We start from the raw sequence: 71,525 nt of genomic DNA, 5'->3' as shown, positions 1-71,525 counted from the left end.
GGCCCCAGGGGCTGGGCCGGGGCTGGCAGGGCTGGCGTGGCCCCAGGCAAGCGCAGGGCAGGCCGGGGCTGGTGCTTGTGGCAGCACAATCCAGGCCCCCTGTGGGCACCATGTCCCTGAGCGTCCATCCAGCCCCGCCCCAGCCTGGCGTCAGGGGACCCAGTGTGTGTGTGGGCAGGGTGTGGGAAGCATCTGCCTGTCTTACCTGTGGGGCTTCATCTTCATCCAAGGACCATGGGCTCCTCCTCATCCTTCTCGTCAACTTCCATGTCCTCGGTGTCATCCTCCTCATCTACGTCCATCTCCTCGATGGTCTCCTCCTCGTCTACTTCCATGTCCTCCACAGTGGAGGACATGGAAGTAGAGGATGAGTCCACCTCCATCATCTCTTCTTCATCCAGGCCCTGGTCCACATCCATCGCCTCCACAATGTCTGTGTCAGTCTGAAAGGGGAAGCACAATCTCCCAGTGGTCTTCCTGTCCCACACCATCCATTCCCACATGGCTGCAGCCTGCCCAAGCTGGGTGCCCCCTGCCTGGCATGGCACTGTACCTCCATGGGCACAGCAGAGCACATTGTGCTATGATTGGCGCTCCAGAGCAGGTTGCAGAAAAAGCCCAGTCAGCAGCAGCACCTCAGCGCTGAGGGTCAGAGCACAGGGCGGGCAGCAACTGACCCTTGGCAGCCGGTGAAGTGTCTGCTGTGCTCGTTTCCAGGTCCTGGACATTCCACCTGGAACCCTCTGGGAGCTGTGATGTCACTGAAGATTCAGGGCTGCTGTGCAGTGAGAGATGGGGATGGCAGAATGATCGAATCCTTGAATGGTTTGGCTTGAAAGGGACCCTCAAGATGATCTGGTTCCAAGTTGAGCAAGCTCCCAGCACAGCAGGTTGCTGTGGCCACTGTCCCACCTGGCCTTGGACGTTGCTGGGGATGGGGCATCCACAGCCTCTCTGCACTGGTCCCTGTGTCAGGGACAAGCACCCTGAGAGTAAAGAACTTCTTCCCATTTTCAAATCTCTTCTGACTTTTGCAGTTTGATCCCATTCCTCCGTGTTCTGTCTCAACAGTTCCTGTCCAAGAGTCCTCTCCCACTTCCCTTTGTTTCAGGCTGTTCCTGCAGGGTTACACTTGTGACTTATCCTGCAAAGAGGAGAGGGAAGCCGAGTTCCCAGTCGGAAAAATTGCGGAATGTAGCTTGAGAACTGAGAGAAAAAGGAAAAAGAAAAGACATGCAAGGATTTTGCTGCATGGGCTGTGGGATTCATGTCTATTATTAGAGGCCCGTTCCCTGGTGCACTCAGTTCCTGTGTTGCGGCTTGCCCACAGCAACCTCTGGGAGGGACCTGCACTTGCAGAGCTGGGAGCCGGCTTGCTTGGATGGCTGATGGATGAGGCATGAGCGGGATTGTTGTGTGGAACTCTAAATAGTGTGGATTGCGCTGAAGAGGGTCCAGGAATGGAGACAAAATGGGGCTGGGCACACAATATGGGGGTGAACAGCGCAGGATCATTAAAGTAAGCCAGGACCAAATTGATACAAGAGAGTTGGAACATTCCAAGGGAGTACATATAAGGAATATGTAGCAGTTGAACTAGGTGATACGAACAAAAGGTGCTGCATCAACGTGAGCCTGCAAATGCCCATGGGCGACAACATTACATTCAGAGCCGTGTCTCTCTTTTACCTTGGTCACTTTGTTCTGAGGTATTACAGTTCCAGTGGTAGGCCCCTGGGAACTCACATCTCCCCCTTTTTGTTATCTAGAAAGAAGGCTTCTGCCATAGAGTTGTGCAGGCATTTAGGAAAAAGGGATAATATAACCAACACAATGAATACAAAAAACAAAGCCCACACAACAGTCTTAACTAAAGATGAAATCCAGCCTCGCAAACCCCTGTGTTTGGAAAGTCCAGTGAACCAGCCTTCTATCTGGATCTTGTTTCCTTATCTTTTAGCAGCTGGATGCCCTGGTATACTGACTCTCTATGTGACAACAGGTAGAAAAAACACATGCCTTGTAGTGCCTGACCGCCATCGCCATGGACAAGAAATTGTGGCTTCTCTGTGGAAGCACCCAGCTGAAGGCATGCGGCTCAGTGAGGAGCATCCAGATTCCTGCTGCAGCGGCTACAAATGGCAGCATCCTCTGACTTTAGCTGACTTAGTATCTTGAGGCTTGGGTTGCCTAAAAGCAAACAGATAAAGAGATTAGAAGATGAAACTTAAGTTGTGTTCCCACTAAACTTTCTCTTCTGTAAGCCAAGGGTGTGAACACAGCTTATTAAAGAATCATATATCAATGCTAAAATATAATTTTTACAAATGTTAATCCATATATCCTGGTTAGTGGTGTCTGAGCTATCTTGGTGTGTGTGGTCAACGCTGCTTAGGAGATCTTCTTCTTTCCTTCTCCTTGTTCTTTCTCAGGCTGCTGCTGTCTCTCTTAGCCTTCCATTCTGTTCTTCTGATGGTAGTTCTGGTGGTTGCCTCATCGTTCCCAGAAACAGTTTTTAAAGTATTTTGCTGGAATCCATCTTAGGAGTGTTGCTGTAGAGACAAGGGCAGCATCGCTTCCCCAAGTAATTAATGGAAAAGGGCCCATAATTTGTTTAGATTTGGGGTCTTTGCTCAATACAGGTGGCAGTTCTTTTAATTGGGCTGCAGTTGAATTAGTAAAATTCCTGATGATTGGGGGAGTTGTCTCCATAAATGGGTTGTTCAAAAAGTTGAATACGTAAAAGGCCTTGGCCAGTGTCTCAATGGAAGATAATATCTGGACTCCCCAGCTCTGTTGATCAAGGATCCTTTTGATGGCTCAGTGGGCCCTCTCGGCTATGGACTGTCCTGTGGTGGAGTGTGGTGTGCCTGTGACATGTTTTATGCCGCAGGGGACAGAAACTTGTTGGAATCATTGCAAGGTATAAGCAAGAGCATTATCAGTTTTAATTTCCTGTGGGATTGCTAAGGTGGAAAAAACTAAAAATTAATGTTTTATATCATCTTCTGATTTGTCAACAGCATGGGCAGAGGCAAAAACTGCACTGTAAAAGGTGTCGATTGAGACGTGGATGTACTTTAGTCTGGCAAAAGCGGCTTAGTGTGTGATGTCTGATTGCCAGATGTGGAGACTCTCTAGTCCTCTTGGACTGACTTCAGCCATGACAGAAGCAAGGGCATGCTCCTGAGAATTTGGGCCCGGGGCTACAATGGATCTTGCTGGGTGTGGGCTAGTTTTAAACATCCTGAGCAGCACAGGAATGTTTTGATGGTAGACTTGATGCCTGATCCTAATCTGTCTAAAAATTATCTAAGGCATATTGCAGTGGTTCAGATGTTTGAAGTAGGCAATTGAGGTGCTCTGGAGTGAGAAGTAAGTATATATTCACAAGGTCTATTCCTGCAAGAGAGCACAGACGCTCTCTAGGTTTCCTGCATTAGTTTTGCAATAACTTTCTGTTGGGTTGTTATCGTTTTAGTAGGTTGGTGTGCTCTGAAAACGCATTCAATTTCTATGTGGGGATCTGAGAAAGCTGAATCGCACTGAAACAATAATGCGTGGAATTTTGGACTTACACCAAGGATTGCCAGGGAGAAAGGAAAATTAGGGTGGTATCTGTGTGCCTGTTTAGTTTGAATCACCCAGGAGACCTTTAGTACAGCTGCTTCGGCCTCCGGTATCAGTGATTGCAGGGAATCGAGTCCTTCACTGCCTTTAAGGAGGAGCAGGAACAGTGGCGTGAGATCTTCTCTGGTGATTCCCAGCAGTGAATGTACCCAACTGATGCTTCCACAGAGTTGGTGGAGTTCTTTCAGAGTCTTTGGGTTGTCCTTGATGTGCAGTGTTTAGGGTGTGATGATTCTCTCTGTGCTTTCACGCCAAGATCCTTCCAGACAACTGTTTTAGGACATTATCTGCTGCAATCTTAAAACCTTTCTGCTGTACCGCTGTGATGACATCTTGTATGGCAACATCCAAAATGAATTGAGCTTCTGCACAAACGACTGTATCGTCCATGTAATGAAAAATTATAGCATTAGGCTGTCTTTTCCGCCTGAGCAAGAGAATTTGGGGTCCAAGACATAAACCAGTATTTGGCTTCTTCTTCATTCTTTGAGGCAATACGGTCCACTGGTACCTCTGTAAAAGGTGCTTGTCAATTTACGGATGGAAAAGGCGAACAAGGGGCTTTCATTGGGGTGCAAGGAGATGTCAAAAAAGCAGTAATTTAGATGTATAACAACCATCTGCCAAACTCGAGGTAACTTGGAGGCTGAGGGCAGGCCGGGCAGATGGGCACCCATGTCCTCAATGACCTTGTTGATTTTCCATGAGGTCCTGCAGTAGCTGCCTCTGGTCTTTGTCAGGCTTTTGCATGTCAAGGCAAGGCGCATTGCAGGGGCTAGTAGATGGTACAATGTGGCCCACAGTCAGCTGCTCCTGCACGAGGGACTTCAGGGCCTTTAACTTTCTTCCTCAGAGGGCCCGCTGATCCACCCATATGGGGTCGTTGAACTTCCAGGTTGACTGAAGTGTGGCACACTACTCAGTGGCCCCGTCTAGAAATCCTGAGGTGTTGATAGGATCTCTAGCCTTGTCCCTCATTGGGACAAGAGGTCTCTTCCTCAAAGTGGTTTTGGTGCCTGGGTGACGAATGATCTTCCTGTAGCAACTGTGCCCTCAAGACCTTCCATGCAGATGGTACCTTGACTCCAGAAGCTGGTAGTGGCTCCCCTGGTAGCTAATATTTACCTCAGCAGCTGGGTCCAGGGGCCATTATTTTAGCCAATCAGAGCAGGAAATTATGATGATGTCAGCTCCTGTATCTAATAATCCTGAAAGACATCTCTTTCTCCCTTTAAATGACCAAGAAAACTTAAGAACAGGTCTATTTCTGCATGTTGTCTGTGCCCACAATACCATTGGATCAGCTGGTGTGGTGATCATGTAAACTAGGAGGTTGGCTCTCGCTATAACTGTTCCTTTTGGAATAAAAAGGGGAGACTGTAAGTATATAGCCTGGACAATTATCTCCTGCAAAGATATCAGGGCGAGTACCTCAGGTAGTAGAGTGAGTGTCTCCATCCCTTCCCTGTTGTTGGTTAAAATCAAAATGTCTTTGGGCCGTCCTTCAGGCCTGTATTTGCTGTGGGAATATGGTGAACATAAATATCGTGGATTGAAATAGAAAAGGCCCCTACTAGCTGCCTTTGGGTTCCAGGGCAAAGCTGTCTTCTGTTGAGTTTTCTGCAGCAATCGAGCTGTCCCGCTGGATCTGAGGAGGTCGCTGTGCTGGTTCTCCACGGTGTTGGGGAGAGTATGGCGGAACGGCCTCGCGTTTGGTGTCATTGCGCGGGGCCTTTCTGCGTCTGTGTGGGGTTTCCCGCAGGCCACCGGTTTTGCTGGTGTTGGAAAACATGTGGACGAGGGGGGCAGTGAGGACAGTGGCTGTGACACCTAGAAGGTCCCCAGTAATAGGCTTTAGGTTTACAATTCTTTTTAAATTGCCCCATCTCCCTACACTTAAAGCCGGGTCCTTTTTCATGTGTATGTCAGGGAATAACTTGGGAGGCTACTATCACCTCTACTACACCCTTACTGGTAGCCTTAGCTTAGCTGGCGTGACAGTGTAAGGATGCCCTAAGTGTGCATGCCTCGACCATTTGTGCAATGGTAGGCTTTGTGTTGAGTGGTAGAGAAGGTAAAATGTCTTTACAGTTGTTATTAGCATTGGTTTCAGCAAGTTTAGTAAGGAGTACCTTCCTGGCTTTTGGATGCACAACTTGTTTCAATATTGCTTGTGGAAGGTGGTCAATAAATTTTAGAAAGGATTGCCCAGGTCCCTGCAGAATGTCTGTGAAATCTAGAGTAGGTGTTTCTCCATTGGGTGTCTGCATGAGAGGCGTCTTTGCAGCACTTCTATCTCTTCTAATAGAGCTCAGGGAAGGTCTATTGAATGAGATTTAGTGAAATATTCCTCCCTAGATGGAATAGTGTTAGGTGTGCCTGCCTGTCTTCCCTAGCATAGTCTGTTAATAGCTGTTGTATTAGTTTTTCCCCCATTCCTTCCCACAGAATAATTTCAGTGGGAGAAAGTAGGATGTGCATAAAATGGAGCAGATCGTGAGGCACCATAACATGTGCAGTGAAAGTGGCATTTAACAAATTATTAAAATATGGTGAGCCCCTCCCATGGTCTTTTGCTGCTTTACAAAGATCTTTCATCTTCAGTGTGCGTGACAGTTTCCCATCAGGGGTTAGCCCCACTCTGGTACTGCACCGGTGCTGCTTGTATTTTAGCTAGCAATTCCCAGTCCCCCTCTTCAGCCGCCAGCTTCCGCATCCTCTGCCAAGAATCCTCAGGCTCATGCTGAAGAAGAGGGAACTTGGTCTTTGGCAGAGGAGCGGGGCCTGGGGTGAGTGGCCAGGCCCGGTGTTGTGGGCCTTTGGTTGCCAAGATGGCGGCCTTCCAGTTACCACCCCTCACACTTCCAGCTCTGACAGTGTTGGATCCGCAAGGGGCTGAGTTGGAAGGGGTAGGGCAGCGGGAGTAGGCAAGGAAGCGCTGGATCCCAATGCAGGGGTGGTACCTGACGCAGAGCTGGGACCCAACACAGGGGGAGGACCCGATGAGAGAGCTGCGGGTGGGAGAGAGTTTGATATTGACGACCCCCTCCAGAGGTGGGACTGCATTTTGTGAGCTATCTGAGGGGGATCCAGTGAGGAGAGGTACTGAAGAATGGGTTAGGGTAGAATCCAGGCCGGTGTGATCAGTACAGACGTGGGCAGGGGGTAGAGAAGGAGGGGAGATGGCAGACAGCAGGTGGCTTGTCTAGACTTTACCGCAGTACCTGTGTATCACCCTTATCTTGGTATCAGTGGGTTCAGGAATGCCGGGGGCAGAACTCAAAAACTGGATTGAATATTAGAACTTTGATCCCTTGAGAAAACTCTATAAATCATATGAAAAATAGAGTAAAATGTTGCGGCTCGTATCACTCCCTGAGTTTTCTAAAAATAGAGACTTTCCTTAACTCAGTCCCAGAATGCTATAAAACGAACCGAATACAAAGAAATATCTGGGAACTCCTTAAAAAGCCAATGAACAAATGACTTTCAACTTCCCTTAGTAAAAATCTTGTACTCTGAAAGGAGAGACTACCTAACTGGAAGATATATATCGCTCTAAGGATTGGATAATTTGTTACCCAGAGCTGCCCCTGATGTAAAGGGTGGCCCACCCACAGGGCTAAAATATCACCCATGGATCCTGCACTGCAGGCGGCTGTCCCCACATTCCCTGCTCTGGTGGTGCTGGATGCAGATGTTTCAAAATGTCCCCTGGGCTTCACCAGCTGAGCCGGCCCTGTTGCTGCTGCAGGGCGCCAACACTGCATTCAGTAAGCCCTGATAAAACTGATAAAACGTTGCAGCATTTAAAGGGCTGCCTCACTTTACTTTAATTTGTCATTTTTGTCGTGAGATATTATAATTCCAGTAAGAGGCCCCTGGGCGTCCACAACCTTGAATTCTCCTGAGATATCATTGTAATGAAGAGCCCAGCAGTGCTGAAAGCAGAGGCCTGTCCTTTGTGTCCACTTTGGGATGGCAGTGGAAGTGCCCTGAGTGCACATTGAGAGGCACCTTCATGGCTTCTCATGCCACGACACGAAAACTGAATGTGCAAGGTGGCTTCTTTGAATTACATTCAGTCTTTTGAAATATCTACAGGAAGTGGTCTGGAAATGCTTTCTGAGCCTGCTCCTTGGGATCATCTGTGAGGGGCTGAGGGCTGGCCTGGGCCCAGTGCTGCGTCCCAGTGGGAGCAGCCGCACAGGCTCACGTGAAGAGCAGGTACTGCCAGAGGCCCTGGAGATCTCACCTACCCTGCAGCCACCATTGTCAAGGTGCTGTAAAGATCAGCTGGTGCTGACTTTCCCCTTGGATGCCGTGGTGTACTCACTATGGGGAATTTCTTTCCTGAAGCCCATTGGATTTCCCCCTGGCAGGTGTGATGGGGATGCTCGGGGAGTGTGGGGCTTTGGGGGCAGCTGCCCGGGCAGGGGCTGAGCTCGGGGCCCTGTTGGGCCCTGGCCCCCAGCAGCAGCAGCAGCAGCAGCAGCAGCAGCAGCAGCAGCAGCAGCAGCCCCAGGGCCCCAAGCCCCGTGCCCCCTGCCCAGCACAGGCTGCCCTGTCCCTGCAGCTGTCACCCGAGTGGGGCCCAGGGGCCAGTGGCCGCTGGCAGCAGCAGGAATGCGGGCAGGGTGAGGATGTCCTGGCTTGGCTTTTGTCTCTGGAACAATGCAGGCTCAGGGCAGTGCAGAGAGGAGCAGGCTGGGAAGCAGAGCCCAGGGCCTTTGGAGGCTGCAAGGCTTAAAGATCAGCCCCTGCAGCAGCCCAGATGCAGGTGGCCCAGTTGCCAAGGCTGTGGTGGCCTTGAGAGCATGTGCAGGTGGATTTTGCATGGCTGTGGCCTGCTGGCGGCTCTGGGCCCAGGAGTGCCTGTGGCTGCAGCAGGAAGGGTGGCTGAAGGTTTGCTGGCTGCTTTGGTGGCATGGCTGCAGGTGCCAGTGCTGTGAGAGCCCCCTATGTGAGAGCTGGTGAGAGCTGAGCTCTTGGGGACAGCGCTGTGCCCCAGGCCAGGAAGAGCAGCAGTGCCCAGGGCCAGGAGTGGTGTCAGTGGGAGCCCCTGTTCACAGGGACCCGCAGCCCCCGGGGTGGCTGTACCAGCACCCCCAGGGAACTCCAGCCCTGGGAACGCGGAACAAGTGGAACCCACAAGTGTGCAAAGGCTGCCTGTTGCCAAAGGAATGGCCAAGAGAAGTCAGGTTTTAAAATGAAACAGTATTTATTTGCCGAAGATCGGCAAATCTAGGATTTACAGAATATGTGTCATTATAAGAATTGTTATAACAACAACAAGAACAACAATGTACAGAACATATTTACATGGGATCCGATGGGCTAACAATCTTCAAAACGTATTTACAGAGAACTTCAAACGTAGTGAACGTATTTACAGAAATCTTCAAAACTTTGAAACGTATTTACAGAAATCTTCAAAACTTTAAAACGTATTTACAAAGGCGTTGCATCTGTGCCATCATGAGTATGAGTCCTGGAAGAAAGGAAGCAGCAGAGCTGGACTCAGCTGGCAGCACTGGGCCCAGCAGGGCTGGGAGCTGGGCTCCAGGGGCTGGGCCGGGGCTGGCAGGGCTGGCGTGGCCCCAGGCAAGCGCAGGGCAGGCCGGGGCTGGTGCTTGTGGCAGCACAATCCAGGCCCCCTGCGGGCACCGTGTCCCTGAGCGGGGCCATCCAGCCCATCCCCAGCCTGGCGTCAGGGGACCCAGTGTGTGTGTGGGCAGGGTGTGGGAAGCATCTGCCTGTCTTACCTGTGGGGCTCCATCTTCATCCAAGGACCATGGGCTCGTTTTCATTCTCCTCATCTTCTTCCATGTCCTCGATGTTATCCTCCTCATCGACCTCCATCTTGTCGATGTTGTCGTCCTCCTCTATTTCCATGTCCTGAACCAGGTTGGACATGGAAGTAGAGAAGGAGTCCACCTCAGTCATTTCTTCCTCATCCAGCCCCAGGTCCACTTCCATCTCCTCCACGGTGTCTCTGTCAGCCTGCAAGGGGCAGCACAATCTCCCAGTGGGCTTCCTGTCCCACACCATCCATTCCCACATGGCTGCAGCCTGCCCAAGCCGGGTGCCCCCTGCCTGGCATGGCACTGTACCTCCATGGGCACAGCAGAGCACATTGTGCTGGGATTGGCGCTCCAGAGCAGGTTGCAGAAAAAGCCCAGTCAGCAGCAGCACCTCAGCGCTGAGGGTCAGAGCACAGGGTGAGCAGCAACTTACCCTTGGCAGCCGGTGAAGTGTCTGCTGTGCTCGTTTCCAGTCCTGGACGTTCCACCTGGAACCCTCTGGGAGCTGTGATGTCACTGAAGTTTCAAGGCCGCTGCTCAATGGGAGATGGGGATGGCAGAATGATCAAATCCTTGAATGGTTTGGCTTGGAAGGGACCCTCAAGATGATCTGGTTCCAAGCTGAGCAAGCTCCCAGCACAGCAGGTTGCTGTGGCCACTGTCCCACCTGGCCTTGGATGTTGCTGGGGATGGGGCATCCACAGCCTCTCTGCACTGGCCCCTGTGTCGGGGACAAGCACCCTGAGAGTAAAGAACCTCTTCCCATCATCAAATCTCTTCCATCTCTTGCAGTTTGATCCCATTCCTCCTTGTCCCGTCACTAATGTTCCTGACCAAGAGTCCTCTCCCACTTCTCTGTAGTCCCTTCCCTCACTGGAAAGGTTCTGAGGTCTCCTGTGACTCTCTGTGCAATGTTCATAAGCTGAAATCTGCAAGTTGAAGCTTGTCGGCCCTCTGCAGTTATATAGTGGCGCTGGGGTTGTTCCTCAATGGCAACACAAAATTCTGAGGTATCAATTCATCAGCTGTTTTTATTGTGGTGGGATCTGAGTATTTGGGTCAGCAGAGCCCTATATTGTCAGGGGGTGGTGTCTGTGAGCCTGACACAGAATCCAGCACTCAGACTAATCTTTTCTTGAGTATGGTGGGTTTTTTCATTCCTTTCCTCCTGCCCTTAGCCATTGCTAGAATGTCACCGTGAAGATAGAATTGAGGCCGTTTTTCACTCATTACATGTTCTTGTTTGTTTTGTTTCTTCTGCAAGGCTGGGCAAGGTTGATCTTGATGCAAATTCATTCACATCTGAGGAGCTTAAAAAGGCCTTGGCTAAAATGAAGGAAAGTGAGAAGGCAGAAAGGAAGGTGAGTTTCCCATTTCTAAAGCAATGCACATTGCAGGGATCTGAAAACACCCTGTTACACTCTGCTGAAACACAATGGTTAAAATGATTGCTTGGAAAACACTGTGCAAACTAATTTTGTGGTGAATATGGACCTAAAATACCTTTATTAACCTGTTAGTGATATTGTTCCCTGACTTTTCTGTACGACTCGAAGATTCTGTGAGTGGTTTGGGTTGGATATGACCTTAAAGCTGATCCAGTCCCACCCCTGCCATGGGCAGGGACACCTTCCACTATCTCAGGTTGCTCCAAGCCCCATTCAAGCTGGCCTTCGACATTTCCAGGGATCCAGGGGCAGCCACAGCTGCTCTGAACAATGTAATTTATCTGTTTCACTGCAACTCAATTCACAAAAATGTCTGCAGACCCCAAAGGGAACTGGATTGCAGCTGACGGTATTTACAGGGGGTATTTCCCTTTACTCTCCTTGCTTTGGATTTCCAACCTTGTGCTCTGGATAGCAAAACCCAAGTGGCCATGGTGAAGCAGGGGCTGATGTTTCCTTACACAAGCTCCAAGTTGTCCATTTAGTTACAAAACAACCCACAACCCAAAGTAAATAGGTGGGAAGATGTGTGACTCATCAGGTACATCAGAGCCTCTTTCCCTTCTCCCCCTCAGCAGTATTTCTTTAACCCTCGCTCCTCCTGCTGCCTTGGTCTTGGCTCACTCAAACAAAAACTGAAAGAGGAGTCAAGGCTCTAAAGTTCTGGTGTCACAGAAAGGCTTTTTCTTCCCTTATGTGGCAGCACGGTATGATTTCATTTGCTGGAGATTATTTCCATAGCAGCATTGCTGATTGATTGCAGGGCTGCTGAAAAGGGCTGCTGGAAATGAGGATCATTGAAATGCAAAAATTAGTGATACTCTATTAGGTGAAAATAAGCCATCTTTTAAAACCCCCTGTTAGAATAGCTTTTGTCCCAGCAAGTGGGCTAAAAGCAGCTACATCTAATGCACCTAAAGTATTCCATTTGCGGTCACTCCTGCAGAGAGCAAATCCATCCCTGAAGGCTCAGTGTCAGAGGAAATGGAGTTACACCGAGCCTCTCTGTGCTCCGGCAGAGGCAGCTCTGGGAGGGATGGGTTGGGTGTGGTGCCTCTGGTAATTTATCATTCCATTGACACAGCTTTCACCTCCGTTGCTCACTTGGTTTTCCTCCAGCCCTCTCTGATCCCTCATGAGGAACAGGACAGTGCAAACCCTCCAGCTGAGGCTCACTCCGCATACAAACACATCTGGGCATTTGTGACAAATGCCTTCCAAAAGGGGCTTTCTGCCTTTCTCCTGTCCTTGGGGCAGCCCAGCTCCAGCATGGCCTCTCTGCTGCTTCTGTCCCCTGCAGCAGCAGGCTCTGTCCCCAGTGCCACCAGTGCTGATGTTCCTGCACCTCTGGGGCTCTCTGAGATCTCTGACAGAGCCTTTCCTCCTCACCACATGTTTTGTGTCAGCTCTCTGTTCAGGGCAGCCCTTGGGGTGCTGTTACTGCGAGGGAGGTGAGCTCAGGACAGGCTGTGTGCTGGCCAAGTCCCATGGCACAGCACGTCAGCTGCCCCCAGCTTATCACTGCTCCTTCTGCCTCCCTTTCTGACAGCTTCTGTCCTCACACCTCTCCCTAGGAGATAGACCCTTCCAGGAATTTGCTCAACACTTGGAAAGGCAAAAGCATCTTTGTCTGTGTCTGAGAACTCGTTGGAGTCACTGGGCACTTTGGGCTGGATGGGACCTCTGGAGCTCTCCAGCCTCATGTCCAGTTCCAGAGAGGTTCAGCTGTAAGATCAGGGAGGTGCCTCAGGGCTTTTTGCAGCCAGGTTTTGAGAAGATCCACTTGCAGGCAAGCAGAGAACAGCAGTACTGCTGCCTGTGGGCTTGATGTTGAATTGGATGGAAATGGGATGTAGAAATAGTGCACAAATGCTGTAGAGATGTAGAAGTGGTGCACAGAGCTCTACTGTTCACTCATATTGTGAGTATATCACAGCTAACTGGGTTCTTGGGCTTCTCAGAAGGACCCTGCCCCTGCACCTCTGATGTAGAGCAATAAATCCATTGGCACAGACAGCCAGGTTCCCTTTGTGAATTTTGGGGCTGGCATTCCTTTCTGTGTCTGTCTTGTCTCTCTTCATCTCCTATCTTGTTATCTCACATCTGGTTTTTCCTCCTTTTGTTTCCAAGGCCCGAGAGGAAGAGGTGAGGAAGAAGTTCCGGCCCATAGAGCAGCTGAAGGAGGAGTTTGAAAAGCTGAACATGAAGATAGAAACAGATTATGAAATTATGGGTAAATTAATCAGCAAATTCAACAGCTCTGCCTCTATGCTGGATGAGAAAGTCACGACGCTTTATGATCTTGAATATTATGTTCACCAGGTAGCAAGAATGCCTCAGTAACTACCGTGTAAAATCCAGGGGATACAGTGTCATAAACAGGGCTTTATTTTTCTTATCAGTATCAGGTAATACAAATTGCTTAATTACCATAATCCTGGGACAATACCAGACAGCAGAGGACTAGTGCAGGCTTATTTTATATCCAGGTTGGAATTAATCATCGCTTGTGCCAGGAGCCAGCAGTATCCTGGTGGTTGCCTGATTTGTTGTCTGTTCTCAGGCTGGTTTTCTTATCCTCTCTTTTTCCTTTTTTATCTCCTTAATGTTACAAAATGGCGTTTTAGCTGCCATTTTTGGGTAAGTAGAGTGGTGGTTGCTCAGAAAATAATTATTTTCTTTCTGCTTCCATGGAAAGCTGCCGTGGTTGATGGTAGGTGCCTTTATATCAGTTCACAGAGAACGTCTTTGTACCAGGAAAGGTGACAGCCACCCAAAACCCCCTATTTTGTCTTGGTGTGAGTAAGCAGTGGCAAGCAGAGCCTCGCTGTGCTAATTAGCTCTGTGTGAGGGTGAACATATTTCCTGGCATCTCGCTTCCTGAGGTTTGTGCTCACACTTTTCCCTCCTCTCTCTGATCTCTCTTGCTCTGCTTTCAGCTCACACATTCCTACCTCCCCTTGGATGCAGCTGCAGGCACAGAGCTCTGCTCCCCTGGGCTTGGTGCCTGCCTTGGTGCCACCCCTGGGAGGGTGTCTGGGCATCCAGCCTCTGCTCTGCCGTGTGGGAAGGGACTTGGCTTCTCCCTCCCCAGTGACTGGGGAGAGTCTGGAGTGCACTGGGAGAGTTTCCAATGGCACTTTGTCATTTCAGAGGGTGAATAGGACAACTCTTGGGAGGTGCCAGTGCAAGCCCTTTCACTGGAACAGCACTTGTTGAACCAAATGTGGTATTTGGAGGCAGGTAGCTGAAGTGTTGCTGCTGTGAGAGAGAGAGTCCATGTGCCAGCTGATACAAGTGTTATTTCCAGGGCTCTTTGTCTTGAATTTCCACTCTGAATTGTCATTGTGGGCATGCAGAGGCTTCCTTGCTGTTTGTTCTCCCTGCTTTTGTGTCACTGACTGCATTTGTGTGACTCAGAGTTAAATAACTGTGAACAATGGGCACCCAAAGAGCTTCATATTTGTACTCAGGGCTAATCTTGCCTGATTAAGGGTGCCAGAGCATCAGGCCATTGTGCTAAAAAGCAACCCCCAAATGCCCTGGCATGCCTTGAATTCCAGCATAGCAATCTGGACTATTCCAGCAGAAAATCCCTGCAGCACAGGATGGGGCAAACAATTTCAGAATGGCAGAGGAGCAGGGACTGGAGCATCAAACGGAAGCACATGCAGCATCAAAGGGGTCAGAGAGGGGGAATGGCAGGAGGCTGGCAGGAGCACAGGGGCTCCTTTGTGCGCCGATCACAGCGCTGCTCTGTGCCCGCGCTGTCGGGGCAGATGGCTGGGCAGCACCTTCTCGTCAGGCAGGAAGCTGATAAGAAATATGACTTGTCTCTAAGCCAGCATGGCTTTTCCTCCTCTTTCTTCTTCCAGTCAGTTGAATGCGTCCAGAGCATTATCTCTGCTTGGGACTGACTTTAGCAGCAGTGGCTTAATGTAATTACTGAACAGCAGCCAAAGGACGCTGGTGCTGCATAACCCTGGAAGGGCTGAACTGCCAGGACTCCTCTGCAGCGAGTCACAGCCCTGCTGTGGGAGCAGGGGATCCTTGCAGATGTGGGTGGCCAAGGACTTGTGTAGGGCCACTTTGCAAGTCCCACCTTCCCCAGCCTCCATCAGAGCAGTACCATGCCGTGCCGTGGCTTTTCAGAACTGTTCAGCTCCCGGCCATCCTGCTGCTGTCTCCGGGACACAGGATGCCCTGTGGAGTGGCAAATGCCATGCCCTGGAGGGCGTGCAAGCAAAGGCTGCTCCCTGCTCTGTGCCATGGTCACCCTGGAGCAGTGGGTGCGGGGCAGCTCGTGCCTCGGAGCGTGCTGTGGGAGCCATGGCTGGTGCCCAGCCCGGGGAGATGCTCTCTCCTGCCTTTGAAGAGTCAGCCCAAGGGCTCTGCCTTTGCTCAGCTTTTGGTTGCCAGCTCTGGTTTGCCTCTCCTCAGCCACGATTCAGCTTGGCATGTTTGGGAGTCCGTCTTGGAGAAGGAGTAGGAAGGTTTGGCTTGCTGGGTTATCTGTATCGCATAAAACCCAAATGCAAATGTGAAGAGGGAAGAGCATAACTCATAAACAGCATTCACGGTGCTTGCACAGCAGTGTGTGGAGCCAAGACCCGTTCTCAGGCATTGCAGGCTCTTTCTCTCAATTATTTACTCTGCTTATCTTCTCCTCTCCTCTGCTCTGACATGCTACACCATCTGTCTCTGCTAATTTCCTCTCCATCGTGTGCAGTTGATATGCTGCTTTCCCTCGCTCTTGTTTTCTAACATTTTCTCTCTCACCTTCCCTCCCTATTTTCTTTCTCCTCCAATTCAAACCTGCTCCCTGAATAACTGCTGTCATATTTGCTCTTCTCCTATCCCTCCCCTCGCCTGCTTTGCCCGTGTACTTTACTCAAGAGCTCTTTTGATCTTTGGTTTTTCTTCTGTGGTGATTTCAGTGGACTGAAGTGAGGTAGAAGCTGCTGCCTTGCAGCATACACTGTTCCCCAGAGAGGTTAATACCTTCAAGTTGTTAAGTTTGGGGATTTTGTTAGTTTTAGAACTGGAGCTCTCACAACAGACTCTGGTTAGAAAAGATAAACACATCTTCAGAATAAGCTTTACAGCACAACAGCACAATTTACATTCTGCTGTTGTGGTGTCTCACTGACGCTGGGGCAGCACAAAGGACTCTGGTGCTGCTGAGGTTACAGCAGGGGATGGTTTTACCACTCCAGCTGCTGGATGCAAATTCCTGCCTGTCCATATATTCCCTCTCATGCAGAAGTCGATGTCTGATTCCAGCACTAAACCAGTTTTTACAGAGGCTGAGCAATAAAAGGACCCACTGGCAGATGAAATTGGGTTGCTGCATAGATTTCGTTGTAGATAAAGATGGGTCTGCAGAAAAGTGAGAGCTCTGGCAGGCCTGGTTTATAGGGACAGTTAAAAGAACAGCATCTGAAAGGATACAAAAGCTGCTGCAAATCCTGAATCAGCCCCAGCAGACCTGCAGAGAGCAGCTTTGCAGAGGGACAGGTGGGTATTGTCCCACTGGGGAGCAGAGATGAGCTGGAGCTCCCCAGGTCCTGCTTTGGTTGGTAACGGCAGACCTGTAGGACACAAAGCTTCTTCTTCTCCTGGGTACCTGAAATATCTGACTTAGGGCCAATTTTGATGAAGGTACATGGTTGAGATACAAATAACACTGAGCATGAAGTCATTGACTAGAAGAGGGTCCCACATGCCCTGCATGGCTTGTGGTCCTGTTCCACCTCATCAGGGGGTCGGCTTGCCCTGCTGATAACTCATTTTTATATTCTGTTTCCATCAGCCAACGATTGCTGTTGTGTCCCTGTCTTTCAGAGAGATATGTTGAATTTCTAAACCTGATTTTTCTGTGCAGGCAGAAACTGATTTTTCTGTGCAGGCAGTTCTGAGCATTCATCAGATCCTCTTTTAAACTGAAAAAAAAATCATTGAATACCAAAATGCATTGATTTGACTTTGGACTGAATTTTGTACTTGAAGTAGTTTGTGCTGTTTCTCTAAATTTTGTCTGTGAGCACTCAGAGCCTTTTCTGATCTCCTCTCCAAGAGCAGATGCCCGCTGGGACTGTGCCTGGCTAGCCCCTGATCCACTTAGAGCCAGAGGCTGATGAATTCCCACTAATGTGCAAACTTTTCCCTACTGGCAGTTAATCCATTATTGTTTGCTTAGAAAAGTCATTGTGGGGCTGCTCCCTGGGGAGGCTCCTGGATGACCCCTCCAAGCTGGGACTGGCTTTTTCCTTCCTTGTCCATGGGAAGTTGTTGATGGAGAACTCCCAGAACTGCCCATGCTACTCGCTCCCATGCCCCCTTTGCACCCTGTTGGTGCTGACAGGCTCCTAAACATCCCTGACTCCTGGTGCTACAATTACAGCATCAATTAATTAACTTCATTTGCAAAACATGCAATTCCCTGGATCCCTAGTAAAGGCTTGCTCAGGGGAGAGCAAAGAGCTGGAGTTTTTTGACATCAGCAGATATATTGAGTTTTTGACACCACCTGAATTGCCAAAGTACATGTCAAGAGCAGTTTTGATAGCTATAATCAAAGTATTTGAGTTTCCAGTGATGCCCTCTGAGTGTGACAATGTCCTCCCACGAGGACACTGTGCCTGGGCAGCTGTGACATCTCTGCTCATGGGCAGGGCTGTGCTAAACTCAGCCACAGCCATTCCCTCGGAATTTTTAATCCCTTGTAAAACTCCCTGCTGGTCAAAGCAGGAGGGAAGGGATGCTGTGGGTGTGAAGGGAGGTGTTCTCCAGGGGCTGGGGCTTTGTGCTGATGGAAGCTGCTCTCTCCCAGGTGGACAATGCCAAGGATTTCCTGTCCATGGGTGGGCTCCGGCTGGTGATCGAGGAGCTGAACAGCAGCGAGGCCTCACTGAAGGAACACGCTGCCTTTGTCCTGGGAGCTGCCCTGTCCAGGTGAGACCTGCCCTCACCTGGGCTCTGTGCCTCTCTCCACCTCCCTTGGTTTATTTCTGATAGCAGAGACCAAAAGCTGTGTTGTGACACACCACAAAACTGTCTTGTCCCCTTCCTCGCCCTTGCAACATCTGTTTCCCCTTCTCCTCAGTGTGTCCTTATCTTGCTCATTGGACACATCCAGAAGTAATGTGGTGTCAAATCTATGATTGTTTCTTGGTTTCCCTGGCCTCCCTGTTTCTACAAAGTCCAAGGAAGGAATAATTCTCCTTCTGTCCCACTGACAGCTCTCTCTGGGGGAAGATGTAACAGAGGGTACAGTTACAAGCACCCAGTGAGCACCTTTGTCCTTCCTCATCCTTGCTCCTGGGCTGCCTCAGGATGGCAAGGTGCTGATTTGAGCAGCTCCCGTGGTCTTTAGAGAGAGATTTGGGCCCCATGAACACGTGCCTCTGACATCAAAGGCGTGTTGATTAGATGTGGGGTCAGGAATAAGGGTCAGCAGCCAGAATCCAGAGGAGACTGACCTGCAGAATGTTTGAGGTTCAGGGGAAGGAGCCTGCTCTTCCTTATGCTGGGGCATCCTGTGTAGTGCTGGCTGCAGGAGGTATCCTGTGGGCTCCATGGGTTTTCCTGGTGCCCCTTTTTTGATTTATGGGTTTTGGGGCTTTGCAGGGGATGTGTTGCTCATTCAGAGGTGCAGAGGCTTTAGAAATGCATTGGATGGACTCAAATTCAGGATCAGAAGTGCAGAGTGAAAACTGAATGTCAGGACTGTTTTATCTGCATATTTCTACACCTAAAAATATAGTCACCTTCTCCAGCATCATAAATTATTTATGGCCTAGTCTAACACATGGTGCATGCACAGACCTGCATTTACTTGGCAATCTCATATGCAATGCAGTTGGGCCTCAGCGTGTGTGGAGTGATGGGCCTCGTGGACAGGAGCAGGTACCCAGGTTTATACCAGGGAAGGATCCAGCTTCTAGTCTGAAACAGAGCCTGATTTAGGGATGACAGGAAGATACATGAGAAACAAAACCTGCTCTTCATATTCTGGTGTATCTTTGTCTCTGAAACAATACCAGAGTGGTTTGCTCAGGTTCTTTATGTAGACTCTTTCTGCATACAGAGAAGATCATGCAGAGGATCTGGAAACATTTGCAGGTAACTTATGAAATGACAGGGGCTGCTAAAGAGCTTCTTTCCAGATGTACCTGCCATGACATGGCCAGGACTCCAAAAATTCATTGTCTCATGGTACCTGACAGTGTAGCAGTGGCCACGAGAGTCACGCTTTTGTGTAGTGTTTCTTACTCAAGTGCAAAAATCTTCTTTGGAGAGAGCCTCTCATCTGATAGGACAACATTAAACTGCTGCTTTGCAAACTTGTGGACTTTTTTTCTTTGAAGGACATTCTGGCAGATGGTAATTTGGAGTGGTTTGGCTGATACATGGTCTGAGAGCTCTGCTCCAAAATGTGAGGGATATTATGCCTTGGTTTGAGTTTGCTTTTTCTCCCCTTGCTGTGCTTAAGCTTTCTCAGTAGACACCTACATGCCAACTTGTCTGCTGTGTGCTCACTTGTTTAATTCGTTTGTTCATACATTTTCTCAGCTTACTCCATGCTCTAGTTAAACTGTTGGGGGCATTTCAGGTACTTCACACAGCATTTTGTGTTTTTCTGAGGGCTTGTTTTTTATTTCCTTCCCTCATGGTTGTTCCGGAGAGCCTTAGAGAGGTGGTAGGGCTTTCCAGTAAATTCCCAGAGGTGTCACAGCTCGCTGGGCTGCAGGGACGTGATCTGCTCTGTGCTTGTGTGCCTGGGGCTGGTGTCAGATCCTCTGCTGGATGCTGAGCCTGGGAAGAGGCAATGGTCTGCTGCTCACCAAATGGGTCTGTGGCCACCTCCCAGGTCTCTTCAGCCAGGCTGGCTCAGGCCAGTGGTTTCAAGCCAGGCAAACATTCCCAGAGGGAAATCTGGGCATGATGAGAGCAGCTCCAGAGCCTGGCACAGGAGGTCAGTAACTCCTGGCACAGCTCAGTCTGGAAGAGGGAGTTTGGCCTTGTCTGTAGACAAGTGTTTAACACAGGAGGAAACCACTGGAGACAGAGTGATTCCAGACATGCCTGGGACACATCCAGAACTTTTCAGCTCTCAGAAATACCCAGATCTTCTCCAGATTTGCACTGTCCTTAACTCTGCTCAGGTAGTCAAGCAGGTAAGGGATGGAACAAACAGCTGCAGCCCCCAGGTCCTGCCTGCACATGGCCCTGCCAGGACCTGGCTCAGAGCTCTGGCTGTGTTGGAAGCCCATTGGAACAAAAAGGTTTTCCAGGGGATCAGCATCTTGAGCCAACAGGCCAGGGGGCTGGCCAAGACTTGGATCAGCAAAGGCAGCAGGAGGAGAAGGCACAACAGGGCCAGCTCAGAATTTCCCCTTCCTGATATTATTGCTCCTATTTATTTGGCTCAAAGCAGACTTGAAAAGCAGCCATAGCACAGCATGACTGGGACATGAACATGCCCTGCATGTGCAGCCAGGGCTGTCCTGCAGAGCAGCTCCTGCAGCCCTCAGGGCTCTTGGCCAGCCCAGGGCATGTGCCACCTGCCAGGGGCAGCTCCCAGCCTGCCTGGCAGCTCCCCATGGACGCTGCAGGGGAGAAGTTGGAGGTGGAAGGAGCCACCCCCATCAGGGCAGATTCCTCCTGCTGTGGAGATGGTGCTGCATGGCCAGGGCTGCTCTCAGCTTTCTTCTAAAGGGAAGGGAAAGGGGCTGTCAGCTTTGGCTGTGTCACTGAGACTCCTGCACTGTCACCCTGGGCATCAGCAGATGGGCCTCAGATCTCCCTCAGAAAGTGCCTCCTCAGCCTTGTCTCCCGACAGACAGCAGCAGCAGCACCTTGGCTTGCAGCATCTCTGTTTGTGTGGCCTGCCCTTAAGGCCCTGCTGCCAGGGGGATGCCCCTGGGCAGTGCCCAGTGCTGGGAGGGGTCTGCAGGACAGAGCTGAGCCCCCAGGGCTGGGCTGGGCTCTGGCAGCACTGGCAGGGACAAGGCTTGGGTAAAGAGAAACAGCTCCCAGTAGGCACAACTCGAGGCAGCAGAGAGCCAGGCCAACCCTTGGTATCCCTCCAGCCAACAGCATCAGGGAAGAGTGTAGGGTTTGGAGAGATTGATTTTGAAACTGGAGTGTTCAAAAAGGCTACGTTTTTTATAACTACAGTTAATAATTTTTCCATTCTGTACTAGAGGGAGGTGAAATGAGCAACGGGCAGCTGTTTAGGATGAGCAGCTCTGACTATTCTGGGGCACAGGGAGGCTTGTTTTCCCTCTGGGCTCCCCAGTGTTCAGGGTGAGAGCAATGCCAAGAACAGGATTTCTGTCCGTTCTTAAAAACACACAGTTACTTAGCAGCCGAATTCTTAACTCAAAAATAAAAAAGTAAATGAAATTTCCACAAAGAAAGAAAAGGAATTTTTATTGCTTGTGTAAGAAAATAGCATAGGACTGACTCAAGGTAATTTGTCCAAATTGTCAATGTGTCTTTAAAAAGCTCACAATGTCCATAATGAAGAAATGTCCAACAGCAGCTCCATCAGGCACTTCCTCCTGCTGGCATTGGCAGACACGCCGCAGCTGCAGCTCCTGCATTTCTGCCTCTTGCTGGGCATCTCCCTGGCTGCCCTCCTGGGCAACGGCCTCATCATCAGCGCTGTAGCCTGCGGCCACCACCGGGACACGCCCATGTTCTTCTTCCTGCTCAACCTAGCCCTCACTGGCCTGGGCTCCATCTGCACCACTGTCCCCAAAGCCATGCACAATTGCCTCTGGGACACCAGGAACATCTCCTATGCAGGATGTGCTGCACAGCTCTTTTTTTTTGTGTTTTTCATGTCATTAGAGGTTTCCCTCCTGACCATCATGAGCTACGACCGCTACGTGTCCATCTGCAAACCCCTGCACTACGGGACCCTCCTGGGCAGCAGAGCTTGTGCCCACATGGCAGCAGCTGCCTGGGCCAGTGCCTTTCTCTATGCTCTCATGCACACAGCCAATACATTTTCCCTGCCCCTGTGCCATGGCAATGCCCTGGGCCAGTTCTTCTGTGAAATCCCCCAGATTCTCAAGCTCTCCTGCTCCAAATCCTACCCCAGGGAACTTGGGCTTCTTGCTGTAAGTGTCTCTGTAGCCTCAAGCTGCTTTGTGTTCATTGTTTTCTCTTATGTGCAGATCTTCAGGGCTGTGCTGAGGATCCCCTCTGAGCAGGGACGACACAAAGCCTTTTCCACCTGCCTCCCTCACCTGGCCGTGGTCTCCCTGTTTCTCAGCACTGCCATTTTTACCTACCTGAAGCCCCCCTCCATCTCTTCCGCATCCCTGGATCTGGCCCTGTCAGTTCTGTACTCGTTGGTGCCTCCAGCCCTGAACCCCCTCATTTACAGCCTGAGGAACCAGGAGCTCAAGGCTTCCATGTGGGCACTGATGACTGGATGCTTTCAGAAACATTAAACTACTGGCCTATTTCTGCCAATCACTTGTAATAAAAGTAATCTTCAATACTTTTTGTTAGTTTCACTTTGCAGGTTCTTTACCTTTGTTTTAATTTTAAAGTATTGTCTACAAAGTGATGTCATTGTGCCATTTCTCATTTTGTTTCCCTTCTCCTTTACTGTGACCCACAACCTGTTTCTATGAGGAGCTGTGCTCTCAGTGGCTGTAAGTGAACTAAAGGATCTCCCAGGAAAGTTTTTTGCAGAGATGCCCTTTTGTTCCTTCTCTGGAGCTGCAGCAGCAATGTCTGTGTGCAGAGCTGGAGGCAGATCAGTGCTGGCCCAGCAGCTGTGCCCAGCACCAGCAGCCACACTTGGTGTTGCCAGTGCTGCTGCCGTGGCCCTGCCCCGCTGCCCTGGTGGCCCTGGTGTTGCTGCAGGGCCTGAGTGCTCTCGGGGCCGGGCACAGCCCTGGGGGTGGCAGTGCCGGGGCTGCAGCAGGGACAGGCCATGGGCACTGCTGGGGCAGCGCTGACGCCTCAGGCCAGGCCCTGGGGGCTCCAGGCTCCTTGCCCAGGCTCTCTCAAGAACACACCCAGGCCAATGCTCAGCACAGAAAACCCCCGTGAGCAGCCCCAGGCTGGCCGTGGGCAGGCTGGGGGCAAACAGCATGGCTGGGGCTCTGCAAGGGCCCTGGGGCAGACGGGAAGGAGCAGCAGAGCAGGGGCTGATCCATCCCCAGTGCACTGCACAGCCCAGGGCAGCGTCCCAGAGCGTCCTGATGCAGCTGCCAACAACATCCCCCCTCTGCAGCCCTGGCCTCTCCCCCAGCTCACACAGGTGCCCCATCCTTGCAGGCACAGACACGGCAGCACTGGCTCAGCAGCCCCTGTTTGCATTGCACACAGCAGGGGGAGCACCCCCATGCTGTTGCTGTGGGGACATGAACCTGAGGGAGCACAAATGCCATCAGCCCCTGGGGCCAGCAAGGGCTGGGGGACACCAGGGAAACCACTCAGCTTTGTCCTGGCCTCTGCAGTCAGCCAGAAAGTTTGTTCCCATCAGCTGGGAGTTTCCTGTGCCACTGCAGACGCTGTTGCTCAGAGCCAGGGCTGCCTGGCAGCCACCCTGAAACTGCCCTGAGCATTTCCTTGCCTTCACCTTTGCTTTCTTTACTCTTCCCTGGTAGTAATTTCTTCCTTTTGCCCACCCCTGTTCCTGCCCTGGAAAAGGGCAAATAGCCCATCCCTGTTTGCCCTTTTGTCTCCTCTCCCCAGCCTTTTTGCCCTTTTCTGGGACACACTCCAGCCCCTCCATGTCCTTCCTAAATTGGGGGACCCAGAACTGGACACAGCACGTGAGATGCTGCCCAACCAGTGCTGAGCACAGGGGAAGAATCCCTGCCCTGCTCCTGCTGGCCATACCATTCTTGATCCATAGGAGTGCCAGGGGTTGGATAAAAGAAATGGTGGAGAGGGGGTGGGAATAAAGTGCAATTGATTGTCAGCCATGAAGGGTCCTGATATTTGTATATATTCCGACTGCATTAGAAGGTGCTGGGGGTCAATATCAACTGGGGATTGTAGATATCAAACTATAAAAAGGAAAAGAAAATAGGACAAAAAGTTCTCTCTGCTTTTTTTTTTTTAAGATAGCAGATTGAATTTTGTTATGTTTGCTCAAGTATCCCATCATAAAAATAACCAAACAATATTAAAAGTAGCAGCAATTTTAAATGAATAGTTAAAATAAAAAACTATAAATTGGATACAATATAATTCAATTAAAATAAGGGATAATTTGGTTCCAATAATAGCGCATAAGCAAAAGATAACCACGGGGTACGGAGGGCAGGGTTCTGGGACCCTTGCCACCTCACGTACAAGCTTGCTAAGTGAAAATCATCCCTTATATGCCATGTGTCAATACCATCTCCTCCCATTTTCGGTTGGTCATATCTCTATCTCCGCTTTCATTACCACCTTTACCACCCGTGCGCCACCACTCGGTTTGGTGGTCACACAAGTCTTTGGGGGTCGTCACTGATGAAGGCTCTGTAGTCTTCTTCTGTGTCCTTTAATTCACGTTTGGGTTACACATGCGCACCAAGCCAGTACAATGTAAGCCAAGACTAACATATCGCTATGTCTACATATCAAGGCATTAAATCCCTTATGATTAGCATTTTTTGGGACCCAACCAGGTTTTTGCTCATTTTTAGCAATGACATCTTTGGCTTCTTTCCTGTGATCCTTGAAAACTCTGCCGGGAGGGGGAGGGTGGAGCCCCTCCTCTCCCTCTCTTCTTTTGCATTACAACTTCTAACTATTTTATTATTCCCAAATATTAATTACTGTATCAATATCAATTACTGTTTCAATTTTTATCAGCATGAATCATACCTATTTATCACAAATCCCCCATTTATCTTCTTGATCATTATGATTTGTGCTTTATTATAAAGCTATGCTCTGATATCTTTTGTATTTTTTCAGAATTTTGGTTTTCTTGTTGTCTCTTTTCAGCTTCAAACTTTTCTAGCATTTCTATTACTGCCTCTAGTCTTTCACACTCTCTTTCAAGTTTAGTTAGCATTTCTTGTTCTATTTCAATCTTTTTAGGTCTTTGTTCTTTAACAGGGGTCGATTCAGCTTTTAATACCATTATAGATCTTGGTTTTCCTTTTTCTGCTGATTCTGAATCTAGAGACATTGTTGTAATCTGCATCCCCTGAATCACTGAGTGAATTAGCTTAATAAAACACAAAATCATACAAAGCAGAAACAGAAGTCCCAGAATTGAGCATAACAACATGAACTCTAACTTTTTTTTCCAAACGCTTCCAAAGAGGTTATCCCACCAATCTGCTTTCAAGATTGAATTCCACTTTTGTACCGGGCACATGAGCCACTCTTTTAATTTCTTCTGCAAGTTCTGTGATAGCTTCCCCATAATCATCAATTTATACACAGCACTCAGATTCATTTAATCTCCCACAAACTCCTCCTTTTTCTGCTAACAGATAGTCTAGGGCAATCCTATTTTGGTACACAAATGCCCGCATTTTTGTATATTGCCTGGCTAACATTTTTAAAGCACTGGAGGTGTGATTTGACACTACCCCTACTGCTGCTTGGAGCCTTATTAATCGATTCAACAGGTAAACTGGGGTCCTATATCCCCATGACCCATCCTGAGCCCATCTTGCTGGTTCATAATATGCTATAATTCATTCTGCAGGCCACCCCTCCTCCCATCCTTTTTGGTTCCCTCCTGCTGTTGGAAAGTTGAAATTCAAATCCCTTTTACTCTGCTGCAGGGTTTCATACAGAGGAGTTCTTAACACATTGCTCCTAGACCTCGGTAGAGCAAAGAAGGAGGGTTGTATTACTCTGAACGTACAGGTTCCTCCCCATTTTTGAGGTGACTCACTGTATGCTCGTTGCCCACAAATCCAATATATCCCATCTGAGGCTTTCCATTTCTTATCAGTTTTCTCCAGTTGTTCTCAATATGACCTCAGGCTGTCGATGGATTGGTAGGGGTTAGCTCCAGGACTTCTGTACTAGCATAAATTAATCTGTTCATCCCATTCACAATTTTTTTTTTTTATTGATCCTCAATATCTTATAGGGGTTTCAGGTCACCAAACTTTTGAACAATTATCCATATTGACTACTAATGTGGATTTACAAAGAGTATGCCCCACTACTTTATTAAATTTCCTTCTTTCTCGAGTTACACAAATGATTCTAATTACTTGATGGCTTAAAATCCATCCTTCAGGTCTCTTCAATGTTCCAGAAATTTGGGTGCGATTCTACTTTAAAAATTGCTCTGGAGGTAAGTTCTCACTTTTCCACAGCCGTCTTTCAGCCATTTTTAGACCTCTACAAATCCAACATTTGGATAATCCCAATTCTGTAGCAATCTCTTGTATCAATCCCACAAACAGATTCTTATTCGAGGCTGGCAAATCCCAATCTTTGTAGTGCTGTTTTAGTTGTTTATACAGTTCAGCCAATTCTGTTGACTCTTTTCTCCTGTTTTTTCCTCTATTCCCCTTTGTTTCTTTTTTTTTTTTTTTTTTCTCTTTCCATTTTTCTTTTAGTGCCTGGTTTCCCTGTACTTGGATCCTTTCCATTATCATCTCTTTCAAAACAAAAGAATCTTCCATATTGAGGGCAAATTTGATCATCATGGGGATAAGGAGCTTGTCTATTATATCTCAAATTTTTCCTTACCCAATACATCTTTCTTTCCTTAATACAAACATCTATAAAACTGCTGTGATTGTAGCAAGCAGAACTAACATATAGGTGTATCACAAACACAGATTTCATCTTGTCCTTAATCTACACAGGGTGATTGCAATAGTCACAAATGTTGAAATTACTGGGACTTGGTTTTTGCTCTGATTGCTTTTTCATTGCCGAAACTCGCTCTAGTGTGGCTCTCTGACTTTGGCCAACCGTCCAGGGTACCATAATGATCACAGTGAAAATAATCCTCAGGAAATCTACCTTTCTACCTTTCTCAAAGTCCCTTGGGTTGCAACCAAGGGCCGAGATGCCAGTCTTCTCGGGAGCAAAGGTAATATTCTGGGATCTAGTCACTGGTGCTTTTCGTTTCCTTGGTACCCATAGCCCCACAGGGTTTGCTTGTCCCCTTTTAAATTCCATTTCTCTGTTCTGGCTAGTTAAGAAGAAATAATTACAATGAAAAGAACAGGGAAAATGTTAGGCAGGAACACTATAAATTTATATTTTCCAAAATTTCAGAGATATGCCAACCACACTAAGACTTAATTAATTTTTTTTTTTTAAATTTTCTTCAAGGGCGGGGAGTGCATTAAGTCTCTGCCTCCAATTCCGGGGCCAATATGCCCCAAAAACATGCCTATGATGTGATATATAGACTTCTTCTCCCCAACAACTATCAATTATGAGACACTGGTCTATAATATTATGAGTTGCTCATTCTCTTATTTGTGCTATTGCCAATATAGCAAGAACCAATTGATCTAAGTTCTCTATTAATCCAATTGCTGCTTGAAGAGTCCCGTCTCCCAGTCTCAAAGGTATTTCAAAGAAATCAATAGCAATGAGTTCTATAGTTAGCTGGCTAAATACATAACCATAGCAAAACAAGCAAATCAATTGTCTCTCTTTCTCTTCCCTCTTACTTTCCACCACGAGTTAAAGCAAAGTGTGCAAACAATACATATCCAGGGATGACACCCTAAACCATGTTTACTGCACTCCCAACATTTTACTTGTCTCTGAGCTCTTTTAGCAACAGGTGTTATCAATCTCAGTTTCTGGAATTGCAGTTCTGTAATCAATTCTAATAATGTTGCTGGTGGGTGATCCTGGAGGAGATCTTCGATCTTTTTAGGCTGTTCCCACCTATTCAGAAAGTCTTTTATTCTTTTTCCACCGGTGTTCTTCTGCCTCTGAGCTCAAGGGAATTGCGGTTCGCAGCCACTCCAGGATGCTTAGTTCCTTCTTAATAAATCAGGGTTAATATAAATCTACTTAAATCCCACCATATTTTCACATTCTTGGAATTTCATGTTCCAACAATATTTTAGCTACCGTTTAAACTGTAGCCCGAGTTGCTGGAAATGCTTCAACTCACTGAGTTAATTCATCTATTATAACTAACAAATATTCCACCGAGCCACTTAAAGCAAGTCTACAAAATCAACCTGAATCTTTTCAAATAGCCTGTAGGCTTTTTTTTTGTCGTCCAGAGGGAGGGCTCTTTAACACTTTCTTATCTACCTTTTGACAGGTAAGACACACCTGGGTAATTTGTTTTCCAATTTCAAATATCCTTATGCACCCATAAAATTTTAAAAAGTGATCACGAAAGGCTCTTGTTCCCCAGTGTGTCTGTCTATGCAAGTTATCTAAGATCTAATATGCCACTGGTTTTGGCATCATAATCCTGCCATCAGGAAAAACTCACTTTCCCTCCTTGAATGTTGCTCCTAATTTCCTTATAGCTGCCAGTTCTGCTAGCGGAAGGGAAAGTGTCTCCTGCTGAATTTCTATTTTTTGTAAGGTCATGATTTCAGTATCTCTTTTCCTTAAGGTTGCTCTTTTTTGCTTCTTCATCAGCCAAATTATTTCTCTGACTCTAATGTCCCTCCCTCTCTGGCATTCCTTTACATGAACTACTGCTATTTTCTTTGAGCCTTTTAAAGCTTCAAGTATCTGAATTATCAATTCCCCGTGTATTAACCTTTTCCCTTGAGAGTTTATAAGTCCCCTTTCCTTCCAAATTTTTCTAAAAGTATGTACTACACTAAAAGCATATTTGGAGTCTGTATAAATAGTCCCTTCTTGCCCTTTTAGTATTAATAATGCCCAGAGTAATGCATAAAATTCACAGGCTTGTGCTGACCAGGAGGGACTAAGGGGACCAGACTCCTCTACCCTAAACTTTTCCCATTTCACCTGAACGCCAACCCATGTCATTAATTTCTAGATTATCTTCTTCAGTTAAAGAATAAATTTTAAGTTTTCCTTCACAGGGTTTTATCCGTAAATTTAAGGCTATTATTAGATCTCTGCCTAACAAATTATTCTCGGCCTCTGGTATCAACAATAAATCATTTACTCCAAATTTGCCATCTGTTTCAATTTGCACTCCTTTTATTACAGGAAAAGGGAAACCACCTCCCGTAATTCCGATTACTGAAACTCGCTCACGACTTATCTCACATCCCTGGGGTAATTTTGTCACTGTCGACTGAGAAACTCCTGTATTGACTAAAAATACAACTTCTTCACTCTGAGGACCTACTTTTAGTTTTGTTATCAAGGCCTCTTCTGGTTGTATTTCGGTCCTCTTCATTAAACAAAACTCTTGACCTCTCTGATTCTCCTGAGTAGTTTTCTCATCTTGCTGTTTCTTTCTGCAATTTTTTTGCAGGTGCCCCTTTTTATGACAATAAAAACAGGTAGGTCCCGCATCCTTTAAAGTAGGACAAGAATGTTTTAAGTATCTTTTCTTGTGGCGGGAAAAATGCACAGGTCTTGTCTTCCTAAAAATAGATCCTGACATCCGCCATTTGTTTTTCCCTGCAGATTCTTCTGTATTCAAAGCTGCCTGCATTTCTTGAACGCCGCAACCAAAATTCTGGCATCTGCTTTCTGCTTTTTCTCATTTCTCTTTACAAACGCCCTTTGTGCTTCTCTCAGTAACACTTGAAGTCCCCTGTCCTGCCAGTCTTCTAATTTTTCCAGCTTTTTCCTGATGTCACTGCAAGATCTGGTCACAAACTGAATTTTTAACAAAACCTGCCCAACTGCAGTATCAGTATCTATACCTGAATATAATTGCAAGTCTCTTTTTAATCTTTTTAATCATTCTGCTGGGGACTCATATTTTTTCTGATGCTCACTCAAAGCTTTTCCTATATTATGTCCCTTAGGCACTGCCCTCCGAATTCCTTGATTTTCTTCCCTTCGGGATTTCCATTCATCCCAAAACTGTATTATCATCCCCAGTGGGCTGTCCTGAGGAATGCTCCTTCCCTGAGAACCCCCCTCACGGTTCCCCGATTCCTCAAACCACTGCGAATTTTTCCTACAATCCGCAGCCCCTGGGTCAAGGAACTTACTTTTTCCCTGACCCATTTCTGGCGGCAACAAACTAAGAAATCCCCGGTACCAGGAAAGTCTTAGTTTCCCACACTCACCTCGTGGCTCAACTGCCTCACTTATTACACTGTCACACTGCCTTTTCAATCTACCTGTTCCACTTCTATCTCTCCCTCTGCAATCTACTTGTTCCACTCCTATCTCTCCCTCTTTCTCAATTTATTAGCCCCGATCTCTCACCATCTAATCACATACTAAATTGCCTGCTACCAACCCCTCCAAGGAAATTGAACCTATTCATTCACTCTCTTTCTCAGTCTCCCTACTGAGTCAATACCTCCTGCTCAAGGACCCTCCCACAGGTGCCTGGACCAGGGATCCCCTCCTTGCCCCTGGGTCAAACCCTCCCAGGGTCCCCACTCATTCACTTTGCACTTCCCTCCTTTTCCGGCCGGTCTCCTCGCGGAGAACACGAAAACGCGGTACAGGGAGGTCCCACTTGCTTCGGGGGTCCGGGACTGCCCAGCCCCCGTCTCAGACACTCCACACACACTCACACATGCATACAGCCGCCCCCTGACCCAAAACCCCGTGATACTCACAGCCTGATCTTCTCACGAGGGTCTTCGTGCACAAAGCAGTTTTCTATGGGTACTCTCTCTCCTATAAGCCGGCACTCTGATGGGAGCCTCTCTTGCACGCTCTTAAAAACTAATTTGCTTATGTGTTATTGTAATAAAGCCTCTCTTTTCCCAAGGGAGAGTGGTCTAGCCTTGGGACCACTTAAAAGTCTGGTGGGGAGCTCCTTCCCAGAAACTATCCACCTCCCCGGAGTTGAGAGAGTCACGGATGTCGCCACCAAAATTGTTATGTTTGCCCAATTATCCTATCATAAAAAAAGCCAAACAATATTAAAAGTAGTAACAATTTTAATTTAATAGTTAAAATAAAAAAAAATTATAAAATTTGATACAATATAATTTGATTAAAATAAGGGATAATTTGGTTCCAATAATAGCGCATAAGCAAAAGATAACCACGGGGTATGGAGGGCAGGGTTCTGGGACCCTTGCAACATCACATACGAGCTTGCAAAGTGAAAATCACCCCTTATATGCCATGTGTCAATACCATCTCCTCCCATTTTCGGTTCGTCATATCTCTATCTCAGCCTTCATTACCACCTTTACCACACATGCGCCACCACTCGGTTTGGTGGTCACACAAGTCTTTGGGGGTCGTCACTGATGAAGGCTCTGTAGTCTTCTTCTGTGTCCTTTAATTCACGTTTGGGTTACACATGCGCACCAAGCCAGTACAATGTTAGCCAAGACTAACATATCACTGCATCTACATATCAAGGCAATAAATCCCTTATAATTACCATTTTCTGGGACCCAACCAGGTTTTTGCTCATTTTTAGCAATGACATCTTTGGCTTCTTTCCTGTGGTCCTTGACAACATCTCCTGGGAAGGGGGGGGGGGGGGTGGAGCCCCTCCTATCCTTCTCTTCTTTGGCATTACAACTTCTAACTATTTTATTATTCTCAAATATCAATTACTGTATCAATATTGATTGCTGTTTCAATTTTTATCAGCACGAATCATACCTATTTATCATACATGTAAATTGCAGTTTAATGAACTTGACTTGAATTCAGTTTTGACTTCTGAAGAATTAAAAATCTGAATGACAATGACACAGCCTCACAGCCTCACCTTCCCTTAGTGATATGTGAAAGGCCAGAACAAGAAGAGGGAATCTGGTGCCTGCTGAAATCCACATGTACTGAGAAATTATTGTTTTTATTGAAAGAACAGTTTAAATTACAGGACGGTGTCTTGCTTTGGTGAGCCCTCATCCCTCTCTGATACACCTCACCTCAATGTAAACTTCAGGTGGTTTGGGGTTTTCTTTTTCTTTCTCCAAAACACGAAGAGATCAAAATTCTTGGTAAAAACAGGACTTCTACTTTCAAAGCTAAAGAGAAGCTCTGCAGGGCTTCTTCCTAGATACGGATAAAATACCCTGGTAATCTTATCACACCCTGTTCTCAAACTTTTGGGACCAGCTTCTACTCTGGAACACCATGGCTTCCTTGTAATCTGAAAGAGGGAACAAATCAAACCTCAAGAGCTGGTCCTACCTTTAAAACCAGTGTTCCTCCCACCAGAAACTTCTTTTCCTGTTGTGATAGATGAGTCATGTGATGATTGACTCTCACAATTAATAGAAAAATATCATGTATATAAGTTAAGAAAAGTTTTATAGATTTATAGTTATTCTGCACCCCATCCCATGGTTATCAAGGGACAGCTGGGGTTGGGACATCTGGGAGGGCTGGCTTGTCACTATGGCCACACTTGACCCCCAATCAGGATTTGAGGAAGAGATCTCCACCACTGGACAGCAAAGAAGGGGTTGATGGACAAAACTTTGGGAGGGGTTAAAGGGTTAAAAAGGGAAAGTCTCCAGTGTGAGGGGGCTGAGCACATGGCGAGGAAAATCTTTTGCTCCTGGTGCTGTAACCTTTTTTCTTTATTCAGTCTTCTGTTGTGTTTTTGATAAGGTTTAATAAACCTTCCAAAACTATGAAGAGTAGCTATATCTCACACTGTGGTCTGCAACCCTCACTCTTTATTACAATAAAATGCTTCTTTTTATTAGGTTTACATCAGTTCCATATGAGCTTTTATGAGCTTTTATGTCTTTTTATCTATATATGTTTAATACCACTTTCTGCTTATTGCAACATTCCAGGAATCCCTTTTGACTCTTCTCTCCATATTCCTGCAGAAGGTCAGGTCACTGTGGGTTTTACACCAATAAAAATCCAGGTTGTTCAGATCCTAGGTGTGATGGGCAGGCACAATTTCCCTGCTGACACAGGGACTGAAGACAAACCCCTCTGTTGTCATTGAAAACAAAACAAAGGAGGAAGTTTCTGCCCATTGGAAAGTCCCCGTTTGCCCTGAAGGACTCTGCCGCTTCTTTCTCAGCAGCAGCTCAGCAGCCTGACGCCAAGGACAAGAGAGGGAGGGGTGGTTGATTTGTGTGACAATTTAACAGCCCTTGCAAACAAGAGCTGAGTCTGTCAGTAACATCTCTGCAGAGGCAAGTCCTTGCTGAGGATGCAGAGCTGAGTCACTTGTGTTTAGTTTGCATCGAGTTAATGGCACGGTGGGTTTTCATGCTGCGGGTGTGGCCCCTGTGCCAGCAGCCTGTTCATCCTTCAGGGGGTTTGCACCCACAGGGACAGTGCTGCTCCTGCCAGCACACCACAGTTTGTCCTCATGCCAAAAAGTCTGGGCAGAACTTCTTAAAGGAACATTTTCCTTTTGCTCTCAAACCAAAGATTTAGATGTAATGGTATAATAGAAACAAATCTTTTCCCCTGTTGTCTGTTGGGACAGGAGGAAAATCCTATCACATCCAGATAGCACGGCACTGATTTCACTTCTACTCTGGAAATGACTTGCAGGAGCAAGTAAATAAAATTCTCTGCTAGAACAGTGAAGTCCTGCCACTCTAAATCAGTGTGGTGCCTGAAGGGTTTTGTAGCAGGGTTGCACCTAAGTTGATGCTCAAGAAGTTTATGAGGTCCAACACAGACCTAAGGTTTGCACAGCAGAGTTTAGGCTAACAGCTAAGGGAGCATAAATTAAATGGTCTTTCCAACCCAGAAGGCTGATGAGAATTGCTGGTATTTGTGCTCTCCTTCCTTGTTTAAAGGATAGCAACATATTTGATGAGATTTTGGAATTGCAGCTAAAAGTCATGGCCAGATTAAGTCACCTAAGTGGTTGTTGTGCATTTCTAATTGTGGAGGTCAATATCAATGTAGCTGCTTCTGGTAATACAAAAAGCTTATTCAAGACACTTCTTCAGAGAAATGTCCTTTTCCTTTTCACTCTTAACTGCAAAGCACCTCCAGGATGAACAGCAAACAGGTTATCTAAATTGTCCTTTCACAATAACAGAAAACTTCCCCTTTAATCAGCCTGAATTGCACAATTCTCATCTGTATGAAGGGATTTCATTTAGTCTCTGCTGTAAAGAAGTGATTTCTATGCAACAGGGTTGATAAAGGGAGGACCCAAATTAACAAGAGTGGTATTTGTTAACACTGCCATTACTCATCACAAACTTTAAACAAACCACACCACCCAGCCCAAAGCTAATATGGCTCTGTGTTAAACATTTCTGAGGGATTACACATCCCTGTGTGAAGATGGAATTAGGATTTAAAGCCAGTATTTCTGCATATACAAGCATTGTGCAAGAACATTTCATCTTCAAAATGGAAACCAAATATCACCTGTACAGGGTAAATGCTGCAATAACATGAATATACTTCTTCCATCAGGTTCACAGGCAGCTTAACCAATTCTGTGCTTGCAGATAATCTGTTCTGGCATCTTTTGGGGCCCTGAACCAGGAAAGTCACACTGAAATACTTTGGGACCATGAAAATTTCTTCAGATCCAAACCAGACTCCAGGTGACACAAGTGACTGCAGACATCAACCCCCCAGCGGAGGCCAGGTTTGCTGTGTTCTCTTTGTCATTGTGGGTTTCTAATTCAGACTCACAGAAGGGCTTGAGCTGGAAGGGGCCTTAAAGACCCTCTAGATCCAACCCCCTGCCATGGGCAGGGACACCTTCCACTAGACCAGGTGGCTCAGAGCCCCTGCGAGCTTTGGCAAATACCCAAGGACACCTTTTCCTCTGTTTTGCAAGGTCAGATTTCCATGCTCACTTTTCACAGATGGCTCCAGTCTCACACAGAGCATTGCTGATTGGTCACTCTTATCTCCACAGCCAAGCAGAGATCCTGTTTTGGATGGCTCTCACTGCTCCCAAGGCCCCAGGGACCAGCCACTGCCTCTCCTGCTTCTGCTTTCCCTTCCAGGATCAGAGATTTCCTGCTGCTTCCTCCACATCTGAGACAACTGGAGGAGATGAGGGGCTGAGGATGTGGCTTCTGACAGAGAGTTGATAACGCTCAGCTAAGTATTTTATTCTCCTGCCACTAAGCAATCAGGCTGCTGCTGAAATTCCTCCTGCTTGGAAAGGGCTGGTGTGAGCAGCAGGAATTTTTGCTGGCTGGAACTTTTCCAAGAGCTGGACAAAAGAAGCATTTTGTGGAAGGCCACCAGCTGCCCTTGGTCAGCAGCACAAGGTGTGAGGTCCCCTTTGAAGGCCATCCCTGCACAAGGACAGCCTGGCCTTCTCCAGTGCCCAGAGCACCTTCCAGGCTTTTGGGCTGGCCTCGTCCCTCACCCTGGAGAAGCAGGTTGCTGTTGGAACTCTCATATCCACAGTTTCTGGCTGGATTGCCGTGTCTTACCACAGACAGCCCTGGAGACACCAGTACAGGCTCCATCTGCAATAAAAGGGGACTTTGTTCCAGCTTTTCCCTTGGACCAGCGTGCAGCAAGCCCACCTGGGCCTCATTCAGGTCTGTGTGGGCTGGTAGTCAGCTTCTGCTGGGAATTTAAAGCTTTTGCCCTACTTTCCCCAGCAAATAGTGGAGCGAACCCAGCCACACCAACCCCCGAATTTCACTCTAAAAACCACAATTTTCATTTTCCTCTATTCAAGTCTTGAAGAAAACAAACTTTTTCTTGAGTGAGCTGGAGGCACAGTGTCCTCCAAGATCATTCTTGAATAGGACAATATTGCAGGGGAAGACTGGCAAACCCAGAGTTTACTGGTGCCTAGGAAGCTTTGCAAAACCTTCCCACATGCGGTGCTCTTGCTCCTGAGCTCCTGGAGCCCTCACTCAGCTCAGGCACAGTTTGGACAGAAGGGGATGGTTCCGTCTGTCACACGTGGAGACAGGAGGAGGGAAGACTTTGCAAACACTGCCACGAGGGCAGGGCTGTTTTCATTGATGGTGCCAAGGTAGTACATCATCTTTGATTAAATGTGAGGTGCTGAAGGGCAAAAATTCTCAGTGATAAGGAGTGAGTGTCTCCACTCACGCAGCAAGGCAAGTGAAGGGGAAAGAGCAATCTGTATTTCATGGGAGGTGTTCAGTTTTTAACAAAACCTTTTTGCAGAAGACGTGCCTAGGCAGGGGTGATTCAGAGCATTTTATCATCCTCACAGAGTATCCCCACATCTGCTTTGCCACATTTTCTCTCTTTTTTTCATTGTGAATGATTTCTCCTGTCAGGGTTGCTCCTGCTTGGAGTTCTACTCTCAGTGGAGCCCCGGAGTTTTCTCAGCTGCCTCTGCAGCGAGTTCTGAGCCAACGTGGGGCTCTGCTGCCAGCCCAAATCTGCCCTTCCCCTGCCCAGCCTGAGTGCAGGTGGGGCATGTGCTGGGCATGGCCGGAGATTGGCATGGCCAAAATCCTCCAGCATTTACATCTGCTCATGGCTTTGGGGAGCACAAATGTCAGAACACCCATCACAGCTGACAAATGGTATTTCTTGCAGATTGCTACAGCCACGCTGCTGATCCACAAATACACGAGAATCAATTTCAGTTGAAAAATGTCATTTATTACAAAGTGCTACACCCACGCTGACAATACAGAACTATACAAATCTCAATTTAGGTTAAAAACAGGAATTAATTAGATTATTAAAACCTGTGTATGTAATAATATACAAATACCAACCTCAGTTAATTTCTTGCCAACCTCTACAAAAACTCACTATACACAAAGATCAATTAGGCGTTTAACAACTTAATTTATTACATATTACTACAAGGATTAAGCCCATCTAGGAATACAAAAATATGTCCATAGATATGTAAATAGAATTACATACATAAACAGATAAATATACCTATACAAATAGACTTATATACCTATACAAATACCAATATTCCTATTTTAAAAGCCATATAACAAAAATTACATCAAAAGAGATACCTACACCACTGTACCCATGAGAAATAGAAATTAACACAGATATAACAATATCCATGTATACATAGATAAATTGATACACATATATGTAATTTCAAACATATATGTATATATACAAATAGCATACATTCATAACAAAATAAATATACATAAATACAAGAATTTACACATGGAAATAAATCCATACAAATAGCAACCCACATACAGAAATATAGATGTAATAATCCCTGTCTATGTTCAAGTCCATGTATCTGTAAAGAACACTCAAAGCAGAGGGATCCCAGCTGCCCCATCTTCAAAGCCTCTCGCTCGGTCTCCTCCTCCCGTGCAGAGCAGCTCTCCTGGACAGGGACAAGGACAGCAGATGGGACATCTGGCAAGCAAAGGGAACACTGAGTGAGTATGGGGACGTTTCCCTTGGCAGCAGCTGCACTTCCATCAGGGAAGAGGAAATGTCAGAGCCTCCCCAGGGGGTCAGAAAAAGAAAGCAGCCGGGCGGGCCGGGCTGTGGTGAGCGCAGCCGCGGCGGGACTGTCCCGCAGCCTGGCAGAGCCAGCACAGCTCCCAGGCCCTGCCGGCACAGCTGCCTTGTCCAAGGACAGCGCCTGTGCCAGCCGGGGCAGCTGCGCTGAGCAGCCCCAGCACGGGCAGGGCCCGCTCCTGCCCCGCCGGGCAGTGCCCACAGCCACAGCCCACGGCAGCCTCAGCCCCACCTGCCTCCCCGGGCCTGTGGCCTCAGCCAGGCTCTCTCCAGGCTGGCAGCAGCAGGTCCCTGTTCACTTCTCTCGCTGCTGGCCTTCAGCTCCTCCCTGCTGGCTCCCGTCAGTCTCCAGCTGTCCTCAAGGTCTTCATGGCAGCTGTGGCAAAAGTGGAGGCTCTGGAATTGCTTCCAAGGCCTGGCAGAGCTGCAGTCCTGGAGCCCTCTGTGCTCCCTGCTGGCCCCCTCCATGCTCTCGGTGAAGCCCCAGCTGCCTTCAGTTTCTTCAGCCCCTCACAGTCCTCTCACTTGCCTCAGTCCCTTCTGAGCCATCCCGTCCCCTGAGACCCACCACCCTGCCAGCCTGTGCCACTTCCCTGTCACCTCAGTGCCACCAAGGCCCTCGGCTGCCCCACAGCCCTCAGCCCCAGCAGCAGCTCAGGGTCACTGTCCCTTCAGCGCCACGGCCCCCTCAGCCTCCTGAGCCCCCTCAGTCTCACCGTCCTTCAGCAGCTCCTCAGGGACAGTGCCTGGGGCCAGCGGCAGCTCCCACCGCTCCAGGGACAGCCGGGGCTGGAAGTGCTGCTCCGCCCGGCCCGGCCGCCAGCTCGGACCCAGCACAGGGACAGGGGACACAGGGGGCACCGGGGGAAAAGCAAGAGGTGAAAAAGGCAGCTGAGGGGGGAAAGAGCTACAAATGCAGCCTAGGCCTACACAAACAGCAATCCTTCCATCAATCTCTCCATCTAAACATTCCTCTTACTATATAACTATACACATTCATAAATGTAACTTCATATATATATATAAATATTTTACTCTACACATAGAAAAATCTAACTCTGAAAATCTACAAATGTAAATATATTTTAAAATATAATTATATCATATCTATACCTATATACATATCCACATTTAACTATACAGATCTATCAATATATGTCTATATAAATAGAACAATATCATCTATAAATGGAACTATAACCACTAATAAATAACCATAGAAATCTATAAACATATCTACAAGCAGAGGAGTTCTACCTGCCTGATGGTCACAGGCTCTCCCCTGTCTCTTCCAGCCCTCCTGGAGATATTGGTCAGATGGCATCTGGGAAGCAAAGGGAACGCTCAGTCAATATTGGCCCTTGTGCACCTTTCCCTTGGGCAGCAATTGTCCTTCTACCAGGGGCTGTCAAAGATGACCTGAAAGGCAGACTCTCACTTGGCAATTTGAAGCAATGTGCCCTTAAAAGAACAGGGACCATTCCAAGGGTTCAAAAGTGTGCTTCAAAGCATTGAATTATCTCGAAAAAGTCCCAGCCGTTGCAGTGCAAAGGGCACCCAGGAGAGCTTGAAACACAGACAGTCCCAGCTGCCACAAGGAAGCCCAGCCTTGTTCTTTCTCTGAGCTGACAGAGAGACCTCAGTCCTCACTGAAATGGCTGAAGCTGAAGGTGCTGGGAGCTGAGTCATGAACCAGCTCCATTACCTGCCATCTACAAACTGCCCTCTGCAGTGAGCAGCAGCTGCTCCAACTGGACCATCAGCTCTGGCAGCAAGGGCTGGGAGGGACAGAGCTCCCTACAAGGCCTGCAGGCTGCACCAGCTTGGCTAAGGGATGGATCCACAGTGCTCCTTCTCTCCTCTTAGGCCTCCCTAATCAGGGGTCATTCAAGCTTTTCCTTCTGATACTAGAGTTACCGTGATTTTTCAATTGGTTGGCCTCTGATGTTGTGCTCCTTGTTTTTCTTGTGGGTCAGGACCAATACCAGCAGACTGGTACTACATTTAGTCAGTGATTTGGATTTCTACCCTGAATTTTTGCTCTTTTTTTTCCCCTGCTCCTTCAAGTGTCGCTCAGCCTGGCCTCCCCTGGCACCTTGCAGTAAATTTATCCACCAACTTCAGCACAAAATTGGGACACACGGCTTGGTGACACAACTCCCACAAGGTCAGGTTTATTCCCTGCTCTCTGCCCCAGCAGAGGACTCCGTGTCAGAGCCTCCGGAGAAGCGTGGAGGGCAGGGCTCAGGGAGGTTGTGCCAGTGCAGGATTTGAACTCAAGGCACCAGGAAGCACCAACCCTGCTCAGAGCAGCCATCTCACAGCTCTCTAAACCAGTGGGGGCTCTGTCCTTACCAGGCTCCTTGGGCTCCTGGGAACCGTTCCTGCAGCTCTCGGTGCCAGATGAAGCTTCCTCTGCTGCAGCTCTGTCCACAGGCTCCCCTCCTGAAGAATCAGGGGCAACACCAACATTGCCCTGAACAGAAAAACAGAAAGAAAGGAACCCAAAGATCACTCACTATTTTGCTGGAATCATATCAGGGATACAAAACCTGTCCTTCTCCACTCCCAAAGGACATGGAGCACAGAGGAGGGAACACTGCCCACACAGTTCACATGACAAGCCTTTTAAACTCAGGATTCAGGGGGCCACGGTGATGCCTGGAGGACACACATGGGGCAGTAGTAGAAGGCTCCAGCAAGCAGCAGCTGCAGCCCAGCCCTTGCTTTGCCTTGGCCTTCCCACCCAAAAGAGGCACAGCCCACATCTGCTGCAGCTGCAACAGAGGCACCTCTGGCAAGCCCCTCCCTGCACAGGACACTTGGCCTTCAGTGCCACTTCTCCAAACACTCTTCTCCTCTTTCCCAGCAAGTAAAACCTCTTCTTTATTTCTTTTTCATCCCCTCTTTTAGAAATCCAAGAAGAATTCAATACCAAGAATAATTCAATAGCTAAAAAATAATGAAGTAATTTCAATTAAAGAAGCCTTTGCTTCTCAACCGTGTAACAACGCTCAAAAGCTCTCAGTCCAGCCCTTTTATCCCCATCCAATGGAATTACCTGCACAGAGGGAGATCTTTCAGACAGGGACCTCCTGATCTCCCGAATCATTTTCTCTACGGCAAGGCCCAGATCTGCTGGTGGCCATTCCTCCTCCCCAGGTGCGTTCTGTGCTGAGCTGGAGGCCGTCCATGCTGCACAAGCTGCACTGCCGGGTGGAGCGCTGGGCCCTGAAGTGCCCAGGGTGGCTGCAAGAATCCAAACACATTGGTCAGGCTCCACAACGTGGCTGTGGGACACAGAGCTCTAGTGCTGCTGTGGATCAAACATCACGGGAAGCACACAGCAAAACCAGGCAGAGAATCTTTTGGTCTCCTAGGTGCCCCTTCCTAGTAGGCTTGACAACTTCTGGCCGAGAATGGCAGAGCCTTGCGGCAAAATACTTCAAACGGTCACTTTTCAGGACCTTTTGGAAAAGCAAGGCTCCAACTCTTTTCCTACCTCGTGCGTCGTCAGCTGGGGGCTGCTGCTCCCTGTGGAGCTGCTGGAAGCTGCAGGGCTGGATGGCGAGCACCTCCCGCTCGGCCGGAGGCAGCTGCTCCCCGCAGAGCTCCTGCGAGCGGCTGCGGGGCCCCTCCCGCTCGAGCGGCAGCGGCCGCTCCCCGTGGAGCCCGAGCAAGTGGCAGGGCGGGATGCCGAGCACCGCCCGCTCGGCGGGCGGCGGCCGCTCCCCGTAGAGCTCCTGGAAGCGGCTCGGCCCCTCCCGCCGGGCCGGCAGCGGCCGCTCCCTGTGCAGCAGGTGGAAGCCGCAGGGCGGGCGCCGGGCGAGCAGCGGCCGCTCCCCGGGGTGCTGCTGGAGGCGGCCGGGCCGGGGGCTGCGCAGCTCCCGCCCGTCCGGCAGCAGCCGCTCCCTGTGCAGCAGGAGGAAGCCGCTGGGCGGGCGCCCGGCCGGCAGCGGCGGCCGCTCCCTGGGCAGCGGCGTGAAGCGAGCGCGCCCGTGCCGCCCGACCGGCAGCGGCCGCGCCCCGGGGAGCTGCTGGGAGCAGCGGGGCGGGCGCCTGCGGCCATCCCGGCCCGCCGCCGGTCGCTGCCTGTTGGCCGCGCTCCGGCGCTTGATGCGGAGCAGGAGGTCGGGGCGGTCGCGGCGAAAGCAGGGGTTGCTGTAGTGGAGCCAGGCCCCGGCATCGCCAGGCGCAGCCGAGCCGAGCCAGCCCGGCACCTTGCGGAAGCCGTAGCGGTAGAGCTGCCGCACGAAGCTGCGGAACTGCGTGGCCCTGAAGGTGTGCGGCACCGGGGCCGGCCCATGGCCACGATCCCTGTGGGCGCGGCCCGAGCTGAGCAGCTCCCGCTCCAAGAGGGAGCGGTCGATGAGCAGCCCCTGGGCGCGGCTGTCCCAGCGCACGGAGCGGACGCGGGGGCTGTTCACCAGGCGCCAGAGCTTGGCGGGGAAGGTGCGGGCGCTGAGCCCGGCGGGCAGCGGCAGCTCCGCCATGGCATCGATCGCCGACTGTGGCCACAACGCCCGCAGAGCAACGGCCGCGGCTGCGCCGGCGGCGCGCGGCCTGAGGGGGGCGCTGCGCTCGGGCCCGGGGGGCCGCGCGCGGCAGAGCCGGGGCGGCGGGCACAGCGCGGGCGGGGCGGCTCCGGGGCTGGCCGGGCTCGGCTCGGCTCGGCTCGGCTCGGCTCGGCACGGCGCAGCACGGCACGGCACAGCACAGCAGGTTATCCCCACTCTGCATCCCGTGCCTGGGTCACCATCGGTGACAGAGAGGAAGGACATTGCTCTGTTTTGGCTGGGAAAAGGATGAAGAGGGGTGATTAGAAAACATTCATTTGGTCTCCTTTTCCACAGACTAGCTGGTTTTATCTCACTATGTCTGCCTGTCTTTGGCAGAGTTGGCACATTTCTCGTGATTTGGAGTCAGCTACAGCAGCAGGAATGGGAAGCAATTTTGTTAGCATTGATATCAAAGCCAAAGTGCTGCCCCATGGATGGATGTTGCTATCTTCAAGGGATTTTTGGCCTAGAGCTGTAGCAAACTCACACTGGTGTCTTCCCAAGCAGCGTTGCCTTTGTATTTCCACAGGAATCATCTCTTCTTTTTTTTTCCCCCCCATTTGGGGAGAGCTCCAATGCAAATGCTTCCTGCAGCCAACTCTTGTCACTGTGGACTGACAAAGGAGATCTTGCAATGGAGAGACTCCCTAGAGCTGCTGTGGAGAGCTGAAGGGGGAAGCTTTGTCCCTTAGTCTTGAAGTCTTGTTGGGGAGCTGCTTGTGCTCTGGGGGACGGACACCAGTGGTGTTTATCCAAGCCTTGCAAGTTCATTCCTGTAAAGAAAGAAAGTATATGGACGCCAGGTAGAGAAACAAGGTGTATGGGAGAGAGACGGGGAAAAGGAGAGGGGTAATAGAGAAAGGAGCCCTCCGGAGGCAGAGATCAATCTTCATGGAGGTAATGATCAATGCTCAGTTTATTGCAAATCTCAGGGTACAGTTATATGCTAATGCAGGGTTCAGCAACAGGAGAATACATATAAGTGGTTACAAAGTGTTGTGTATAGGACAAAGAGCTAACATATCTTTGGTCAGGTACATAGATTGGCAAAAGTGTCAGCAGAACATTCTGCCCCATATCTTCTCTTCACATCCCTAGAACATCTTGCTTCACATCTCTTTTCCTGGGGTACATCTTGGCAAACTTCTTTATATTGTTTGCCCAAGGGCAGCATGCTTCTGCTATAACGCACACATGCAGGACTGTGCAGCTTGCTTCTATCCAGTGTCTGCTCAAAATGCTCTCTACATTCCTAAGCTTCCTGACCCACCACAGAGACTTTGGGGTTGTCATATTGGCAAACAAATTTCAGACTGGGAACTTTTTGAAGTTCCCAGTTCTTTTTTTTTTTTTTTTTTGCTTTCCTCCAGAAATACTGTCATAATCTAATGCTTCCAGAGAATCTTTTCCTACTTTTTGGGGAATTCCTTTTGCTGCCCTCCCAGACCAGGCCAATTCCCAGGGCTCCTTCCCAAAGTGAGGTGCAGCCCATGGCCTCCACTCTCCATCTGGAACAGAAGGAAGCATAGAGTTTGCTGATGTGGGAGAGGAGCTTCTCTTTCCTGCCTGCTTTCCCTTTGGGACAGGTTGGTGTGTGCACATTTGATAAAGGCAGGTTTAAACTCTGAAGCAGCTGTGTTTAAAACTGCTCCCTTCTCCAGCTCTTCTGTGGGTATCCTTAGACAAAAGGCCTTTTGGTGGGAGCTCTCTGTGGCAGGTTAAGGAAGGAGGTTGATATTTCAGGGTTGTGACTGCTGAAAGCAGCTGGTTTCTGGAGGTGTCCAGAACTGGGAGTGGCTCCTTTTCTCACCTGCCTGCAGCAAAGGAAGTTGCAAAGTGGGAATTTCATTTGTGGAGATGGCCATCAGGGGTGTTTTCCAAGAGATGGGCTGGCAGAGAGGCAGGTCTCGTGCTAAACTGGCTGTGTGTTTGTTTTGATGGTGGGGAAGGTCAGAGATGCAGACACACCAGCTGAAGGAACAGTGTGATTTACTGTAATGCAGTAGTGCAAAAAAGAGTCAGGAAAGGATAAGCTAAGCAATGCACCTCAGCATTATTACAAAAGGGTGCCTCTGGTGACTAAGGAAGATCCATCACCAGGTAGCCCAATGGTTTCCCCTTCATCCAGAGCTGCACATCAGCTGGGGGAAGCTGTCCCAGCCCAGCCCTGCAGAGCCACGGCCAGGAACCGGGAAATCCTGCGGTGCCTCCACCTGTGGCGGCCACGAGGCTTTGAGTGCACTGTGAGAGTAGCCCGGCTCCGACAGTGCTGGACGAGCAATGTGCCAGAGCTTCTGCTGGGGGCACAGCTGGTGTCATTCTCCTCTTGGTTTTCTCCCCGAGCCTGCCGAGGGCTCAAGGAGGAACCAAGGCCAGGTGTGGCCTTGTCAATTTTCCTCATGCAGAAAGGTGAAGACATGTTTCACCAGTGAATGGATGCAACAATCCTTTTGATAGTAACACTTGGTTAAGGAGCAGATACATAGAACATTGGGTTGGGAAGGTCATCTAGAGTGCAGATTTGGCTCAGGTCCTGTTGTTGAGGCTTCAGTCAGGGTCTGTGGTTCAGGCCTTAGCCCTTCAGTATTTTGTGGTGTAAATTACACCTGTGCAGAGCTGGAAACAAACAAGTCTGTCCTTAGCACATTTGAGACAGGGAACAGCATTATTCCTGCAAGGCCAGGCTGGGGCCAAGAGCAGAAGGCCAGCACCCTGCTTTTGCCCACAGGCAGCCCTGCAGAGCAAGCAGCCCCTCCTGCCCAGGGGCTGAGGTGCCCGAAGCTGCCTCCCCGCTGTGCAGCTCTGCAGAGCCCGCGGGGCGCAGGGTCCTGGGCAGCCAGGGCAGCCCGGCTGCCTTGGGGCACAAGGAGTGGCCCAGAGAGAAGCTGCTGCCCTTTGCTTTGGAACTGTTCCTCAGAGTCTTGTCATTAATCCTCAGTGTCTGATGTGTTTTCCTATCCTCTCCCAAGTTTAGCACAGCTTTTTGAGAAAATTGACTGATGCAGCTGCTGCTGGTGGTGGTGCTTTTGTCTGCAGGTAAGGGCAGGTGATTTGGACCAAGGACGGAGTCCATTGTTAACACCCCAGCCTTTGCCAAGTCAAGAAAACCATTCACAATTGGGCTATCACTGCTGAGCAGTTTTCCTAGGTTTTGGAAAGCTACCACCTTAAGAAACCAAACAGATTTTCCTCCAGGAGGATACTAGCAGTAGCATGATGCCAATGTTTTCCACTCCTTTTCTGTGTCTTTTAAGAGTTCCACAGTGTCCAGCAGGAATGAAATGACCTGTGATAATGTGATTTGAGAGCTCTGTGTTGTTCGTTGCCACATGAGTGTTCATGACAAGCTGGACACCCCACTCGTGGCTCTGTCGAGTTAAATTCATCCCAATTCTGTGCAAACAGCAGCCCCGAGATGCTGAGAAGGGCAGGCACAATGGGTGGGTGTGCATGCACGCACCCGGGGGCTGACTGCTGTGTGGGCAGATGGTTTTGCACTGTTGTAAATCTTCACTGTCCCAAGCTGAAAGACTATTTCAAATATATATGTTAAATGAAAATATATATATAAAAAAAAAATTGTCCAAAAATACATGTTCATTAAATTTTATGCATATTATATAGTATATATTTTGACTAATATAATATAATATAACATAACATAGCATAACGTAACATAACATAACATAACATAACATAATTAATAATATATAATAATATAATATAATAACATAACTATTATAATATATTGAATATATGAGATCATTTTTGAAGCCATTGCTTGTGGGGGATATTAGATGATCTCCTAGTGTTTGTCCATTTTTGCTTTCTGCTACTGCTGATCCTAGCAGCAACTCCCTGTCAGTTCTTCCAGGTCACTTCACACAAAGGGATTCCATCATTTCAGTGCCTGTGAGAGCTTGGCACTGAAATGCCAACTTGAATCCCAGCTTTCCAGCCTCCCTCTGGATTTTGGGGCATCTCAGCACTTGTGTCCATGGCCCTTCCTTCATCCCCAGCCTGCAGCAGTCACAGTCACTGCTGCCTCCCCCTTGCTGCAGCTCATTTGCCAAAGTGCTGCCAAAGGCAGCAGAGCTGGCTCAGGATCCCTGCTGGCTTCTGCTCTCTGGGATGAGCTTCAGGGGGACACTTGGAGCACTTTTCTAAAGAGCTGCCCGTGGGATGAGGGATTTGTCCTCCCGGGTGGCTCCTGCTTGGATTCTGTGCTCATGGAGGCCCAGAGTTTTCTCAGCTGCCTCTGCAGCGAGTTCTGAGCCAACGTGGGGCTCTGCTGCCAGCCCAAATCTGCGCTTCCCCTGCCCAGCCTGAGTGCAGGTGGGGCATGTGCTGGGCATGGCCAGAGATTTGCATGGCCAGAATCCTCCAGCATTTACATCTGCCCATGGCTTTGGGGAGCACAAATCTGCACTTACTTCAGTTGAAACACTGCATTTATTGCAGATAGTTACACCCACACTACTAATGTACAAATACACAAACATTAACTTATGTTTAAATATGAAATTTATTTTAAATTGCAACACCTGTGCTACCAATATAGAAACACAGAAATATCAATTTATGATTGAAATCTAATTTATTGTGAGAATTGTGCTATGTAAATATATACAGATATCAACTTCAGTGAAAAAAAAATTCCTTTATTGCAACCCTCTGCAGCAACTCACTGTACACAAATATTGAAGTTACTGAATTGAAGTTTAACAATTAAATTAAATACAGAAACATCAATATCCCTCTCTAAAGAATCTCAGATCCAGAACTAAATAAATAGAATTTTAGAACTATACAACTCCATACATAATAAATAGAAGTAAATACATATATAGGCATAACAATATAGACATGGAAACATGCATTACATATTTCATGACATATAACATGACAATATAATACAAACATAACAAACCTGTCTATAAATACACAAATATCAATGGACCAATAAAAAAATCCATACAACCCCAGCAATAGAAATGCACAGCTACAGAGCTATACAAGTATGTAAACAGATGAATATACACGCATCAATATAACAATATACACACATAATATCCCTATACAAATATCAGTCAGTGTATGTAAATATCCCTATACTTGTAACTATCCAAATCCAACTACACATCCATAAACAGCGCTAGATCAGGAGGGATTGCAGCCGCCGATGTTCCCAGGCCCTCGCTCGGGCTCCTCCTCCCGAGCAGAGCAGCTCTCCTGGACAGGGACAGCAGATGGGACATCTGGCAAGCAAAGGGAACACTGAGTGAGTGTGGGGACGTTTCCCTTGGCAGCAGCTGCGCTTCCATCAGGGAAGAGGAAATGTCAGAGCCTCCCCAGGGGGGTCAGAAGGAAAAGCAGCCGAGCGGCCAGGCTGTGGTGAGCTGTTCACTTCTTTCTGGCATCCCAGTTGCTGTGAGGGAACTCCCTCATGTCACGTTATTGAACCACCTCTGCACTTAGCAAGACTGTGGCCCCCAAATCAATCAGCATTTATGTCTCCAGCTGCTTGCGCCAATGACAGGGAATGTCCTCTAACAGTGCTGGGGCACAAAGTTACCTTGCACAGGTCATCTGACAGGGCCTTGTTCTTCCTGTGCTTCCCGTGTTTCTCCTTACCTTCCACTTGGAACTTTTACAGCATTTCTTTTTCTTTCCCCTTGATCAGTGCTGAAATGCATGTTTCTCTTCCAAGTTACAGTTTGTTCAGTGATCCCGTCAAGCCTTTTCTCAGAAGCTTTTATCATGGAATTGAGAGTTAATTTCAGCAATTTTGGTGATTTTCTGTGAGATTTATGCGAGTGTCCTGTTCATTGGGCACCATTTAGGACGGTACAAAAGAGAAAAAGGATGTTCTGTTTGTCAGTTCACTAGTGGAATATTCATGGATAGAGAGAGTGATTAGCTGAATTTTACATCTACTCCTAACCTGAAAGTGCAACAGGTAATTTGGGGAGAAATTAAAGCCTGATTTCTCCTTCTACCAGCCTGTATTCAAATGTAAAGTAAATAGAGCAGGGAGAGAATGTCAGTGTTCAGTTCCTGAAGTGCCTTATTAAGGTGTTCTTAAAGTAATGGAGATAAAATCTGGGTGGGCATTCCTAATTTCCAGCCACTCATTGTCAATTTCATTGACTCTGAAAACAGCAGAGATGTGCACATCATACCTGATCAATCCATTTGGGGATGGTTTAGGTTCAGATTCTCTGAGGCTTTAGATTTTTAGATCTCTAGACAATGCTTCCAGGAATCTAAATAGCTTTCAGAAATTAAACTTTTCTCCTTTTTTCCTCAGTCTTTGCACTCATGTGCACCAGAGACCTTCAGTGAATGGATTCCACTCTAATCCATCTCCAAGCTGAATCTCCCAGCTGTGCTCACATTGGTGGTTCGTGTGTCTCTTCTGCACAGTGCAATTTTAAAATCTTCCTTCCTTATTATCTCTGCCCTTCCTTTTCTGTTTTAGCTTGCAAATGCATGCAGATATATCAGAAATTATACATCTAATTTCTGATGCATAATTTCTTGTCTAGCAATTTCATTTTATCCTGTTCTGATGTTATGCTAGCCTTCTATGTTTTATTCTAAGTGGACTCCTGTTTTCTTGCATGTGGAAGTTTTACAATGCAATGCTCTCATTCACCTGCTTTCATGAAACCCTTCATTAACATTAGCACAAGTAACTGTGTGATTCCCTTCTGCTTTGTAGATTTGGGAAACTCAAGTCCTGCTCAGCTACAGAAAAACATACATGGTGCTTGGTAATTCCCCTAAGAGCTTAAGCTAATGGTAAACAACTGCAGCTTATTAATTTCACAGAAATTGGGAGAAAAGACATTGCAAATATTGAGGAATGTAGTGCAATATTGATGGGCATCCCTCAGTTATCCAGACAGACTGATCTCACTGGCAAAATTCCCTCTTTTCCAAAGGTTTTCATTTGCTTTGGCTGTACTTCGTATGGCTGCAGGTCACATTTCCCTTGGTTTAAGGAAGTATCTTTGTCCCGTTCTCGGCTGTTTTTGATGGCCTGGAAAGGCTCGGGATGGCCTTGGGACAGCCCGTGCTCCAAAGGACGAAAAGAGTCTTCAGGTTTTTTCTCGGTCTTCAGTGTTTATTAGTTTTTATCTACAAGATTTTCTCCCGGCCCGACAGAGGTCCGCACAGCACGTCGGCCATGAGCACACTGAGAGCCCTCGGGGCAGTCACTTGTCTTTATACCCAAAACTACGTATAAGATATTTACCTATTTTCCCCAATACCTTTCACCCTTATTGACAAGTGCACTTTTAGTAAGAACCAATCCCAAAGTGCCACCACCATCACAGAAGATGGAGGCCAAGAAGAAGAAGAAGGACAGGACACGCCCTAATTCCTCCATCTGGTTTCTCTAGATCCCCCTGTACTGAAATTCTAAAACCTGTGTTTCACACTATAATTAACCTATCCCTTCACCATTTATCCCCGTGAGATCCTCCCATCCTCATACAGGTGTCGTCTCCTGTGCAGGATCAAAGTCCAGCCACCAGACACTTCTGGCAACATTCCAGGACCTCTGAGCCCCCCAAGGGTTATCTCGGTGACTCTGCACATCAGGGCTGATGCGCTGAGATCCCACATATCTTGGTAGGTATTCTTGGTGTTATATCTTGCTAATTCTGCCCTTGGAGGAATTACTCAGTTCTGCAGTCCTTATTACACGCCCTGTTCTAAAAGACTTTTATACTGTTTTCCCTCTCTCTATGTTTTCACATGTGTTCAACAAGGTTTTCTTTCTAAGAATATTAATCACCATATCCCAAAAGATTAAAAAATGCTTAGGTATTTTTCCCTAAGTATTTACTAAAGAAAAATAATAATAATTAAAAAAACTGTATGCATGCTGGATGTAAAATACAAACAGAAATAAACTTGAGAGTTCTCCCAAAAACCCTTAAGAAAAAAACTCATGTATTCTATAAAACCCACAGTATTCATCTACAGTATACAAAAATGGGCATGTTCTAGAAGAGAAAATTTGTGCAACGGTTCTGCACATAATTATATGCTTTCAAGCTGTTTGCCCTTCAGGGGCAGTGCCATTCTCTGAACTGTAATGCTCTGAGCATGTTCTGCTCACCATGGCAGCTTTCTGCTCTGCCCTGGTACAGATCATCCTCCCAGCATAGGGGCAGTGCAGCCACCACAACTCGCAGCACCTTCCCACACAGCAAGAACCTGAAGGAGAGAGATGGCTTTCACCAGCTGCTGCGGGTCCTAATAGTGCCACTTCTCAGCTGCCGAAAGCCTGAATTTCTGTGTTGCAGTGTGGTAGTTTATTGAGTGAAATGTTCTGTTATATAGTGGTATGTTCAAGTGTTCCCCGAGTTATTACAGTTAGTTTCTCCCCTGTGTTATCCCCTCCTACCCAAGTGTCTCTCAAGGAATTCCCTCCCTCCTCACCAGATTTTTCCCTGTCTGTCAAGACAACCCAGCCCCTTTGCCCCAGCCATCAGCCCAAACCCTACCCTTTGTTCCAGAAAGTTCCCTGTCCCTCACCCTAAGATCCAATCGCTATCCCAACGCTCTCTCTTCCCCTTGTTCTGATTTGTTGTAGCCCTCAAAACCACACCCCAAGAGTCGCTTATTGGTTACTATATGGTGTCCACCCCCTGTTTTGAAAGATTTTAAAAACCCGTGCACAGGGGGGCTGGGGATTCTCTGAACGTTTGTTCCTTTTTGTAATTCTCTGCTGTGAACCTTCCCCCTGCCTGTCCTGATGAATTTGCTGCGCTTTACACCGCAGAAGAGCCTCCTCTGCTTCCTCCACTCGGTCCTCCAGGGGTCTCTACGTCTCGGCATTTGGCCTAGAGGTTCTGGCTCAGGCAAAACCCTAACCTAGCCAGATCCCCACTCCTGCCGTTGTCCCTGGAGCATCACAGAGCTAGTCAGGGCTGCAGAGGGCAGTGACAGTGACCCATGCCCTGGCATGTCACAGCCCCCAGAGCCACGCCTGCCAGGCCACAAGCCTCAGCCCTGGTCCCCACTGCCGACCTCAGCGGCTCCTGGGCATCCTCACCTTGAGTGCAAAGGCAGCCTCAGGAGCCCCCCAGGGCGCTCTGGATCCAGGCTGCAGACACCCTAAAGCCAGCACTGAAAGAGACATGGATGGGGACTGCAGCTGGATCTTGCAGTGCTCACCAGCCCTGACTACTCTCTAAGTGAACCCAAACCTCATTGGCAGCACCTTGAGCACATTGACCCTGCTCGCCCCTCCTGGAATGTGGTGTTCCCACATCCTACACCAGCCCTTTGCAGGGAGTGACCAGCTCCCAGCTGCTCTGCTACCCTGGCCTTACTTTCTGTTTGCCAGCAATGAACCTAACGGATACACTCCTGAGAAACCTAGCACAACATTTGCTTCTCAGGAGCTCTTTGGCAAAAAAACTCCCTTAATCCCTAGTTTTGCACAGAGAAGGAGGTCCTGACAAAGCATAAGGCACAGGCAGGGCTCTGGCGTATGAATTCCTGAGCCACAGGATTCCACCCATTGTTGTTCTTAGCTACTTTGCTGATATTTTAGAGCCAGTTCTGGACAAGGGCTGCTGCTGACAGGATAGGAAAATTTGGAGAAAAAAAGGTGCAGGAGACAACAAAAAAAAAAAAAACCAAGGGGGAAAACCCTTAGAAATACAGAGCACAACAGAAGTCCTTGGAGATGGTTCAATAGAAAATGCCAGCAGCAGTGAGCAGAGCCCGAGGTTGCTCACTGCCACCCCAGGGGCTCCTCAGTCCCCTGCTGGTTTGTGTCTGATGCAGCCCTGCCTGGAAAGGGCTCCAGGCTCTGGAGTTCCAAGCTTGCTCCAGGCTACATTCTTAGCAGCACTGAAAGAAGAGATGAAACAAAGAGCCATTTTTTGTGCTGCCTGCAAACTCTTCTCCTTCAGTGCCACTGTCAGAGATCATCCCTCTGTCAGCTTGGCACTGTGCCTGCTGCGTCCTCGTCCCTGTCCCTTGCATCAGCTCCTGCACATCATCAGCACTCGCTGTCCCACATCATGAACAGAGAGAGCTGTGTCAGAAGAGCAAGGAGTGCATTTTCTTGGCCTTTCTAACAGACACAAGAAGCATGAGTCCAAATAACTTTGTTGTTTGTTCCTGCCCTCCTTTTCCATAACTCTTTTCTGCTTTAATGCAAAAGCCTCTTTTCATACATGGATGGAATGATCTGGAATTGGCAGTTGCTTCAGGCTGTCAGGCACCATGGGAGTTTTCTCTTGTCTCTGATAAGGATTTGGTGAATTTTCCATTGGTCACTTGGTGGTGTATCCATGGGCTGAGCTCAGCGGCCGACTCTGCTGTCCCCAGGGGATGCATTGGGACGCCAAGCCCCTCATGGCTGGGATTTGGGGGAGGGCGGGCTCAGAGTGCCCAGAGCCTGGGCCCGTGAGGAGGTGCTGCTGGCGCTGGCTGTGCTCAGCCCGCTGTGCCGAGCAGCCGCGGCCATGGAGACACAGGCGGGAGCTGTGGCCGAGGCCGGCAGGCGGCCCGGGCCGGCTCGCAGCTGCGAGGACGCCGGCAGCCTGTGCCCTGAGGCCGAGGCCGTGGCGGGCGGTTTGCTGGCAGGGCTTTTCCGAGCCGGCCGCAATGTGCTGCCTCCCGTGTGGGCCCGGCTGCGGCAGAGGCAGGCGGGAGCGTGGCGGGGCCGGCAGCGGCGGGCAGAGGCCGCAGAGAGCAGCAGCCCGGCCGGCCCCGCTGCGGAGCGGCACGGAGCTGCCGGGCAGCCCTCGGCCGTGTTTGTGCGCACAGGGCAGGAGCAGAGCCCGCAGAAGAGGCAGGAGCCCCGGCAGGAGCCGGCCATAGCGGCAGCTTGTCGTGCCCGGGGCCGCAGCCGCAGCTCTCTCCTGCCGGCCACAGCAGCAGCCGCTCGCCTCCAAGGCTCTGGCGCTTCCCGAAGACGAGGGGCCCGGCCCCCAGCACGCCCTGGAGCCCCGCAGCCAGAGGAGCCGCCGGCGCTGCAAAGGGCAGCGCAGAGGGCGCAGGTTGAGGAGGAGGACATGAGGCTCGCTCTGGGCCGGGCTGTGGCAGCAGTGCCCTGTCAGCCTTCGCCTTGAGCCCTTGGCTTCTTTTCCATGAGCCTTGATCCCCGTCTATGGCCAAGGGCCCCCACAGCCCTTTGCAGGGCTGCAGGAGAAGCTGCCTCAATCACAGAATCACAGAATCCCTGGCTTGGAAGACAGACACATTCAAGATGATCGAGTCCAAACTATGGCCTAATACCTCAACTAAAGCACGGCACCGAGTGCCACATCCAGCCTTCTTTCAAAGGCTTGCAGGGATGGTGAGTCCACCAGCTCCCTGCAGGGGTCTGCCCCAGGAAGAACCAAGATAACACTGGGGCCTTCTACCCCCCGGCGCTTGGAGCTCTGGAAGTTTGTCTTTCTGCTTAGGCAAAGGCCATGGAAAAGGACTGGGAAAAGTAGTCACAAATCGAGTAGCCTACAGAGCTCTAAATTGATGTGCAAGGAATACAGAAAAGACAGAAAAGAAAAAAGGCAAAACCCAAATGGCATCAGCAAAGTCTTGGGCATGAACACGTAGCTGCAAAGGGTCTTCTCAGCCCTTTTTCTTTGTATTTCTGGGAACCAGAGGAATCCTGCTTGAGCCTCTGGGGAGATGGGTTGGGGAGGTAAAAGTTCATGTCTTTTTTCTCCTTGGGGCAGCTCCTGTTCCTAGCATCAGCTGAGCCTCTCTCCAGCCTGATGCCTGTTCTGATTGTTGCAGCAAAACAACTCATGGCAGACAGAACACACTGACACTTGCAGAGACATGACTTTTTCCAGTGCCAGCTGGGAGTGGGAGTCAGAAGAAAAACTCCCGAAAGCACAACTCCATTGGAAGATTGCCTTCCTTTTCATTGCGTAAAGAAGCTCTAGATCCACTTGTGAATTGTCAGTTGTTTGTTAAGGATGGGAAGTTTTTTTTCCTGATTTTTTTCATGTGGTTTGGAAGTGGATGAGGCTCTCGTTCATTCACAAACTCCAGACCAGAGTGCCTTTGGAAGATGGCCCACGTGGCAGTTTTTGCCCAGCCATGGTACTTGTGGATAGAAGAAAGCAAGGGCAATGGTATTTGCAGCCAAAACCCAGCAAAGCTTGGCTCAGCAAAAACATCCTGGGGAGAGAGAGGCCTCCAGCTGTTCCTAGAAATCAGCAGAGTTCCAGCCAAATGGTTGTGTAGCACTAAGTGCAATCTCTTTGCCTGGATCAGAGTCTTGCTCAGCTGAAGAAGCAGAAAGATCAGCAAGGAGCTCCCAAAGGCCCCTCAAATAATTTTGATTTTGCTCATCTTGTGTAAGTTTGCAACTGAACGTGTGTTTGCAGTTGAGCTAATGAGAGAAAAAAAAAGTAAATAGAGGTTTTACGGTGGGGCCCTGACATTGCACAAGAGGAATCACCGTTGTGCATTTCATTGGAGCTCTCTCGATCCTATAAAAGTATTGTAGCCCTGATTTAAAATAGGCCGATATGAACCAATTTGGAGAGACAGAGACTAAAATGGCTTATGGGGGTTTTTTTAAGAGTGAGAAAAACTACCCAAAAGGTGTTGTTTTGTGGCATTTTAAAATATACTACCTCAAAATTACCAACTGCAATAAATCAAGAGTTTAAAATGGAGTGTTTAGGTATATGAATAATTAAAACCACAAAAATGTGAAGATATGAATGCATGTTTTCATAAAAATCATGAAATTATAGACCAAAAAATACATGCCCTGAACTACAATGCAAAAGCAGGTAGAACTGTACTTGAATGGTCTCTTTTTAGATTGCTGGAGTTTTTTCCTTGTGAAGAGGAGCTAGGGTATTGCTGAAGAAAAGTGGCACCAGCAGGATGGGGTAGCGTGCCGTGCTCCATGCAGAGGCTGCCAGGGGCTGCCCGAAGAGCGCCCTGCTGCAGCCAGAGCCCTCCTGGCCTGGGGCCCGGGAGCAAAGGGCCAGGGCAGGCACCTCTTCCTCGTCCTGACCCTGCCACCGCTCCCTGCTGCTGCTGCTGCTGCTGCTGCTGAGGGAAAGAGAAGACTCTCCTAAGGCCCCATGAACAAATGCACTTACGCAGCCCTGGGGATGCCAGTGAAGGAAACCGTGTGTCACATAAAGCATGTGTGACCAGAGTCACCAAACACCACCTAAACATGGAATTGTTGCACCTCTCTAGGACAGGCAGAAATTTATAGAATTAACTGGGGACTTGAAGGCAGAAGAGGCCAGAGGAGGAAAACAACTCTGATGGAAAAAAACTCACCATATCTGAAGGGGGAAACATCTCTGCCCGCTCAGAATTGGTCGAGGGAGCATGCCTCTAATCCTCTCCTGAAAGGGATGCTTTAGGTGAGCTTTGCATCTCCAACTGCCTTGGACCAGAGCCAGGAAGATTCAATTATGTAAATGTTACATAGATAGATAGATAGATAGATAGATAGATAGATAGATAGATAGATACATACATACATACATACATAGATGGACAGACAGATCTCATTACTGAAATCTCTCTTTACTGTCCTCTCTATTGCTACACACATCAGAACTTGGTAGCCAGTGCCCCACTCAACTACAATCCTGAGATTGCTCTCCTGTTGCTTCAAAAAAGCACACTCTTGGGGAATCTGGAGCATGTAGGTCCTTACGGAATGCAACCAGACACTCAGAGCATTGCACTGGGAACTGGACTCTTTGTGCATCTGTGCTCAGGCAAGTTCTTCTCTTGGACTCAACCACACTGATGGTGCTAAAGTGGCTGGAATCAGAAATGCAGCCCAGCCCACCCCAGCTCCTCTGATCCCTGAGCACCAGCTGGAATGCAAGGGCATTGATTTCCTGCTCAATTCCCAAACACAACACGCACTGATTCCCTGGGCTGCCAAAAGACACGGGAGCCATTAACCTTGAAAGTGATGTGTTTCTGCCAGTGCTGGAAAAGGGCAGCAAAAACTGAGAAAAAGCTCCCCGGAGAAAGAGAAATTACACAAGGCTTCTCCTTCGAGCAAACAAACAAATAAACAAAATATGAAAGTGTTACCTACTCCAGTGTCTAAAGCACTTGGATGCACTGAAGAGATGTCTGGCAGGGAAGCAGCCCTTGTGCTGAGCAGTGGCTCTATGGATCTAAGGCAGGGATCTATGGAAGTCTGCCTGAAGGTCCCTCATGAGCCCCCATTGTCCAGGCTAAAGCTCCCTCAGCCCCTCCTCACTGGCCCTGTGCTGCACCCCCTTGCCCAGCTCCCCTGTCCTTCTGTGCACACACTGCAGCCCCTCCATGACTTTCTGCTTCCCAGGGCCCACAGCTGCACACAGCACTCCAGCTGTGGCCGCAGCGCTGCCCAGCACAGGCCACGCTCCCTGCCCTGCTCCTGCTGCCCCACTGCTGCTGGCACAGCCACCGTGCCCTTGGCCTTCTTGGCCCCCTGGCCCCACGCTGCCTCATCTGCAGCTGCTCACAGCCGCCAGCCCTGCGTCCTTTTGGCCCACGCAGCTCCCCAGCCACAAAGGTGCCCATTTCACTTCAGGTACAGCAGGCACCATTGCAAGACGGTCTTCCTGTTCTACAACGACATCTTCTAAGTAGATATCATAAAGTGTGATAAGAATAGAATTGTAAGGCACTCTGACTAAATCAAAATGGTCTAATTCAACTGTACAGGAAATTGCTCTTAAGTAAATATTCCACCCTATCTGCCGTCAGCAAGCAAGGTTCTCTCTGCAAAACTGGATTTGTAGTTCTTTAAAGCTCTGAGATGGAAATTTTAAAATATCCACTTATGCCTTTGTTATTTTCATTGCAGGCGTGAAAACTGATTTTCTTTCAGCCTTCCTTGCTGGCCCTCTACACTCTATTGCTACTGACCAAGCTCTCAGCTTCCTCTACAATTCTTAAGCACCAGGAACATGAAATGTTCCTTTCTCACTCACCTCAGGGTCAGCACTGCTGAATGCACACTTCAGGTGACCTGTAGTGGGAAGGGAAAATGAACCAGATGCTGTCAGAAAACTGCTTGGGCTGCTGAATCCAACAGAAAAGTCAACCCAAACAGAGAAGATTTCCCATTTTTAACATCCCTCCAGGAGACACCTTTCATTCACACAGCCAGCAAGGGGTCAGGACAATATTCTTGCTTGTGCCTACACTTCAACCTGTTTAGCCAGTAAATGAATACAAACATGACCAAGAAAATCCAAATTGTTCTTTAACACTCAATGCTCCTGTTCTAGAAAACACATAAATGGCTTTTTAAATCCACTCCTTCAGGTCTTTTTTTTGGGTTTTTTTTGTTTGGTTTTTTATTTTTTTTTTTAATCAGTTGCATGCACTAATTCTCTTTAATTTGCTGGAAATGCTTGCCCAGAAATGCTTCCTCAAAATCCCCTCTGAGCTGTGGCGGACACTCACTGCTTTAGAGTTTACATTTCCTTGCAAAGAGAATCACTAGTTAAGCACTTGGTAAAGGGTCAAGTTAGAGAGTTAAATCCTTTCATGACAAAATTTAAAAAGAAATTAGCTTTCCCTGAGTTCTGGGAACAACTGCAGAGATTTTAAAAGGCATTCCAAGAAGGTCTGCCAGTCTGCATTTTCAAAGCTGTCTTGCTTGTCCCAGCAACCTGAGGAAATGACAGACTCTGCTGCCACAGACTCTCCCGTGGAGGGAACGGAAGCCCTGCAGGTTCCCCTGCAAATGCTGCCCCTGTGGCTACAGACACCCCCTTTTTAGCTGAACCTCTTGGCAGGAGCTTTACCAAACCAGTGGCATCCTAATGCTCTTTCTCTTTCAAAATCAGAAACTCAGCCACCAAGAAAGAGCAGGAAGACATAGAAAAGCCAGGTTGGGATACACCCTAACCTAAGTAGAATGGAAAACTCTACTTACGTGCAAAGTGGGTAACATAATATGCGGAAAAAGAAATGCCATAAGCAGCAAAAGCTGCCCTGGCCAGATAGTGAAACATTGTTATTTTTGAAAGTTAGGAAAATAGATGAAACAATGCTCTTGTCAGTGGGCAGCTACCCACTGACAAAGGTGCCAATCAGGAAAGTTCTCCTGAATCTGAGCCAGCACTAGGGCTGCTCTGACACTCAGGCCTTCTGTGCACCAAGGCAACCTTCTGATGCCACTATGACGATGTGGCAACCATGCCCTGACATCACAAAGCAAACGCTCCATGTTGGTCTGTGAATTTATGCCAAGCAATAACCAACCTTCCCTACAGCAAACACAGAAGAGCCTGGGAAGTTTTCCTCTGTCACAAAGCAGCACAAATTCCCCTCATGGGCCAAACCCTGTTGTTCAGGGGATCCAAGAGGAGCTCCAAGAGTGCCCCAAGCACCTACAGCCTGTACCCCAGCTGAGCACTCAGATGGGATACAAGCAAAGGAAACCAGACCAAGAAAATGGTCCACAGCCCAGGGCTCCTGTGGATGTACATCTCTGCCTTTCTTTCCCTTTGGAAGCAGTCAAACTGGCAACTTGAGGGGAAACCAAGGGCTTTGTGGAGGCTGCATTGCTCTGCACACACCCAGGCCACCCGTGGCACAGAGGTTTGGTGCCTAAAAGGATAAACCAGCTGGAAAATGTTTCATTTTGACCTTTCTTACCTGCTAACAGAAGTTGCCAAAATGAAAGTTTCCAAGCAGGGCCTGATCCCTGTTGCCAGCTCTGGGCTAGAAAGGAGGCATTACTTTGTTTCAGTGGTGGGTGCATAGGGAATCACTTCCCTAAACCCTGCACACCCAGCAATCTCACCTACCCGTTTTGTATCCATGGATCTAAGACATATTCAATAATTTGCTGAAACTCATAGGCTAAACATTACCTCAAATTTATTGACATATTTCAATCACTTCTCAGAATTTACTGACATGAGAATAGGAGTGTCCTGTAGGTCCCTGCTGGTCGTTGCCACAGGTTCAGGAGGCGATCCATGCACAAAAGAACCTAAGACACAACTGAGCTTGCAAAGCAACTTTATTCCATTAGTTGCAGTAGCAAATAATACGTACCAACCCCTGGATTCCCAAAAATCCGCTGAGCAGGAGAAGGAGATGAAGCGTGGTGCTCGGCAGCAGGGGCAGTTAGGCAGTGCACTTCCAGGACATCCCCTGGATCAAAACGCTGTGCATCTCATCCTTCTCACCCTTCCAGCTCAGAACCAGGCCTTGTATCTCCTGCTAAGGATGTGGAATTTTCCCAGTTACAGCACCAGCTCACACATGGCTGGCGTGTGAGATGATGGCTCAGGATGACTCCATGACGGCTCCATTGTTCCCCTTTCACAGCTTGACTGCCCACCGATTGACCAATACATTGTTTCTCTTTCAAGGGTCAAGGTCCCCCATGTTAAACAAGACACTTTCCTTCACTGTCTTGTCAACCTGCTCAAACATGGATCAAATATGGCAGGGCTTCGGGCCCGTCTCTGGTTCCTGACACAGTTGTTTGGGAAATATTCCCATTCCTCAAATTCTCCTTTGGTGGTCAAGAGCCTCCTAAAAACACTTTCTTCCCTTTGAATGCATTCCAGCTATGTTCTTAGCAGGGGCACTCTCCTTATTCTCAAGGCCAAGATCGCCAGTTGCACACAGTAAGCATTGCAGTGGGGGAATACAGGCTTCAGCACTCCTGTTAAAGCTAAAAGAATTCAAAAGACTAAGCCCTGTTTGTTACACGCCTCTTCTTCCTATTCTGGGAATCAAACACAAGCGTTTCATCAATACACCCTGCAAGTGCTCTTGCTGAGTGAAGCCACATTGCTGTGTCAATAAAGCAGCTGGGACTCAGTTTCTTCATGCAGGGAAAGCCAATTCTTCATTCACATAACTCATTTTTACACGGTTTTCACAGATCTCATGTTCAGTCCAGCTGGCTGGTAGTTTCCTTGCCACACAATTTATTGCTTAGAAGGTGTATTAGTGTGTACATGCAAAGACTCACTCTTTTTAAGACTCACTCTTACTCAGGTGATTACATTTTTTTTTGTGGATGCTCATGGGAGAGATTTCTTGTTTATTACAGATGCAAACAGTTTTCTTAGCACAATAGCTTGTTGTGCTAACTGCACTCATGACTGTTCCCATGGGAAGTTTTCTGGCTGCACGTAGAAGATGTAACAGGCTATCTGGGAATTTACTATAGCAAGGCCTGATTTTATAAGGCCTTTCTTTTCTAATAACCCTACCTGTGTGCAACACATTATGACTTTCTTTCAGAAATTAATGAAGAAAACACAAATTGCCTGCTCAAACCCTTCTGCCCCCTTCCAAATCAGTTCACTCCTCAAGCACAAACCTCAGGCACATCCCCGACTGCCTCTCTCCCAGCAGCTTAGAGCTGCATTGCACAGCGCATGCTGTGCGCCACAAAGCACAAAGCAGGCTGGCCTGGTGGGCCTGAATATTTCTGCCAAACACTCTGCATCTCACACCTTTGCTCAGGCTCAGTGCAGAACTGCAGGATTGCAGGTGCTTCCTCCCAGAGCTGCGTGAGGCGCTGGCTCCTGCAGATGTGCCCTGCCAAGCTGTCCCTGCCTCACGCTGGCCTCACTTCCCTGGCACAAGTGCCGGGCCTGAAGGAGCTGCCCTGTGCTCCAGCCTGCCGAGCAGCCCGGCTCCCTGCCCCGGTGCCCAGAGTGCTGCACACACTGCTGGCCTTTGCCAGGAGTTGCAGGGCAGCCAGCAGAAGAGGAGGAATCCTCAGCCAGCCCAGCGGCCCGTGGCTGCCCTTGGCCTTTCCCTGCTCCTGGGCACACTCCAGACAGCCAGTGCCTCCAGGCCGGGCTGTGCCCAGCACGGCTGCGCTTCCCCTCAGCAGCAGCCAGCTGCCACCTGGGCTCTGAGAGCGGAGGATTCACCCGCTCCCAGCAAGAGGCACCCAGGCCCGGCTGCTGCCTCTTGCAGCTCCAAGGGCCTCCTTCCAGCCTGCCTCTGCCGGGGCTCAGGCTGCTCCGGCCTCTGCCGGGGCTCTGCTGGGGCTCCAGCCCGGGCAAGGCCGGGCCCGCTCTCACCTCACAGGTGCTGACAGCTCTGCACCACAGGAGACCTTCCCGAGCACCCTCTCTGATCTTTCTGCTTTCTCACTTGAGCAAGGCTCTCCTCCAGCCAAAGAGATTATTGCATTTAGGGATACAAATCCAAGTGGCAGGAACCCCAATGCTCTGCAGTCACAGCTGAAGGCCTGCATCTGCACAAGATATTTGGGCTGCCTCATTCTTCCTTTGGTTTTGCCTTCAAATGCCATTGCCCTTACTGCCTCAACTAGAAATATCACAGCTGTGCCATAACCAGCCAGTGGGTCATATTCCAAAGGCAGTGTGGTCTGGAGAGGATGAATGAAGAGGAGCCCTCCTCACTTATGAAACCATACAAAAGAAGCCATATGTGTGAATTAGCACCCATGAAAAACAATTGGTAATTCAGAAGGAAATGTTGAATTTTCTGAAGGGGTCAGAAGGAGGAGAATCTTCCAAATGAGTTGATGTTTCAGAAACTTTATTAATTTCAACTCTAATCTATAATTCTATGCTACAAATCTGTTCAGCAGCCCTACTCTACAATCCTACTCTAAATTGGTAACAGAGATAACATCTTGACATGATTGCTATGTTCCCGTCTCCTAAGGTTAGGGTTAGGCTTAGGCTTAGGCTTAGGCTTAGGCTTAGGTTTAGGTTTAGGCCTAGGCTTAGACTTAGGGTTGGGGTTAGGGTAAGGGTTACAGATAGGGACAGGGTTAGGGTTTGGGTTTGGGTTAGCATTTAAGGTTAGGGTTAGATTTTAGGGTTAGGGTTTAGAGTTAGGGTTATTCGTCTTCTTCACTGAGTTGATGAGTTGTGCCAGGATGAATGGTGGCTTGGCTGAAGTTACAAATGGATGCTGTCCACCGGAAAAAAAAATACAACAGTGAACCATTACTTTCCAAGCTCATTGCTTCAGGGACTCAATCAGGATACATCAAGTTCCTGGAAAGACCCAGAAAGAGGAGCAATGGGACCATCTGCTCCCCAGTCATCTCCAGTGTGCAAGACCTTGCCATCACAGGCAAACCTGGCCCAGAATCCCAGTCATCTGTTTATTGTGATGTATTCATCATGCTGGGATTTTTGCCCTGCCAGTGCTCTAGAAATGGCGCTTTCTGTCCCTGGGTTTTCTTCCTTTCAGGAAACTCCAATGACTCACACAGGCCCCTGCCTTTGAAAGACAGGCACTGTGCTGATTCCCACAGGGACAGAAAGCAGTGTCTACCTTTCCATGCCCTGCCCCTCGTGTGCTGGATAGCACCTTCCTTCCCAGCAGGGCCAGCCCAGTGGCACTGGGCCCTGCAGTTCCCTCTCTGCCACACAACCTGGCAGTAACCCTGGCGCAGTACCCGTCTGCTTGAGCGTGCCAGGCAGCAGATGGGGCTGGGACAACTCCCTCCAAGCTGTCCCTGTTTGCGTGGCAGAAACCTCTGAGGGTGGGCTGGGGGGCACAAACCAGGGCCCCTCAGAGGCTCACAGTGAGCCCCCCACAGCCCCTCCTGCCCACAGCCAAATCTCTGACCCCTAGGCTGGGACTGGCTTCTTTGGGCTCCTCCACCACCATTTCATGTCTCTGTACCCCACATTGCTCTACTTCAATTCTTTTGCCATTAGATAAAACTGAACACCCCACCAAATCACAAAAGAGGGCAACAGAAACAGACAGAGGACAGAGCATCTCTCCTCTCAAGAAATGCAGAGGGAGCTGGAGTTATTCAGTTTTGTGAAGAACAGGCCCCGGGTAGACTTTATTGCCACTTTCCAAGACGTCACAGTGGCTTTGAAGAAAGTGGGGGACATCTTTTTTAACAGGGCCAGTTACAATAGGATGTGGACAAATATTTTTAAACACAAAGGGCATCTAATCAGAGTAGGTCTAAGGAATAACTTGTTTCTCGGAGTATGGTGCAACCCTGGCACAGCTTGCCCCAAGAGCTTGTAGGAGCCCCATCCCTGCAACCATTTCAGCTCTGGTGGCAAAGGGCTCTGAGCAACCTGATCTCTTTAAAGAGGTCCCTGCTCATTGCAGGATACTTGCACCACAGGACCTTTACAGGGCCTGCCAGCCCAGCCCAGTCTAGGATTCCTCACCATTTTCATTTGAAGAGCAGCAAGAGTGGAGGTGAGGAGGAAGGGGGCTCATCTGCTGCCTTGGAATTGAGTGGAAGAGCAGCCCATCCCTCGGAGCCTGTTTCACCTGCAGCCCCTTCACATTTTACCTGCAGGAGCTCCTTGGCAGACCAGCGCTGCTCCTCGTCTGTCTGCAGGCAGCAGCTCAGGAAGTCACGCAGCAAAGCCGAGAGGAGCTTGGGCTGCCGCAGCTGTGGAGTCCCTACTGTGGCTATCAGGCGTGTAGCCTGGAGAAAAAGGAGACACCAGGCTCCACCTCCTGCCTTCAAATCTCTAAGGCTCTCCCAGATCCCTTTGTTTAACCTCTGTTCTTCAGTGGCAGTTTCTGCCCTGGCACAGACCCAGAGATGACTTTCCTTTACCAACCAAAAACCCAAACCCCGATGCAGCCACAGCTTTTCCACCATCCCTCAGATCTTGCCTTGGCAGCTGATTTCATTGCCTGACCTAGTTAGTGGGAACTACATCAGCAAAAGGACATTTGCATCTCTGAGGATTCATGCCAGCTTCAGAGGCTTTTTGGAAGAGGGACTTTGCTATACTAACTAATTTCATGGGTTAGTACATGAAAGGCATCTCTGCAGTGCTTTTTGGTCCTTTAAGCGCACGTACCCTAGAACAAAACTCATCAGGCTTTTTGTGCTGTTCTTGAAAACAATGGTAATTGGAAGAAAAGAAAGGAAATCCATCAGTTAATACCCAGGTAGGGAAACAAACATTTACAATCTCCTGTTCAACACAGACACATTAAGATGCCTGCACAAATGTATTGGGATGAAAATGCCTGCTTGGGCACACAGGAGCCACCTGCAGCTCTGTCTCTCAGCAGTCTGAAAACTGCAGCTTCCCATTTTTGCAGCAAAAGAAAAATTGTCTAGGTCAGAAGAAGGAGAGGTTACATCCCTATGGCCACCCTCTGCTCATTTGGCTACTCAAGTCAATGCATGAATGGTAGGCCCATCCCAGAAAGTGCCAGGAATCACTGGGAGGTTTTGGCAGGCTCTCCACATCACCAGGCTCTGGCTTGGTGACGTGCAGAATGTTGCTTGGGCTAGGAGGGAAACACGGTCACTGAGTGTTTCAGCAGCACTGCACAAGAAGCAGAAGAGACTCTGTGGCCTTTACACCCTCATGCCCATGTTTCCCAATAAGAAGAAACTGCACACAGGGTTAGGTTCCTCTCTAAAGACCACCGTTTTAGAAACTTTGTTGGGTTTGGGTTTGGGTTTCCTTCCTTCATTTCTGGAAAGATAACGACACTCTTAAGATGCTCTTTTCCTGTTATTAAGGCCATCTACATAGACAAAAGAACTGGAACCACTAACCCAAATGAAAGAGTTGCCTGAGAACACTTTGTTTGTTTGGAGTTTGTTTGCATGTGGTAAGGCTTGAATTCCCCCACTGATGCAACCAAAAGTCCAGCAGATGCTGATGTGTTGCAGGGACATTTGTAGGAGGGGACCTTGGTGGAAGTAATTCCAGCAGATGGCAATGGGATTTTGTCCAGTGGCACACAGGACATGGGACAGGTGAGAAAGACAGTGGGATCAGTGAGTATTTGCTCCTTACCGTGCCAGAACTTTCACTCAAGTAAGGAGGTTCTTGTTCTATCATTTCAATTCCCACAATTCCAAAAGACCATATGTCCACTTGGGGGCCATATGGTTGACCTGTCACCACTTCAGGCGCCATCCACCAAGGAGGCCCGGTTAGCGAGCACCGTTTGCTCTGTTTAGGGGTGAGCTGAGTAGAGAGGCCAAAATCAGCTGAGGAGAAAACAAAATACTGGTTTTATCTGAATTCTGTGCAATTAGGAAAGCAAGCAAAAGAATTCCCCAGTAGAAGTTTGAAATTGTGCTGTTGAATCTCCTGGCATTGGTGACTTCCAAAAAATCCCCCCAATTTTTACACTGCCTCTAGCAGTAGCTTTTGTTCTTTGGAAACTTTGGACTTGTAACTCCCTCCCTCTGGAAGGGACACACACAGAGCAAGGCCACTCTTGACTGTTTGTGGTTCTTTATACCTCTGTGCACGTTGCAACTGTGCCCTCAGCTCGCAGCAGGGGTCCCTGCACTGCCATCAGCACCATTTTTGGGGAACTGGCAGTCACTCCAAGCAGCCCCACACCCACATCCCTGGAACGCTGAACCTGACCAAGAATATACTGACCCAGTTTGACAGAACCGTCGGTTTTGAGAAGGATGTTGTCGCTCTTCACGTCTTGATAGATCACATCGTTTGAATGAAGAAAATCCAGTCCTTGCAGGCACTGAGCGAGAAAACAGAAACAGAAGGGCAAAAATGAGTGATGTGATTTCATCGCACAAGAAAGGAAACAAAGAATCTGAAAGATTCCCTCTCCAGGGGAATGGGGAGTAATGGCAGAACAGTAATGGCCACTGAGAGGAAGAGCTTGCTGCTCCAACACCTGCAGAGCAGGACCTTTCTGAGGAAAGGCACGTCAGCTTTTGAAAGACCAACAGCACCTGCTGTTGTAGGCTGTCCCCTGCAAACCAGCCAGGATGACTCCTGCTGCAGTGCATGTGCTCAGAAGAAAAGAGCATTCTGGCTGCACTCCTATCCTTTTTAGCTGAGGACTGAGAGAAACGAGTCTCTCTCTTTTTTCTTTGCTGTTTGTTTCAAATCCTGCCACCAGCACCTTTGCTTTTACAGGCAAGGAATGCAGTGAAGACAGACTCCAGGCAAACATTTAGAGAGGCAAGGTGGAGAGCAGCAAATACAAATACAAGAGACAGAGCAAGAATACAACAGCAGGAGCTAAGAGTACTGGCACTGAGTACAGGGAGTGCAGGGGCACTGGCAGGCCTTTCACTTGAGATGCTTTTACTTGCCCATAGCATACCAGCAACACAGAAACAAAGCTTGGCACAGGAAACCTCTCCTGTTCTGAGCCCCTGTTTCCCAGACAATCCTGCCCAAGCCCTTGGAAACACAGCTGGGATTGCTGACCTCCCGACTGATGGCTGCTGTCTCATCTTCAGACAGGCAGGTCTGGCTGACGATATCGCTCAGGAAACCTCCATCCATGTACTCTATAACCAGCAAGAGTTCCTCGCCCAGAAGGTAGCTGAAAGAAGGAAACAAAGGGGTAGAGATGAACATGCATGGCTACATTGATTTTTTGCTTCCAGGTTTCTTATTTCCAGATGCCTTTGTGACAAGGACAGAATCAAAGAAATAGATATTCCCTCTTGGCTGTGCATTGTTTGCAATCTGTGCAGTCTCAAAGAGAAAGACACATCGGTGAAAAAGGAGATGTCTTAGATGGGCAGCAAATGAAAAGTGCAGTTTAGAAACAGCCCAGATAAAAAACCTGTCAGGCATGATGTTTCTGGAAATAAGCACCTAGTTATTGAAGTGAAGGGAGAATCGACCATCCTGGTAATGCATCGAACTCCAATTTTATTGATCAATCAATCACCTTAAATAACAAAGTTAACGAACTTCATGCATATTCTGTAATCCAATTTCATGATAGGCTAACAGAGAAACTTCTAACCACTCCCTTTGTTTTAGAATACCTACAATTGTTTATTAAAAACAGAAACCAAAACAGAAACCAGAAACTAAAACAGAAACCAGTGTTCCCAAAACTTCTACATCTGTTCTCAGGATGGCAGGCCTTCCCAGAGACGGTGTTCTGCTTGTTATGGGAAGACAGTCTGAGAACTCCATTGTTTATAGAATGATGCCTGAGAGAGTCTAATTGTTTATACAAATCAGAAGGCTGAGAACTGTTAGAAACTGCTTTACTTTTTCCTTATACTTTTCTCTCAATTGTATGTCTCATGGCCTTTTCTTTAAGTCATTCTCCGACATTTCCCCCGTTTTTTCTTCTTTGAGAGAAAAGTGGTTAGTTTGCCAGGTTTTCTCTACCATCCTAACAACCATCTTTTGAATGCAACAAGGTAAGATAATGGTGAAGTTTTTCCTCACAGAAACTCTTGTGGAGGAGACATTACCTCCTGTTCACTATCAGGGGCAAAGAAAAGAGAAGGGAACTCATCCACTACGCTTGGCAACACTTTAAACTTCAGAGCAGCTTCGTGTGGGCCTCGTAACAAACTTCAAAAGTGCAGACCCCACTCTGCCAGGGCTCAGCTGCACCAAAGGCCTGAGGACAAACAGGACACTCAGTGTCAGAAGTGTGATCCTGTGGAGAAGGATCAGAACCAGTGCTCAGAGGTGGAATAATGATAACTTGCTTAAATAACAAGATCCACCCTGCGCTTGGGCTGGTATTCCATTCCAGGCTCTATCTCCACAAATTAAAAATATCCCTGTGGGTAATTTCCTAGGTGTCATAATAGTAGAGCCTTTACACTGGTTATAAAGCTGTTTAGACACTATTTCCAGGTTTAGAGATGAATTCAGAGTAGCCCATGTCTGTTTATGCTGACTCATCCTTTGGAAATTAGAGTAATCAAAGCTGAACTGCAATTATCTAATGCTTGATTGGGATCTCTTCTTATAGGGCCTACAACAGAATGTTGTGTTAAAGGCACCAGTTTGCTACATCTTATTGAGGCTATATATGATGTACTTTGAGCTTTAACCCCTTTTCAAAATACACTGTACCTCTCACCGATAATAAGCTAAGATTTACTGCTCATGAGATTTATAAAGGTCTGAAGCTGAAGCAGTGTTTAGCCCTGTCTCATTCCGTAGTGCCTGCTCCCAATTATGTTCCCAGATATGCCTATAATTACAGGTGTGGCACCATAAATGAAAAAGTAACAACTGATCACAAAAAAAATCTTATCACAATCCCCACAACACAGTGCAACCCAAGCAACACAATTTAGGCTGTGATATTCAAAACAGTTCTCTTTTGCTGGTCCTCTTATATGGAAAGATGATAATGATTCAATAATGTCAATCAGTTCTCTGGTCGTCCGGCAACGGCGCGTTACGGCCTTAGTAGGCATTGCACGACAGGTGGTAATTGGACTAAGAAAAGAAAGCTGTTAACTGTTTTCATTCATGCAACCTGGGGAGGAGGTGAAAAGGCCTGAAAATGCTCCTTTCTGTCCTTACATGGGTTTCTCAGAAATGTTCAAAGTCAGTTTTCAGTTTGTAATCCTTTAGTCATTTGGCTCAAATGGCATCAACTGGGTGATTCTCAGTCCTTTGTTAATTTGGAGTGGTGAAAAGTAGTATGCATTTAAAGCACTTAAAATATTTGACTTAACAGACTTATTTGCAAATCATGTAAAATCACTTAAATCTAATTCAAACTTAACAGAATCTAACTTAACTTACTTAATAATACTTAACAAAAATTAATTTTCTTCAAATCCCACACAACTCAAACCTATATATAATTTAAACTTAGAAGACCTCGAACCCAACCGAAAACAAGCTCAACAAACTTAACCTTAACATTTAATGGCACTTAATTGATAACTTAACTTAGACTACTTAATAACAAATAAAACTTACTATAGAAATAATATATGGCATTCACTATAACTCACCCACGGGCCCGATTCCAAAACACTCAACTAAAACAACTTTTCACACGTTTTTGCTGCAGCATTTATACCAAAAACCACACTCACAACATCTCACTCATACAATCAATCCAACACATCTCAACATTTTTAAACTTTTCAAAACACAGCTTTAAAGTCTAATGTTCCACCGGCCCAGCCATCCGGGCTTCTGATGTTTAAAGTCTCTGGTAATACAGGTGTTTCCAAGACAGCATAACCAATGCCGAGCCAAATCGGCTGAAATTTGACTCCTGCATTCATTTACGCTGATTTCTGCTTTACAGTCTGTGCTGGGGAGAACAAAAGATCTTTACTAACTTAGGTGAAAAACATCCCGACAGCAATAGTCCTTGGTGTCGCTTGTTTAGTTTCATTAATCTTTTAATTGCAATAGGAATCTTTTCTTTTGTTGACAAGAGTCACAGTTATTACGGCTGTTAGATCTCAAACTGTAGCTCCTGCCGGCTACAGGGCGGAGGGAGAAGCGCTCCCGCTCGAAAAAGCACTCTGAAGTCGGAATTCGCTAAGGAGTGTGTGACAACTCACTTGCCGAATCAACTAGCCCTGAAAATGGATGGCGCTGGACGCTCATCAGAGCCCATAAAAGATGTTGGTCGATCTAAACAGCAGGACGAAAATTATCAATGCACAGCATGATTGCTCCTCCATCACCTGCTCTCTGATGTCCAGTTACTGTTCCCGAGCAGCAACTGGCCGCCCGTGGACATCTGGCCCCCAGTTCACACATGAGGGCGATGCGGCTCCGGTCGCTCCCCCCGCGGCGCTCTTTGATCACTTCCGGCGCGGCGCGGCTTGGTTTCTGCGGCGGCGGCGCGGCTGCTCCCGCGCAGTGTCTCCACTCTCGGGGGCGGCGCAGCTCGGCTCCTGCGGCGGCGGCTTTTTGATCTTCCCGCCGCTGCCTCCAGTGCGCCCGTGCCAAGTTCGGAGTAGCACAGCACTGCAATTCTACCATAAATCACCGAATTCACACATTTCCGTTAATCCGTAAACCATATGGAAAATCCCTTTACCGTAGTCATAAGCCCAAAGTCCTGTTGAATCCTTCTGCTAATTCATCTCTGCTCTGCGCTGCAGGTCACTCCCTTCGCGGCGGTTCAGCTTCGCCCGCGGTGACTCCCTGTGGTGTCGGGTTGAAGGCTCCCTGTTGCGGAGGGTTAGAGGCTCCCTGCTGCGGAGGGTTAGAGGCAGGAAAGAGTACCGATGATGCAGCGATGACTTCTGAAGGTGCTTGGCATTCCCGGCGCAAGTGGCCCGTGCCTTCGCATCGGCAGCATTTCGTGCGGCCCTCTTTATTCGATGGTGCAAACGCAGCTGACACTTGAAGAGGCGCAAGAGCGGCTAACACTTGACTCTGAGAGGACTTTGCCTGTTCTTGCAAACCTATTCCTATCTGTTTGAGTGCATCTACCACAAAAGCCTGCTGCCCGGTAGGAATAAGAGCCATCCTCTCTAATGCTTCCTCGATAGTCCAATTTGCACCTAGAGTGTTAAGTATGTTTCTAGTAGCAGAATTACAATTTTGAAGGACACACTGCCTGAGTAGGACCCTGCGCAAATATTCTGGCACGCCAGCTCTTTCAATTGCAGCAGCAGCTTTATCAACAAAAGCGCTAAATGCTTCCTCTCTGCCTTGCTTAATTCCTATAGACACTGGTATCTCTCCTGGCTCCTTTACCATGTCTATTGCGAGTCTGACTAACTGCATTGCCTCCCGGCACTTTTCTTGACCTATTAAAGCTTGTGCATCAGTACGAAGGAAACATTCCAGACCCATAAGTTCATCAACAGTGACGCCACGCAGAGGGTCACCCGGCTGTCTCTGAACTACCACACACTCACTAACAAGTATCCGCCAATGATCATTAAGCAGCAATTGTTGATGGTGGGTAAAGATTAATTTAACTATGCCAAGACAATCATTAACGAGGAGGATACTGGTGTTAAAAATATAATCGAGCATTTGCTTAGCTGGTTCGCTTTTAAATCCAAACTGACTAACAGCAGCTTGCAATTGAGATAACAATTCCCAGTCAAGAGCACTAATTGTGGCTTGAATTCCTCCACCAGCCTGAGGGTTAAAGACAACCGGACAAGCTAGTTCCCGAGCCGAACTTATCAGCTCCTGATCTCCCTTGTCAATTGCATCTTTGGCCAGGGCAGCCCACGCGTCCCGTCTTTCCCTTGCAATTGCCTCCGCCAAGTGGTTTTCCGACCCAGGGACCGGCTGATTGCTTGTCGGGAACGGAGTACGCGTTTTTGGCCCCAGCTGCTGAGACGCAGCAGGTACGGGAGACTCAAAGGTGCTCTGTGTAGCCTGCGGCAAAGCGGACAACAAGGCACCCTGCGGAGCTTGGCTCGTTAGGGGGGGCTGCGAAGCGGGTAATAAAGCAGTCTGCGTAGCCTGGTTTGTAGGCTGGCTCGTAGCCGGGCTTGTAGCCGGGCTCGTTAAGGGGGGCTGTGCGGCGGGCAGCGAGGCGGTCTGCGCCTGGCTCATAGTGTGACTCATAGCCTGGCTTTCCGAGGGAGGTGGTGAAGCAGGTAATAAAACTGTCCGCGTCGCGGGGCCAAGAGGAGTTCCCGTGTTCTTATCAAATTCCCTATCTTGATCGTAGTGTTTGTTACGATCGTAAGCGGCAGTAGCCTGGTGAGCAGCCCTTTTTTCAGCTTGAATTTGCAAAAGCTCGGTGTTAACGACCCGCCATAATTTACCCCACTTCTTAGCAGTTTTATCATCATCTAACGTAGCCTGCCACAATAAATCACCAAATCTACGCCACTCAGACAATTCGTGAACTGTGTGAGGATTTATAAAGATCCCCCTTTCTAGGCCATAAGCTAAAAGACCTGGTAATTCGTTCTGTAAATCTATTCCCTTAATTTTCCGTCTTTGCAAAAGGGTAATAAAAAGTTCATATGCGGCTTGCCTTTC

The 71,525-nt window shown here is 48.4% G+C and overlaps 1 protein-coding gene across 1 annotated transcript; it reads left to right on the top strand.

The window, feature by feature from the left end:
- Positions 1 to 21,798: 21,798 nt before the first annotated feature.
- Positions 21,799 to 35,948, top strand: LOC128946205 (olfactory receptor 14J1-like; the record flags this gene model as incomplete). Its single annotated transcript, XM_054290086.1, has 2 exons — positions 21,799 to 22,260; positions 35,937 to 35,948. Coding segments are annotated over 2 exons (474 nt in total), but the record flags the coding sequence as incomplete, so codon positions are not given.
- Positions 35,949 to 71,525: the final 35,577 nt, after the last annotated feature.

Source organism: Melozone crissalis, unplaced genomic scaffold (genome assembly GCF_028551555.1).
Source record: "Melozone crissalis strain CALT ecotype California unplaced genomic scaffold, PUWL_Pcris_2 ptg000079l_1, whole genome shotgun sequence".
Lineage (NCBI taxonomy): Eukaryota > Metazoa > Chordata > Aves > Passeriformes > Passerellidae > Melozone > Melozone crissalis.
Note: the sequence above shows the minus strand (reverse complement) of the source record. Positions and strands in the feature narration are given on the sequence as shown.